The sequence below is a fragment of the Ambystoma mexicanum genome, chromosome 12 (assembly GCF_040938575.1).
Source record: "Ambystoma mexicanum isolate Mex_15411 chromosome 12, UKY_AmexF1_1, whole genome shotgun sequence".
Lineage (NCBI taxonomy): Eukaryota > Metazoa > Chordata > Amphibia > Caudata > Ambystomatidae > Ambystoma > Ambystoma mexicanum.
Window position 1 is genome coordinate 866330774 of NC_090936.1, and position 72089 is coordinate 866402862.

Here is a 72089-nt window from a genome sequence, read left to right on the forward strand (position 1 = left end):
CATATTACACCATGAAGACAGGCCTATTACCTCCAAATGATGACACAATAATACAAGTAGTCATAGAATTTATAAAGAAAGGGTGGCCTAGAGAAAAGTTACTGCCATAACAATTGCAAAATCCTTGCACAGAAATAAATGTCCATGAAGGAAGGGCAATGAGAGGTTGAAGTGATGATTCCAATCAACACCCTTAGAACACTAATTATATCTCTGGGAAATGAAGGGCACACAGGAAGAGCATTGACGAAGGAAACAATAAGAGAACAATACTGGTGGACTCAGAAATTGAGAAGCAAGTGGGCAATTGAACAGTGTGTAAGGAAGGGGGCATAATGTTGCTAGATCACATCCACTCATGAACGTTACATGACAGAGTGAAACTTGGACTCAAGTAGGAGTCACCTATATATGACCTATGGGCTACAAGCATGAAGATCATAAGTACCAGACAGTTTTATTAGATCATACTTCTAGGTGGATAGAACAGAAATTGATGAAAGAAATCAGAACCAAAACAACTATTCAATTATTTGAAGAAGTGTTTCGAAGGGAAGGAAATCCCAAACTCCTAGTGACGGGCAACAGACTTCAGTTTACCTCCACAGAGATTAAGAGAAAGAACTGGTGTAAAGCATAAACGATCCATGCTCTAGCACCACCAAGGAAATACGGAATGCATATATAAAAGGGATATTAGAAGCAGCATACTGCAGTGGATTAAACTATGCGGGCTGGCAGGGAACAGCTCTCAAAAAGACTGGCAAAGCCACAGAACCACTCCAAACAATGTGTTAGCAGAGTCTCTCTTCTTCATGATGCATAGAAGACATGCATGATCTAAACTATTACCTGCATTGATAGATACCAAAGATAACAAATCGGAAACCAGTGAAAGACCCAATCCTGCAATGGTCACCCATGTAAATGTACAAAGTAAAAGAACACTATGCAGACACTATGGATGGAAGAACATTGAATATGGAGAGAATAGCCCGTAACAAAGAAAGCAACAAGAAGGCAATGATCAACAGACAATAGCAAACAAGGACATTAATCACATTCATGTTAGATGAAGCAGCAACACTGTGGATGGGAAATCCATAAATAGTCGAGAGTGAATCCTCACAAGAGAATACACTGTCAGTAGCCCGCAAGATACAGAAAGGACAGTAAATAGAATGAGCCTTGTAGACCAGCCAGGGAGAGAAGAGGTCCGGAATGGTACAAAGATGGTGTATTGGTATACGTTATTATATTTACAAAATGCAATAATGTAGTGATGCTAGACGTTGCTCGCACTGAGCGTGATGAATCAGACATCACTCAGGAGTGGGACCTGGCAGGGAGAGGAGTCTGCCCCATTCATTCAGGTATGGGAGCAAAGAGATCTGGGCAGAGCATATGAGTCACCTTCTCAGGATCAAGATGATTGCTTGAAATAAATACTCCATTTATAAACCCAATGCAGAGTATATTTGTATTTCTCCACTTGAGGGAGCCTTAGAACCATACCTTCCAACGTTTGTTGAGTATGTTCATTGGCTAAAAGTGTTAGTCTGTATTCCATGTTGCTGGCAACATCTTCCAGAGTATTGTTTACCTGTGCCCCTGTCATTATGTTGCTGAAATGTTTTGTTACACTGCTTGGCAGGCTTGTAGGAATCACCCTATTGCCTGTGCAGTGTGGAATCCTCTCACCTGACTGGCAATGTAGCTTTCTCTCTACAGCTTGGCAATGCAGAAAGCAGAGCCCTCTTCAAAGTTGCCAAGCAGTGCATCAACTTGCTACCCTCCCCTGCTATACCACACTCCATTGAAAAATCCACCGCCATCAACACCTTTTTCATCAACAAAATCAGCAAGATTCACCAGCACATAGATGTCAACTCTTAATCCACAGACCAACCTCATGTCCCTCCTCACAAAATCTCCACACCTTGGACAACATTCAAGACACTCTCAACAGAGGACTTGGTAGAAACCCTGACTGCCCTCAAAGCCACATTGTATACAGATGACATCCTCCCAGCTTACATCCAGGTGATCCTCCCCTCAGAAGCTCTCCTTCCCTACCTGGAGATCATCAAAAGCTCCCTAACTCAAGGCACCTTCCCATCAACCCTAAAACCAGGACAAATCCTCCCTCTTCTAAAGACACACACTCTGGATCCCAACAACCTAGGTAACTATCGCCCAATCATTCATCTTCCCTTCCAAAGTAAGATCATCGAGAAAGCGGTAGCTGCACAACTGCAGCAACACATCGACACCAACAATCTCCTCCCAACCTACCAATCTGGATTCAGACCCAGATGCATCACGGCGAGAGCAGCCTTCATGGACGTCATTTCACCAAAATGCCAGGGGTAGCGGAAGTGACATCACACAACCTTTGACATCTGATGACATCACAGGAAGTGATGCAATTTGACCCCATCCCGAAGTGACATCACGGGAAGCGATAGAACATGACTTTTCACCCTTGACAAAACAGGAAGTGGCATCACATAGCATGGTTCCTAAGTACACTATGAAGCAAATGGTTAAGATATCATTATAATTTGATATACATTTGATACAAGAATGTATCACCATATGTATCTTTAATATCATTGTGCATAGGCTCATAATACCAAATTACTGTGAATGCAAGCAGACGTCCAAGGACAAATGATAACGATGTGTTATTGTATATAGCACTTACTTTTAAGCGCTTTATACAGAACAAATATACCTAAAATATCATCCAACCTGTGTTGGTACTCATTTTTCGACCTCAGAAGGATGAAAGGCTGAGTTGAGGAGTTTAAGAACAGACTAAATCAGTAACTCACCTCCTAAAGTGTGCCTGAAATAAACCTTTAATGAGTCTAGCAATTATTGTATAGAATTCCAGAAAGACAAATTATTGGTTGTTCCTATTCTTTTTATTTAGAGTCACTGATGAAAGTGTTACACTTGTGGAACCCCCTGAGCAAGAAAGGCAGCCACTCCAGAAACAAAGAGCCACATGACAATGGCCACAGCCCAGGAGTTTATATATTTTTTTTAAAAAATTAAAAAATGATGTTTTCCTCTTTTTTTTTCTAGGGGTAGCCAGGGAAACCACAGGGGTCGCAACTGCGACCCCTGGTGACCCCCAGATGACGTCCCTGGCAACCTTACAGGTGGTCGACAGTGCCCTCAACATCCTTGATGATGGCCACCCCTGCCTCCAGGTTCTACTCGACCTCTCGGCCACTTTAGACACAGTAGACCATCCAGCACTTACGGACACCCTACAGCAGTGCATGGGGATCAGCAACCTTGTCCTATGTTGGTCCAAGTCCTACTTCACCAAGTGATCTTCAATATATACATGAGTCACTGGAAGCCCTCCTACCCACACACTACATCCACATCCACCAATACACCAATGAAACACAGCTATACCTCAAGATCGACTTCATCAAGGATATCCATAGGCTCAAAACCTGCCTCTCACTGATCCAGTCTTGGATGTCCAGTGCATACCTGAAGCTCAACCCCTCCATGACAGAATTCTTACTCCTTACCAACAACACCAAACACCCAGACATACAGACCTGGCTATAAATCATGAATTCTGAAGGCTTCATACACAAGCTCATCTTCAATGCGAATTCCCTCAGGTTTCATATCGACAAACACCTCTCCTTCAAGACAAACTTAGCTAAGAAAACAGCTTGGTATAAGCTCTCCTTCCTGTGAAATGTCAAGCCTTTCCTTCCTCTAGACAGCGTTAGATTCACTGTTAAAGCACTGGTCCTATCCCACTTGGATGGCGGTAATGCACTCTGCGAAGGCCTCCTGTCATTATCCCTTGTGCCCCTGTGAAGAGTCCTACAAGCGGTTGCACGTCTCATCAAGGGTCTACGCAGATACAACCACATCACCCCAGCCCTCACTGGCTCCCACTGCACACATGAATTACCTTCAAGTCTTGCTGCACCAACTATAAGGCATTTGCCCTCAAGTCACCAGGCTACCTTGCTTTGAAACTCAGCATCTCTGGCAGACAACGCACCACCATAAGCCAGGACTCAAGCAGACTTAAAATCGGCCGCCGTAAAAAGCAAAGGACTATAAAAGAAGCCTTCTCTGCCTAGACCCCAAGACTATTGAACCACCTCCCCGTCGGCATCAGACTCACCCCCATGCTCCAACAATTCAGAAAATAACTCAAGACCCACCTCTTTAGGGAATTCCTTGTCCTCAACATTTAGGCCATTGCATCACCCCTTGAGCCACCTGACTCGCTAGATGCCGCCCGCCCGTCTCCTCCCCGCCACCTGGTACAGCTGTACCCCTCCTCTGTGCCCCTCTGCATCCTACCCGCTGTTTATCTTTTCTGTTGTTACCACTGAAAAGCACTCCATTATGCATTTGTAATGTTGTACACCTCTGTAAAGTGCTCCGTTATGTATCTGTATTGGTGTATACCTCTGTAAAGCACACCAGTGCTTCTCAAAGTTAGGTCCATGCTCAACAAATACAATAATAATAAAAATAAAAAAATATTAATAGTATTAATGCACCCTACTCCTGCTGTCATGTTAACTGCTGTCTCTCAACGCAGCCTTCTTTAGGGCATAAAAGATGACCATCTGTGCAATCCATGTGCCATACCACGCCATAGGGAATACTCATCTCAGGAATGGCAAAGTCACTCAACATACTCATCTAAAGGTGCTAATTTACCCGTAGCTTGGCCTGCATCCACATCACAAGTCTCAGCGAGCGCACTGGATTAACTCTTTTATGTTTTGCAACTCATGTACCTGCTGACTGCCGCTATGCTCACTCTTTTGTCCATGGCTCCCCGAACACAGCCAGGTTAGCTCTGACACGATTCTACTGCTATAGCACCTACCCCTTCACTTACTTTCTGTTTGTTTGTTTTCTGTTTTACCATTATTTTACTGGAGGACTACAACTTATTGTTATTATTGTAATGCAACATTGGACTTTTGTTTGCATTGACCCATCCTATTGGTCTTGACAAAGGGCTTAGTGAAAAACATGTGTTACCATTCCTATCTGGTCAGGCAGTTATAGAATGTTCAATAACATATTGTGATATGCAATTGGTTTGTTAAAAAAATGAATAGAGTGCAGTGTATTGTGAATGTGGTGATTGGCAAATGCACACATTATAGCACTTTGGTATTTTTACTTGGGGTAAAAGTATAGCATATTGTAACCAAAGACATGCATATAAAAACTCAATTTTTGCAGTCAATAACTACTGGTATTGAATGCACTCTGAACATCTGCCTGCAAAAGTAGACAGGGAAACAACAATACAATTTTCATGCATGATTTCATTCAAGAAGACAGAGGAACTTGTTTTGGTTGCAACACCATATTCAGCAGACAAAAGAGAAAGCTAAAACAATGGAAACTGCTTTTCCTTTCTTTTGGAGAAATCATTTACTTTTACATGACACCAAATTATTGCTTATGGTTACCACTTCAAAGACAACATTTTTTGCAATTAAAATGCCTACATTATGAGGACAACCAGGTTATTTCAATACTATTGACTAAAACCCCATTTAATTTACCAACTAATTAACTTATTTACTTTGGCCCGTATTAAAGTGAAATTTTGTAATTCAACATCAAAATTCCAAAATATGCATTGCTACTATCATTATGTGCTAATAGCCTTACAGACCTCAGGGGGGGCATTATCACTTGGGATAATGCCCCTTCCCCAATGTATGGCTTTCGGCAGTCATTATCCTGTGATAATGACACCTCCCTCAGTCTCTAAAACTATATCATTTTCATTTCTGTCATTGGTAAAGGCCAGCCTAACTTTAAGGTGGGGGATAACTTGTGAACTTGCAAGTCACTTTTTAGAGCTAGACATGTCTCAAGAGTGAGGAACTAAGATTCCCAAGTAATCCTACATTTATATAAAATTCTCTGAGCATGTCTGTGCATCAGGGGCAGGACATTTGTGCACAGCTATTTTTAAGTTGAGACTCAGCTCTTAGTATTCTAAAGTTTTGTGAGAAACAGCTGTCACCAATATTAGAATGAATATATGTGCTTAATGGCTGCAGAATCCCTAATGTTAGGGCAAGTTTTGAGAAAAGTGAAATGAGCACCAACCCAATGTGCATTACAAACTTAGTAATTCAAGCATACAACATGCTTACCAGAGACATAATTTTAAAATAGAATGATATGTGGTCCATCCTGTGTTCACAATATGCTCTTTGATTTCATGCTAAAATTGCATGAACACTCATTGGTCCTATTTGCCCCAAACCACTTTCTCATAATCAGTATTTCAAATGGGTTCAAAATGAATGTACCACATTATCCATCTTGTAATGCTAGCCTATAAGTAAATAATTTATATAGTTTTCTAGTTTTTGATAATGTGATTTGCTAATTAAGAAAAATGTAACATTTTTGGAATGACTACAATATGTACTGGAAGCAATCATTATAATTGAAGACTGTAAAACTTTAAAAAGTGCCCATTTAGAATGTTATTACAATTAAATCATTTTGTATAGCTATGTTTGCTAAGAATTCACACCATTGTGTCATTCAAAATGTTCTTCCTTCTTGAAAGATTTTCACTGCAGATTAAACTAAAAGATTTATTTTGTGAACACCAACATAAATGTATTGCATTTGTTGACACTGCAGCCTGGTCCTTCACAAGGTCTGCCAGAAACCTAATTGCACCCACAGAACCTATCTGCGTGCCCCTCACTTCCATTGATATGAACAACGCACCATCATTGTGACAATTTTCCATCAGGAATTACATGATGCAAATGTATATCCCCAAACACCTGTAGAAGAAAATGCATCACATATCGTTTTTTAGTAGAACTGACAACAGAAACGTTTTTTTCTCAAAGAGCGAGAGGCACTATTCACAAAATGATGTCTCCTATTGCATTGCTCACTGCCATGATGCAAAGGGAGCCCCTGTAAAATGTGAGGTGCAAATAACTGAACACACAACCGAGATTTTTTCAAACTGTCTACATATAAAGGTGCATTAAGTCCTGATTTCATGTTTTAAAGACACAAATGCAGATCGTGTATTGATTCAACTATTTCCTGATCAGTATGTGAAGACATGTGGACAAGTGGAATCCTTGTCTAATGCAGATATAGAATCATGCAGACCATAATATTGTCGTGATATACTATTGCTTAATGTGTTATACTATTGCCTCATGCAAATTTGCAGGGATGGGAATCTTGTCATAAAGTTATTCTATTAATACAAAATTGTGCAAAGTGATAAACTCCTGCAGTCCCTTATCTTGAAATGCACAGGAAGAATATAACATCTCCAGCCCAAATACTTTCAAAGCTGAAGACAAATAAATATGAATAGATTGAAAACTACACACATGCACAGTGAGAAATGTGCACACTTTTGTACATTGAAAGGTGCACACATGTTCACTGAAAGTTGGCAAACATGTTCAGAGAATGCTGCACAAGCATATCCTGAGGAGACATATGTGTTGTGTTTTATGGTAGGCCCTGGTATGCATTCCCTCACAATTTTAAGGTAACATAATGATTTGAAGTCACAGTGAATTTGCCCATAGTTGCAGGTCCTGTGATGGGATGGGTTTGGGTGTGTAGGTTTAGAAGTGTTTGTACCATAGAGATGACACATCCATGTAGGGCAATGACTATTCCAGGAATCTCCCAGTCTATTCCAAAATAGCTGTATCCACTCCATATGATTTAGCCATCCACACCATTGTTTCAATACAGTGAATCTAAATGGGAGTTATTGTCATAGTCATTGGTTATCATGCTGCAAAACTGAGGACTGGACTTGAAGTCCCCCAGTGTAACCATGAACTGTTATGGGGACTACTGAATTTAGTATTAGCATGATGTTACACTCAACTGGGTTCCACAGGGGCGCCGAGCAAAGCTGGACTGCAACGGTCTCCACCAATGCGACTCATAGTGTAGTGATGAGTGATTGCACTTGCCCACTTAGTTTTGTCTGTCTGGTACGTAGGAGGATTTTCCTAGAGTGGTAAAAATGGCAAATTAGTTGACTGCTGGAAGGAGGTTTTGACTTCTGTTTCTGTAACCATCTGGTGTTCCCCCTTATATGTCTCACCTTATTGTTAAGAAGGATGGGCTCTCCATCCTGCATCGGAATGCAGGGGTGCGTTGAACTTGGAGATCCAGTTAACTTCACTGATTCCGTAATCTTATGGCAGAGTTCCAGACAACAATGACTCAAAGGTAAGCCTTATGCTAGTCCAAGGTAGCATGTAATGTAATGCTTTAGAGTTCAAGTTGCCAAATTGTTCACTCATATGCCTTTTCTTTATGTTTCTTCCTCTTGTAGATCGCCCAAGACAGGTGTCTCTTCTTCGAAAGAAACAAGGTAGCGCCAAGGTAAGATTCGGTATGTGCAATAAACAAACAGACTTAGTATGCAATGTTGTTCGTTAATGTGATTAGTCAATTGTCCTCTCTTTATTCTTCAGGTGTGGCGTTCCCTCGGAGCGAAGAACGTATGGTGGAAACTCGCCAGACCTCGAGTGAGTATTACCTCGGTAAATATCTGGTGACGCGAGGTCTAAATGTCTTTTAGCGAGGCGCAGCTCACCTGTTAACTTTTCTTATCTTTTTGCAGATGTGGATGTTCCGGACGGCGATCCCGTCAGAGTGCCTCGCTGGTTCGCATGGATGAAATGAGCATTGGTGAGTATCCCGCGACGCTGATGCTGGCTGTATAGTGCGGTAACTGGTATTCCTTTTCTTGCAGGTGCGGCGACTCCCGGATGCTTGCGATGACAGTGGAAGGCTCCTGTTCTAATCTGCTTTCTTTTTCCCCTTTGCAGGTTCGGATCATGAAGAACAAGACAGGCGTGGCTAAGAACTGGATACTGGAGCTGCAGGCACGGTGAACGTTACGCTGCAGGAGTGCAGAGTAACGCGAAGCATGTTCTGTTCTCCGGGCATGGTTTAAATAGCCACTCAAAAGTAGTCCCCAGGTAAAGTAGTCCCAGTACCACACCGAAAGAAATAGTCCCTTGAATAAAGAAATCCCTTCTAAAGGGCCTCAAGGTGACCTGTACATGTTTTCTCCACAAGATGACCTGATTTGCCTGAATGAGGGCGTATGAGCCTGGCGCCAACGGCGCTAGGACTGTGTCCAAGAAGCCCTTAAACAATCCCTTGGGTCCTTACAGGTCCCCATGGGTGCTAATACTCTGGGCAGACTGATCCGCTCTTGATGTCTGGGGCAGACATCGTGACACATGATGGCTCTGTCATATGATTGTTGTGGGTACTGGAATCCAGATACAAATGCAACATTTTTGTAGTATATGTTGATTTCTTATCAAAGATTTGCAATGGCAAAAATAATTGTGTGTGAATGATGTTAAATCCTATTGCAATTAAATAATGTTAAGTTCAAGTTCAATTGTCCTTATGTCGGTGACAACTCAATGAAAACTCAATATGCAAACTTATATAGCATACATAACATTGTTAATTGCAGCATAATTATTGGCAATCAACCTCACAATCTAAATAATGCTTCACCCTGGAATATAATTAGTATTGCTCAGGTCAAAGGTAAAATAAAAACGATTGTGTCTTTTGGATACTCTTCAGTCTTTACTGCCATAGTTTATTTGTGTAATTAGCTACTGCAAATATGATATAGTTATGGTAAGTAGATCTACAAACTGTAAGTGCAGGTTTTAGCTGTCTAACGCATGAATACCTACACATAGGTTTCAACCATTGGTTTATAATATCACTAGCAGGTGTACCCATTCTTTGTACGGTAATTACTACCTCATTCATAGTTTGGAGTTTATTCAATGAAAGAATACAGATGATGATGATGATGCATGGTAGTTTGCATTACCCGAAGAAAAATGCAATTGATTCCAGCTACTTTGAGTTGGAGCATTGACATTGCATAGCAACATTATTGGTGTAGCTAAAGCAGCAGCAACCTCAAATAAGTGCTGTACGTTTAGGGCCAAAGCATGTACGCTTGAAGTGCCGTACCCGTACATGTACGGCTGAAGCATGTAGCTTTGTACTCTTCAGATGGCATACATTCATCAACTTCCGTGGGAAACGAAGTTCCTGTAATTATCATGACAGATCTGTCACGATGTGATGGACAGAGTAATTGTGGACACTATTGAAGAGGCATGCACCGTTTCCTGTCACCCGCATTACTACAAAAGCACAGTTTTGTGTCACCCACATGACTTCAAAAGTGAGTGCCGTTAATGTCAGCTAGCATGCTGATTGTGTGGAAAGTTTAGGAACCATAAACTGCTGACGTTTACGTAGAACTATGCAGAACTATGGCGCAAAAATCATATATGCATATATGGCCATATAGTGTCATATCTGGCAGAAACATGTATATTATGTACTTTTTACCTTGTCAACACCATGGAACCTACCCACATGCCAAGTTTTAGGTTTTTAGCATGTTGGGAAGTATGCTGAACATTTCGAACAGACACACACATGCCTATGCACACATCTCCCTTTTATATATAGAGAGATGGTACAGTGGACAAAAAACAAAAAAGAGATGCATAATCTTTTACCTTAGGACAAAACAGAGAATAATTGTCAAACCGTTGCCTAATTTCTCAGAATCTGTCTTCTGAGAAACACAAATCAAAGTTTATGTATGGTCTGAAAACCTCAATGATTGTTCTGACTGCATTGATAAATCCTTCATGAAGTTGAGAAATGACGCTGCTTCGACAGGAACACTCAATTATGCTGGGCTGCAGGATAAGACAAGTCCACTAAAATTATCTAAAAGACAAAAAACAAAATAATAACTGCCACCAAAGTAGTAATTTGATGCTTAAATAAATAAATCAGTAGTCATCAGAGCCTTGTGCCTTCCCCACCTTTACTCCAAGGAAACAAAAAGGATTTTGCAAACAGAAACTGTGTTCTTCTGTAATATTGGCAACAGGCACGTGTGACGCTTTTCCCTTCAATAACGATATGCCAAAAGTATCAAAATTGTCTGAGGACTACCCATCGTCTAGCCTTTTCGTCGTTCTGCTTTCCACCAATCAACAGATTGCACTCCTGTCTCAGGGCTCGTATGTTAGCTACTTGCCTTGTGCCAACAGTTTGAAATGATCCCAATAGTTTAGCCTTGGTATGCTTCCAGTGTGCACTGAACCAGGATGCCAGTTTGGTGCTTTTGTAATTAAATAATGTTGCTATCCTGATAGTCTGTTAAGGGCAGCAGGTAATCCGTGAGGTAATGGCAAGTATCTTTTTCAGCAAAGATGTTCAATCAAATCCGACATTCTGGGATGTCAAGAAGAAGTAGGGCACCATCATTCCCACAGAGATGGCAGCTACCGTTGAGGGATCATACATTAAAGTAGGTGATACCATGCAACATTTCCCTTTTACCTCATCAGGATTGGTACCAACAGCATTGGAGATATGTCCCGGGTTGCATTTATCAGAATGGATAATTAAGCAACCCCTATGCATTATGCCTTAGGAATCTTGCAGCATCTCCATGTGCATTTGACATTTTGATGGGGGAGCAGATGCTTTTGATCCCTATGGCACCAGGATGTATATTTGCTCATGCAGAAAGCATGCAGATTGCTTAGGAGTCCACCTAAATGCCATTTGCTTTGCATGGACATTACAGAGCCTTTGCTTTGACAATTGTGTAAAATATTACAGAAACATGGGTGCCACATGGAAATAGCTCCACCTGACAAAATGAATCAAAATAGCACAGTGAAACTGCTTGGATGTAAGTGCATTTGTAAGTGCTGCAAAGTGACCCAGGAAGTGCTCATTTTGGAAAGTCGCATAAATTGCACATATGGGACTGCTCGCATGGCAGGGAACATGTACAATGGATCCCTGTGAGGCCTCTTGCTTTATGCTGGTACATAAAGCATGCAGCCCCATAGGGATTTCCAGCATTTGCGCCTGCTATAAAATTCATACCAGCATAAGTACTGGAGCATTTGTATGATGCAGACAGAGGAAGGGAGAGGCGGAAATGGAAGTGGCGTTCGGCCCCTCGTCTGCGCTGTAAACATTCTTGAAAATGAGCAGATGCGTGAATGGAAGGCGTTAAAGCCTTACTGAAAGCTTTAACTTCTTCCAACCACATAACGTCTCACTTGAAAATTGCCCATTGTGTTTCAATATTCAATTTTAGTTCAGAGGTAGCTCCAGATAAAACTTTTGACTTCGTGTGGATTTTGAAACCAACCCCTAGATTACAAAAACTTTGCACCGGTGCAAGTGCAAAGTTTGCACGGTATAGCACAAGGGGAAAGTGTTCCCTATTTTTAAAAACCCTGGGACACATTAAAAAACCATTGCACTTCAAGAAGTGCAGTTTGGCATACACAAAGCACCAGGGCTAGAATTGCCCTAGTGCTAACAAGATACATTTTTGATGCATTTTTGCATCAGGGCAAAGTTTGCCCTAGTGCTAATACCATTCCGTATTAGCACTAGGGCTAACTTTGTTGTGGTGCAAAAATGTAGTGAAAATGCATCTTTTTTGCACTAGGGACATTTTTGCCTTCTGCTTTAAACATGCCCAACTACACTTGTTGAGGTGCAATGGTTTTTTAATGTGCCCCAGTGTTTTTAAAAATAGGGCGAACTTTGCCCTAGCGCTAATACTGTGCAAACATTTCACTTGCACCAGTGCAAAGTTTCTGTAATCGGGCCCCACGCCACCAAATGACACTAATCTTTTTATATTTTAAGCCTGAAACCCCAACTGGATTTTCCTATTGCACGTGTGTATTCTTCTAGCTCTACTTATATATATGGACCTAGCGATTGCTGAGCAGCGCTGACATGATGGATGCTTGCATTACATGAATCAGTTAATATAGAGGTTTTTAAGGTGCTTCTCTGCATCACAACATTCAAATAAAACAAGAGCAGGGGCCTTAGAATGTCTATACCTCCGCACTTCAGAAAGACAACTTAAATAAGTGTAGTGTTAGATATCTTGCAACAAAGTTATGTCCACAAAAATATGCATGGCTTCTGTTCCTAGTGACGCACGTCTACACATAGGTAGGCATACATGCATATTGCACTGCTGGACATTGAAAGCAACGTGCATCTACCGTACATGTCTCTGTACGCAAGCACTCCACTACCACACACTTCACAGGTAAGGGATGCGCCACGTGCCGCATGTGATGCGCAGCGATAGGTGAACATTGCATTCATAAAGGCATGCGCAATCCCACAAAATACAATTATGCCTGTACAAACCCTTTGCCAGTGAGTGTGGTGTTTTTTGTGGAAACACTGGGCTCATGTCATCAACTTTGTGCCCACTAGCAGTCTAATGCTCGGCATCCTTGTATATAGGAACGTATAAAGATATAATTATTTCATTTGAAAATGTATATCCTAATATGCTTTGTAAGCAGGATTGCCTCTGCAACCTCAAGAGAGGCTGCCTGCCACTCCACCCAACAACATCCCTCAAAAAAGTTTTTCACGAGTCTGGTCGTAACCCTTAAATGCGGCGGTAGCGCTATTACCGCCGCATTTAAGTGTCCGCCAGATCATGGGCTTGTTGGATTTGCCCTCAGCTCTAAACTGGGGGCCAATCTGCCACAAATTTGCCAATTTTGGGGAATTTTCGCGCTATTACCTCCGGCGGATTTCCCGCTGGTTGTAGGCGGTAATAGCGTGAAAATTCCCCATTGGGCCCAATGGGAAATGGGAACCAACAGTTCCGCCATACCCGTGATCGGGCGCTAATAGCGCCGGGGGGATTGGCGGTTGCACTAATAGCCCTGGCGGTAATAGCGCCGGGGCTACCACCCAACTCGTGATCAGGCTAGAGCCAAACATACAACAAATGTGGTCCTACCACTGGATGAAGCGATCTCGGGCCTGTTCACCTTGACAAAAGAATTCAGTGCCATACATGCAGAAAAGGTTTTCCAATTGTTTAATTATTTTGAAAGGCATATGAATCCAATTTCTGGCGAATATATATGTGGCACAGCCACAAATTGTCCAATGTTGTCAGGAATAGAAGAATAGCTCACAAGATGAACTGGACTAAGTACTGCAAAGCAAACACACAATGCTGTGTGCATGTATCGATGTGAAAAGTAGTGCCTTTAAAGAGCATACATGAAGCAGGGCATGCCAGGGCCTGGGACGCATGCCCCAAGCAGAAGAAAAGCAGGCTGTGCAGTTAAAGCGGAAGGAGTAGGCGTGGCCATCAGATGTGAATGCATGTTTTTTCACTTGCCACCCTTGCTACGCAAAACCTAGCCAACGCTGTGAGTACCTGTACCATGGCGACGTTACACTAATGACCAATGTGGTGCCAGTAGAAAAGCCACAGCTATTGGCTATATCAATGATAGCAATGCCTTTGTTCCATTTGCTATCTTCCGTGCTTCCGGTAAATGCTTCCTGTAGCGCAATGCACCGAAATAGAACTGCAAATGACGCGCTAAATATTGTCACATGTATTAAGAATGGATGACTAACACAATCTAAAAAAAAATACAATGTTGATCACATGAATGAATGAGCAGGAAATGGGTGCCCACCTGTTGTAACACGTACATTGCTAAGGAGAAAATAGCAAGCGATGTGAACCTCTTATGTTCAAAGTTGCGAAAAACATTCTGTTGGATTCTTTTGTCGCTCTGGCAAAACCCACTCTTTGAGCAATTAGTTGCACATTGGGAAGGCTATCTGTTCCCGCCACCAGCCATCTGCCTCTTGACAGAATGAATCAGACGCAGTTGGAAGCTCCATCTTATGTTTGATAATCAAAGCGAGTGCTGCCGCGGGAAACTCTGATTCAGAGTGGATGCTGGCATCCTGTGCGGCTCGTAGGAGTAGTCGCATAGGGAGGATTGAAATAACAAAAGCCTGCACTGTTGCAAACACAAACTCGAAGATGCAGACATTGACAGGATAGAGAGGAGAAGAGACAAGCCAAGAGCGGGATTCACATTCGGTATAACATGAAAAAAGGACCATCATGGGTGCGTGGTACCCAAAGTAAGTAGAACATTGAAGATGACATGTGAAGATGAGTAATACCTTAAAACGGATGGACAGGAGAGTCATCGGGTTACAGAGGGTTGGAATAAAGCAGAAACATGTTGTAAGTCATTTGCCCAATGCTCATGATGTTTTGAAAGAGGTGGCATAAGGGGCATGCGTTGTTAAAAAAGATATAATAGAGTTGCATGAATGTAAATGGGTCACATGGGTTCCAGAGGAAGAGCCTACTGTTGAGTGGACAGTTGCAAGCCACTTCATGAGACAAAACTACTGAGCCCCCCACCCATTTATGAAATATAGGCCCAGCTTTCTGGACCTGAAGCGTAACCCCCTACAGTTTTTCATTTCCCTAAAGCAGAACGTAAGCAGACATTGTGAGTGACGCCACAGCTTTGCATTAGCTGCTGATGTCAGGAGTCCAGGCAGAGCTCATGCTGCTAAACTGCCAATAATGAGGTTATGCTGGCCTACAGTGCAACTTCTTTTATCCAAGTCCCTTAGTGTGTCACTCACGTATGCATCCTCAGCTAAGGGTGTTGAGAAAATAGGGGCTACTGTTTGGCCCCGTGAAGGCTCGGAATGGCCATAACTTCATTAGCATATTGTGATCACAAACCGCTGCAAACATTAGACAACAATTCACTGGGATCATTGATTATAGAACCTGCACCAGGGGTGTGTGGTACAATTAGTGGTTCCTGTAATGTAGCAAATACAATGTTTGCATTTTCATGTGGAACATCTAGAAACAAAACATAAAGGATACAAAGAAAGGATCAATTTTGTTTTCAAAACCAATCATGTCCTAATAACTAGATGGGAAAAGAGAGAATCAATGGGGACACATGATGATATCATATCGGGCCCAAAGATGAGTGTACTTACAGGGTGCAAATCAGGCTGCTTTGAAATACAATTTGCTCTAACAGTCGCAGAGGATGCTGTTGTAAAGTCATTAGACCAGATGACAGATCAGCTGGCTCCAGTATGTCTCGAAAGCATGTTACTGATTTTCCCTTTTTTATTCATTCCACAAAAAAGCCCTCTTGATGAAAAGGAGTTAAAAGGGGAATGACTACATCACATGTTCCTTGTCTTTACTAAATTAAGTTTCTCAATTGCAGGGCTGCTGCCATCACATCACATCTCATCACTTGTGCTAGAAAAGATTACCTTATCCACAAAGGTGACCGCTGCATTTCAGTGGAGCTGTCCAGCAGTGCAAATGATGCGCTGCCCAGCCCTCTTGCATACATTAGTGTTGAAACTATAGTATGACATGTTCCCGCAAACACATAGTTGCTGAGGGACAAGCAAAGCATTTCTATCCCTCTTTGAGCGATAGAAATGTAAGTGGGACAGTAGCAGTTAATGCCACTGCTGTTACATTTAAAAGAAAATGAATGACAGAATTGATGAATAACCTTTTATTTATTCTACATTCCCCTGGACCTATTCCAAATAGATACAGGAGACCTGAAGATATTCTGCTCATTTCAAAATCATTTCATTTATGGATTCAGGATGCACATTGAAATGTGCAGAATCACCCCCTTTTTGGTGCAAATGTTCAAAAGGGGTGTAAATCTGTGATGCACATTTTCAGAGGCCCTTTGCGATTAGGTTGCACCTTTTACTGATAAGTGATTAAAAGCGCGAACACATCTTAGCACTTGCCCCCAAAAAATGTTTACAGAATCTTCCTCATCCTTTCTTAAAACACTTGGATTCTAAACGTGTTTAAACACATTTGATCCAAAGTAATCTATGGCTGAAATTACGTTAAATCAGTTTTAGCCGAATTAGACATTTTCTGACTTGGCTCAATACGACTCATGAGCCATCTCTAGAAAGGTTGGGACTGCTTGAGACAGTTACATTTTTTTTCAAAGGTTCATACAAGCATTCAAGTTGAGCGCATTATTGCTTGCCCATCAGTACTATACACCGTTATGGTTCTTCCTAGCATTTGGGAAATCTTTCAACAGACTTCCAGGATCTTCCAGAGTCCAAGAAACATAGACTGTCACTAAATCACCAGCCCTGCATGCTCCAACCCATACTTATGTCATAAACAGGATTGTAGGTAAGGGGCTGAGAGGCCATATACGTATCACGTCGTAGTGTATGATGGGCTAGCGCACAAACCTGCATCACTGCTCAGTGAGCATGCTGGAGGGTGCTGAGCAAGTTGATACTGTAGGGTGACCTGCCGGGACAGTAGTGATTGCTGTGGTACAATAATTGTGAGGGTTGATACAAAGGCCTGGTGCAGCTATGGATGAGGAAGAGCTTGGTTGCCAATGCACAAATCAACAATGCATTTGGCCATTTCTTCCTATATTTTCTTTGAGCAACTGTGGATAAAGGGATGATAATGCCAGAAGTGGCTTAAGGTTGGATATGATTCTTTTTGTTTGTTTTACAATTTTGGGATTTCAGTTTTGAATTTCTCATTTGAATCTTTTAGACCTCTAAATTGAGTTGCTTACAGATTTCCCCATACCAATCAAGATACATATCTCATTGTTCCACACATATATCCCATTTCTTAATTCAGGTGCTGTTATTAAATGCACAATTCTATTCTAATCAACGGTCATTTCCAAAGGAAACTTTTTATAACTATACATCTGCACAAATTAATTCCATTTCTGTAAATACATGCAAGCATCAGGCATATAACGTGTGTATATATTTAATGAGCCTGTGTCCTAGAGAAAACATTCCTCCTACCGTATTGTTCCCATTCTCACATTTATAACAAGGTAAACTCTGCTTATTTACACAGCCCATAGGAATAAAGAGATATTAGTCAGACAGGAGGGTGACTATTCCATGTTGCAGCCAGTGATAGGGAAAGCGCCAAGCATGCTGCTGAGACAAAAGGTTCAGCTTCTGCCCTTGCTTTCATAATTCCTTCACCTGTGTGGGCAGGGGGGCATTTGCGTGGCTGGAGTTAGTCTAATCCCAGTTCTGGCCATTGACTACATTCATTTGTGCATCCATTTATCATCATATATTGTGGGATGTATTTACCCATGCATCCGAGCCCTACCTCAAAACTGTGCAGTACTGACATGGAAAACATCATGATGGCCAGAGCTTCCCAGAAAATGCACAGGGAAATGCATGAAGAATAAGGCTGCCACTCATTTTTGTCGATGTTATGGGCACAGAAGGACACTGCCTAAAACCACCATTGGACTACCCATACAGTAGTCTGAAACCATTGGGAATGGCAATGCTGATTGCCAAAAGCAAACCCATAACTGTTGGGAATTCATTTTCTTAAATCCCAAAAAGGGGTGCAGTACCAGTACTCACCACTATCCAAAAGCCGGCGTTTTAAAACAACACCAGATTTTACTTTTTGTAGAAAACTGAATAAATGAACCCAAAACATGCCAAAGAAAGACATTTTAAGAGGTGGATCCAATGTAAAGTTATATTCTGAAGTGACTTGAAGGTTTATAACAAGACTGGCTGAGCTGTGGATTTCAGCAGTTTAAGTAAATTTGGACTGAAAGACACTAAAAAAATCTAAATGTTTAAATTGACTGAGTGACCTACTTTTGTGTGTCACATAGGTTTCAATTGTTTAAATGTCATAGTTTTAAACTTAGAATCAGCATCCTAGCTGCATATGTAAAAAAAATGTCTTGACTTAAACTGGGGAACAGAAATGACATGTAGCTAAAAACTGGCTTAAAGAGATTCCAATTTTGCCTGGCAACTACCCTTCATCAGGAGTGAAACTTGAGTCACAGCTGTGTTCCCAGGCCTATCTGCCTTTTGCTGGCCACACTAAGGATATGCCATCTCTCTGATAATTGAATTAAGGGGAGCCCCCACAGAATACAGGAGCTCTGAACAAAGCCCTGTCCTGACCCAGGCAGATGGTTTATTGCAGATGTCGTAAATGTAGCTTCCTCCTGGAAGGACAAAGGAGGGGCACTGCCTGTGAGAGCAAGCTGGCTTGGCAGAACTGGAAAAACCAGAAATTCAACCTTGTGCTGGGGGGAAACCACACCCCTTTGGAGCCAGAACATAACTCTAAAAAGATGAATAACTCATAGTACGGACTTGTGAAAATTATTTAAATGATACCATAATTCTTGTGATTTTTCTGCCCACATTTTAAGAGGTTTTTAGAACCGGTGGTATGTTCAGGGGGGTTTTAGCGGAAAAGAGGATATTACTCAAAATGTGTGCATGTGAAAAATCTGACACTTCATCAACTAATGTCCATACTCCTTGCGCACATGTGTGTAAATTTGGGTTAATGTCAGAAATTGCAAAATCAGTTAAAAAGTGCAAATATTGCCATTTCTGAATGCAAGCTCCCAGGAACAGCAGAGTTTTAACAGGGGATACCTTCTGTGATATGTGAGGGGTGCATGTAATTTCAAAACAAATGTGTACCTGTGCAAATATGCTTTTGAGCAAATATAGATTGTGTGTAAAGTTGACAGGGGTGGGTTCTCTGTACCATAAACAGACCCCATCATGATGACTCACAGTTCCTTCCCCAATCAAGTGAGAAATGGAAGTTTGACCAATTAGAAGCTGAGAGAGAGGTAGGGTCAGTGATGCTAGAACACACCCACATTTTAAACAGAAAAAAGCAGATAGTGCAAGCCAAATAGACCTTCAAATCCATTTGCAGCTGGAAGCTCTGCCGGAAAATCCATACTTTACCTCCCTCAACCTTCAGAGAGCAGACATAGAGACTTCAAATCTATCAAATATCCAGAACCAGAAATCTAGACCAGACCAGCAGAGCAGAGCTGACCCAGATCACTGTGAAGTGCAGAGACCAGAGTCCAGTCTAAAACCTGACCAGATCCGTGGCGAGGCCCATTTAACTCAAGAATATAGTGTGAGTACCTAGAAAACTGTGCAGAACCAATCTCTTAGTTAAAATAATATAATCCAAGCTATTTTAATCTAAGTAGAACTGCCTCCTAACTGTCACCTGTCATTTGTAAAGCTGTCACCTGTCATTTTCTAGTTGCAAGCTGCACTTGTCTTTTTGAACTTTAAAATTTCAAATCTGAAAAACGACCTTTATTTTGCATTCCTACCCCCTATAGTTTTGCCTCAATCGTGAAAAACGCACCCGCAAATTTACTGCGATTTGCCAATTTCTCCACGTTTAAAAATCTGCTGCTGCTTGCCTTCCGTTGCAAAAATTCGTTTGCAACCTGACAACCATTATAGAGCATTGCTAAAGTGATCCTGAACTTATTCAAAGCATATACCACTCACCCTGAACCTCTAGAGGGAATTAAAAGCATTTTAGCATATTTTTCACTCCATCGCCAGCACATATAAAAGCATTTTGGGCCTGTGTTTCCAACTTCTGTAGTCTAAGCTTGCTGGGGTTAACTGAATCACATTTAATTGCATTTCTGAGAACTGTGTGCCTTCCTTCCATTTCCTTGCATTGCATAAAAGGGGGGGGGTGAATTGTCCAAGAAAGTGATTACATTGTTTTGCTGAAATCCTATCAAGTTATTTTCTGTACTGCATTTCATTCCACATTGCATCCATTGGAAACCATAAAAGTATTGTTGCTATCTTATCCATTTCATGTCAACTCCTTAGTGATTATAAAGAAGTGTGCTAGTGCCAGATTCTCCGTTGTTAATCTTTATCATATCAGATTAAGTGTGATATTCAATTATTAATTTATTATAAAGCGTGATATATATATATACATATATATATATATATATATATATATATATATATATATATATATATATTGTTTAAATTATCAATTAAACCTTTTAACTTGCAAAACAGAACTACTTCTTGGCTCAGTGGGGTCAGGAGGATTCCAAGAGAGGGGTGTTATATAGGGGTAGTCATCCAGAACGCATGAACTGGACATAAAGTTATATCAATAAGGGTTTTCATTCAGTATTATAGACTAGGCGTTGACTTACCTGTAGTGTTGAATTGAATCCTCTTACAAATTGGGGGCTCGTGCCAGACGTTTGGGTTAGATCTACCATTTGTGCAGATTAATACAGCGTGCCAGCTGACCAGATACACATATCCGGTCGGATCACCACGCTGTGTTACGCTGTAAAGCACTCCTCAAAGGAACGCTCTTAGGAAAAGGTCTGTTTTGCAAAAATAAAATACAAACTTCTGTAAGTCAGGACAGAGACCAATCTCTAGAATGACGACCTTAGTAGACATGAAAATAGCCAGAGAGCACCTCTTACATAAACTATTTGTGAGAGGTGAATGGACTGAACAGGGCCAGGATGCCTGGTTGCAGGCCATCACGTGACAGGTCACTGAAACAGGGTCAGACCTATGGAGAGATCAGGGTCCATTACATGTGGCCCTGAGTGAACTATATATGGCTCCTAAAGCCAAAGATGAACACAATAAGATTGCCAGGATAGCAGCATACCTGTACCTATATATGGGAGACATGCAGGATAAATGTACTGAAAGCCAAGATCTGGCAAATAGGCAACAGATGGCAGTAGAGAAGGCCCGATCTGATCTGGCCTCTTCTGAGCAGAGGCTGCAGAGGAGCCAGGAGTCAGAAAATGATAGTAGGCAATATATCATTAAAATAAAAGAGGATATGGGCATCCTACAACAGGAAAAGACAGACCAGGATACCAGATTTCTGGCCCTGCAGAAGGAGCACCAAGACAGTTTGGACTCCTTACTGCATAACCAGAAAAAGTTGGAGCAACAGATCAATTTCAACAGGGCATGCGCGGAGCAGGTAGTCACCCTGCAAAGCCAGCTAGATAGAGAGAAAGAGGAGAGCAATAAACTGATTCTGAAAGACCTGGATACCCAGGCAGAGTTTGATGAGGAGCGCCAAAAAGCTAGTGCCTTTCAAAGACAGAGGGACGACCTGGCAGCACAGATGCAGGCTCTCAGTCAGGAAAGAGACACTTTAGGCCAGGAAGTCTGCCACTTAAAAAAGGAAATTGAAGAAAATCACCTGGCCCTCCAGGGGCTGGGTGACCTCCAAAAAGAAAACCAGAACTTGGTAGAGCACACCAGAAGGGTGGAAGATGCTCTGGCAAGAAAGGAGCAGGCCAGTAGGGATGGGACTCAGGAGGTAAACCTCCTGCAGCAAAGACTGGCCCAGTTCTCCAGGACCAACCAGGAAGCACAGAGGGAAAATGAGGCCCTCTGTCAACACAATGATAGGCTCCAACAACAGGTAGCGATGCAGGAGAGACTGATAGAGTCTAGTAAGGCCTTGACTGAGGAACTGAAAGCACAAATGCAGGCTCTTGCATTGCAACAGGGAGCAGGGGCGGATAGAGATGAGGTCCGCTGGGAAAGAGAGACTCCTGACCATAACCTCAGGAGCCCTAACACCAGGGGCCTTCATCTCTCCCCGTCCCTGGACTCTACCACCCCCATGTCCCCTGGCGCACATGAGCACAGGGCCACAGGGATGGCAGATTACTATCCAGCTAAAAGTATGGGGCTCATAGGCCAGTACCACTCAGGAATGGAGGGGTGGGCATCCGGGTATGGGCACCCAAGTACAGTACAGTTCAGTGGGGAACCCCAGGAGAGTAGGCCCCTTAAGGGCATCCTGAAAACCTCTGCCCAGTTAGGTCAGTGGGGGGGGGGTACCCAGCAAATCCTGGCAGCAAGGAGGGATCTGAGGACTCCTCTGAGCACCACAGGAAACAGGAGACCAGGTCCCCACATTCTGCCAGCCATTCCCAGGCTCGCAGAATCCGGGAAAACCTGGAAGAACAGACAGGAACCTCTGGGAGCAGTGCCTCTGAGTCAGAGGATGAATGGACAAGGGTTACCCGAACCAAAAAGGCCAATAAGGCAAAAAGGGCCTTGCTTAAGGACCCCTTAAAGCAGATTAAGGCGATCAGGAGCATCATCACGCCTTACCATAAGAACGCTAAGTATTGTGTTTGGGAGCACTTAGAGTTGTTTGAGCAAATGATGGAGACTTTTCATTTGAAGGACAGCCAAAGCTGTATTCAATATGTAAAGTGGACCTTCTCCCCGGAATACTCCAGTTTCTTTGCGGGGCTGGAGGACCAAAATCATTTAAGATGGTCCACCTATAAGGCGGCCATCTTGAAACATTTTTCCATTCATAGAAATCCTCAAGAGGCTCGCAAGGCAGCCTACAATTTGCAATGTGGGGAGGATCAGGCCCCACAAGAATTTGTGCAAGAACTGAAACGTGCTTTTGCGCAGACCACCAGAAGGGTGCGCACAGACAGTAGAGAATTCATTAATACATTTTTTCATGCCTTGCCCAAATACATAATGACCCAGCTCGTGAGGGATTTTCACGAGAAAAGATCTTTAGACTGGGTCATTGAACAGGCTACCCGGATCTATGAGGTGCAGAAACCGGTAGATAGCAAAAGTAATGCCCAGAAAAACCCCAAAGCCAACAGCACCCCTGCTGCTGCTAAGGTGGCAGAGGTAAAGGTCACCCCCGTTTTGGATTTGGAGATGGGGGGGCCTAAAAACCTACCTGCACCTAATAATGCTAGGCCCAGGAAGTCCTCGGGTCAGTCACAGACAGGGAGCCAAGGAGGCAGCCCCACAAATGGGGTCCCTCGCTCTCCTGATTATGTAAGTCCCCGCTACAAGGGAAATCGACCCATCCTGGGTTATGTGTGGACTCCTCCAGCCCAAGGGGGGGGATCCAGCCAAGCACCTAACCCAGGGAACTTCCCTCCCAACTTCCCACAGGAGGGCAGAAATTCTCCAAATCCTGGGCAGAACTTTTTCCCCAGGTATCCACCCAATTTCCAACCCCAAAATCATCCATCCTTCTTTCCCCAATTCCCTGAGCCCAGACAACCTAATCCGGGAGAGGGGAGGCCAAGGGTGGAGGGGTACCCAAATCTTCCCAACCCGGGGTATTACCAGAGGAGGGACAGCTACCCTTCCCGGGATCAGCCCAGGGGAGAAAACAGGGCCCCGTATCAGCCTGAGCGGGTTTCCCAGTTAGAGCGCCAGGTTCAAAAAATGGCGCGGGATCTGGGTCACATACTGAGGGCTCAGCAGAACCCTCAGATGGGCGTGCCGGCGCAGAACGCACCCAACTCTGGACCTGGTGCTCCAGAACAATGACGGGGGCAGCACCCCGATAACTCACCGGTTCCCAGGGAGGAGGCACAAAGGGAAGGGGGGTGTAAAGCCTTGGAGGAAGCTTCCTTCCTCACTTGTAAACAGCCCCTGGAAACCCAGGAACCGGAAACAAAATCTCTTGCCCCTGAAAGTCTGCCTCCTAAGGAGCAGAGGGGGGGTAGGAGAAACAAAAGACCCAAACAGACTCAGTTTGAGGAGGAGGTACAGATCTTCCAATTTGAGGGAGAGGGATCCTCAGAGGATCCTGGGAAAAGGATCTTCTCCTTCAGAGAGGGGGGAACTCCTCCCAAAGAAAAATGGGTCCCTAGGGATGCAAATCCAGACTGGGGAGATGTGGAGACTGAGCTACCGCCGCCCACCATCTCATCCCAGAACCAACAGCAAGAAAATCCCCTGGTTCAAACCCATCCTGGTGACTGCCTCCAAAAAGGGGGGGCGGCCCAGAACTGGAGCCAGGGGAACCCACAATGGCTCTGATCTCCAGTTGCCAACTTTTTCTTTCAGATTCCCAAGGCTCTCCACAGAATTCTGCCCAAATCTCTTCGCTAGCGATGTCCAAAACCAGAAAATTAGCCCACCAGTTGTCCAAAAATGTACATTATCTGTGCCCCCTTGAGGAGAAGGAGGGAAGATACTATGCCCCGGTACAAGTACAGGGGCAGGGTACAATCTCGGCACTGGTGGACACTGGATCTCAAGCTACCCTTCTGTCCAGAAGGGCCTTTGACGAACTGAATGCAGGAAGGGGAGAGAATTACCAAATTCCTCTCACCTCTCTTCCTGGACAACTGCAGAACTTTGACGGGAAGGAAATTCCCGTTGAGGGGACTGCAGACTTGGACATTAAGATTGGGCGACACAAGTTGAAACACCCGGTCATAGTTGTGACCCCAGAGGGCACCCCTTGTTTACTAGGGAATGACCTCCTGAGAAGGTTGTCACCCCTAATAGATTGCGTAAACAAGGTCCTCTGGACCCAGACTAGCCGACCAATAAAATTAAAACAGAGTGTCAACCATGTTAGTTTAAACGGCACCTGCCACATGGTTGAACAAAAATCTGACCAAGTAGAATTTCATTTCCAGAATAGCCAAATTCCAGACGTGACAGTAATAGCAGTAGGACAAGAGACTGGTGGTGGAGGGTCCTCTCTATTTCTGAAAATCAACCTTCCTTCCAGTCTAAAGTGGTATTCCACGCTGGAAGGAAACACTCTGAGATTCTATACTAATCCACAATCAGAAACTCCCCCTCCTATAGTCCAGAAAGATGTGAAATCAGCTCAGAGCCTGGCTGATATTCAGCAAATTGGAGAGCAGTTGTTCATCCCTGTTCAGTTAAATGATGGGAAGGACTCTGTTCATGCTCGAGTGTGCGTGAACAATGGTAAGAGCTTCATCAGCGAAGCCATGTTCCGCCAACTCCCAAAAGACCCAGCCGTTCCCACATTCAAACTGATAGACAAATGGGAAATGGACCTGGAAGCACCTAATTCCAAACATCTCCTGCCAAGCAGGTGTATGCTCAAAATCTCCATTGGCAACAAGAGCATAGTCCACAATTGTTGGGTCGTGCGAGACGTCCCTGCCGCCTTTTACTTAGGCAGTGACATTCTCAATCGCTTTGCCATTAGTTTGGACCTAATAAACTTCAAAGCTTGGTCCCGATTAGCGGATAATCCCATGGGCTTTGATGATCCAGAAAAAGCATTTAGGTCAGCTCAATTGCTACCTTATGCAGTTGAAATTCAGATTAAAGAGGAAGTCACCATCCCAGAAAGGACCTGACAATTCTCCCTGGAAGTGAAAGTTAAAAGGGGACAAGAGTTGAAAAACCCTGATGCTTACATACATCTAAACGCTTCTCTCCAACAGCAAGGCTTGGGGGTAAACCCAACTCCATTAGTCAACATAGAACATGACACCATTCCAATAGAGGTGGATAACAGCGACTTAAAGAGTATTACTCTAGCCGCAGGCACCATTATTGGAATGGCGGTTGATGACCGACATTTCTCCATTGATCTTGGAAATGAACTGTTAGGACCAATCCCCAAGGACTGCATTGACAGTGACAGTGAGGACCATACAACACCAGGCAGGATTTTTACCCGGCATGGGGGGAACTTCCTGGTGTACACTTCTTGCCCTTATGGTAAGGAAGATGTGACTTGTGACTTCAGGAGGGATGAGGTGATTTTCCAAGTCCATGAGGGCTGCCTTTCCCACCTGAAGACTCCAGTCCAGATCAGCACTCTGACCAGGGACTTCTCCACCCAGCTGGAGGAGGCCGCGGAGATAGCCAAACCAGAAGTCTTTCCAGGCTTCAGGCAGATGGTCGAAGAGAGAGTCAACCTAGCTGACGCCTGTGTGACTCTGGAACAAAAGCAAAAGTTGAAACAAGTTTTCTTGGATTTCCAAGATCTCTTTGCGGTAGACTCATATGACTGTGGCTGCACTGACATCCACACAACAACAATCCCCACGGACCCTGGCATGACTCCAGTGTTTGTGAAGCAATATCGCTTGCCTCTCGCATCAATGGAGTCCCTTACTGAAATAATTAAGATCCTTGAGTCCCGGGGAATAATCCGTCCAGTCCACAACACCTTCAATAATCCGGTGCTGGGAATATTAAAGCCAAACGGCCAGTGGAGACTCTGCGCCGACCTCAGGGAGCTCAACAAACAGGTCCATACTTCCCGATGGCCTCTGCCCTACATTGACCAAGGGCTGGCCCAGACCCAGGGGTCACAGGTATTCACAGCAATAGACCTGACCAATGGATACTGGACCGTGCCTGTCAGTAGGGAGGACCAATACAAGCTGGCATTTACCTTTGGGGGCCAGCAGTACACCTGGACCCGGACTCCCTTCGGATACCTCAACTCCGGCAATGAATTCAACATTTTTCTACATAAGGCCATGCCCGACCTGGGTGCGAGGGGTAACCTGGCTTATGTAGATGATGTCCTCATCAAAAATTCATCTGTGGAGGAACACATAGCGGAGATCTGTTATGTTCTGACGCAGTTGAGGGCCGCCGGAGCAAAACTTTCCTTTCAGAAAGCACAGTGGTGTAGAACCCGTGTTAATTTCTTGGGGCATGAGATTACTCCTCAGGGTCTCTGTCCCCAGGAAAAGAAAGTGGAAGCACTTAAAAAATTGAAAGACCCCACAACTCTGCGGGAACTAAGGAGCCTCCTTGGACTGACTAATTACAGCAGAAAGTTCATTGAGGGCTACGCAGAGATCACCAGACCCCTGATTCATCTCCTGAAGGGGGGGATCAAGTGGGAATGGGGTCCAGAACAAGCCGAGGCAGTAAGACAACTCAAGAGAAGCCTCTCACAAGCGCCTTGCCTAGCTTACCCTGTCAGAAACAAGGAGTTCTTCCTGGAGACGGGGTTCTCTAATACGTGCTTGACGGCAGTTTTATACCAAAAGCATGACAAGGTCAATAAAGTAATCTCCTATGCGAGCAAAACTTTATTCTCTGTGGAGGAAAAATTCAACGATTGTGAGAAGGCACTCCTGGCAACGGTGTGGGCATTGAAGAATTACCGCCCGTTTATCCAGGGGGAACACATCATAGTGGAGACTCCTCACCAGCCTCTGCAATATCTCCAAAGTGACAGAATCCGGGCCGGAAATGTGAGTAATTCCCGAATTACTTCCTGGATTCTGTCAATGCAAGGCTTTCCTGTGGAGGTCAGATATGGCCAAAACAAGAAGAGTCCCCTCGCGCAAGGTCTGGCTGACTTGCATGATTGTGCCAGAGAAAACTGTCTCGAGGACGAAAGTCTAAAAATCAAGGACAACATGGAGGCATACCTTAATTCCCCACACAAAGTCTTTGAAGAGGACAAGTGTGAGGGAATGCCCACTGTCTATGTGGATGGATGCTCTTACCATGTTGACAACGACGGGGAGAAAGAACTGGTGGCTGGCGTAGGGAATGCATGGGTGAATGAGTCCCCAGAACCCTCCGCTGGATACAAAATTGGTCCCCGAAGTAGTCAGGTGGCAGAATTGATGGCTGTGCATCAGGCCATCCTCACTGCTGTCCAGCATCAACTCCACGAACTGGTCATAATCACAGATTCGGATTATGTACGGAACGGGTTCGTGGAGCACCTGGTTAATTGGAAAGCCAGAGGCATGTTATGTGCTAACAACAAACCCTTGAAACATGGGAAGTTGATCCAAAACATTGATGATCTGGTCACCTCGAATGAGATGACCATCTATTGGAAAAAGATCAAGGGTCATTCCAAAGTAGAGGGACCAGACAAAACTGGAAATGACTTAGCTGATCAGCTGGCCAAAACCGGGGCCATCCAAGGGGATCTAATTGAGATTGAGTCCCTGTTGGGGGAAATCCAGGTCACTGCTATCACTAGGTCCCAGACAAATGCTCACAACGACCTTTCAATTGCACAATGGAGTAAGGAGACCCCTGATGCTGATTTGATTACCGCTCAGAAGGGGGATCCAACAATTGGTAAGTTTTACCAACACCTTGAGGACCCTGAGAACTTTCCCTTGACGGATACCGATTATATTGGGAAAGAGGACCTAAGAGTGTTGATGAAATGTCCAAAAATGTTCCGAATCCAAGACGGTTTGTTGGTAAGGAAATCCAAAGCTGGCCATGACCAGTGGGTGGTTCCTACCTCATTCCGAAGCCTGATGTTAAGTCACGCCCATGATGTGGCCACCGCCGGTCATAGGGGGTTTCACACAACACTGGAAATCTTAAGAGAGGTTGCATACTGGCCACACATGGGGCAGGACCTCGACCAATACTTGAAGGGGTGTCTTGTGTGTGCACAATTTCAGCCATCATCCCTCACGCACCGTGCGCCTCTCCAAAAGAGGGGGATGACACTGCCATGGTCAGATTTACAAATCGACTTTGTAGGCCCCGTGATTCGCTCTGCTAGGGGGAATAAGTTGACTGTGACATGCTTGTTTACCAAGTGGGTGGAATGTCTCCCAGCCCCAAATTGCAAGGCAGAAACCGCAGCTGCCCTGATGATTAACCACATCTTTTCCCATTTTGGTCTACCTCAAAGGATTGAGTCAGACAGGGGTAGCCACTTCACCAGTGAAGTAATGACAAAGATGTGGGAGATACTGGGGGTCAAAAGGAAGTTGCATATTGCTTATAGACCAGCTTCTTTTGGGGCAGTAGAGAGATATAACCGAACCATTATGAGCATATTAAAGAAGTTTGTGGCAGATTCTGGGCCAAGTTGGGACATCCGATTACCTCTGGTCCTAATGGCCATCAGATCTACCCCTTCATCTGCAACCAAAATGTCACCATTTGAGTTGATGACTGGGCGCAAGATGATGCTTCCTCAGCATTTGCTCTACAGGACCCAAGAGCAGACACTGATAAATGCCTCCACTACTCATGAGTATGTGGAAAATTTAAGGAAACACCTCCAACATGCTTTTGCTTACGCTCAGCGGAATCTAGAAAGATCGGCTGATAGCATGAAGACCCACTATGACCTGAAGACTTCCAGGAAGGAATATCAGGTGGGGGACCGGGTCTATCTGTACAACTTCCAAAGAAACCAGGCAAAACAGCGGAAATTTTTGCCTACGTGGAAGGGACCCTTTGAGATCATCGACAAGATCTCCCCTGTGGCCTACAAAATCCACATCCCCAAAGGTCCTTTGGCAGCGGGGGAAGACAAGTGGGTCCACATAAACCAGTTGAAATGTTGCCATCCCAGGCACACTCTGCAATAACTGGAGGAATCCTCTGAAATCCTAGCGGGTACTGTCTCAGACTAATTCAGTTCCAACCATAAAACATACCACATCTAGTCTCTAAAATATTGTGATTTGCATGAAACTGTCTCTTAGTTATACTGTTTTTTTTTCAAAATAAGAATGTAATGTTTCGTTATGATGAAATGCATATGCTGCCCCACTATCTCAACAGTGGTGGAAACACGTCTATGAGTAGGTATTGCCGCTCTTCCTTTGTCGTCCTAGGAGAAAGAAAATCTGGAGACTGGCCAAGGAGGACGATCCGGAGACCGGGAGCAGAGACGCAACGGGCCCGGTGTACCGCCCAATATTCCCATCAGGACCGGCGAGGAGAATCGATCGATCAGTACCGGATGGAGGAAAAGATGCTGAACTGTGCCATCTATTGGAAGAAGATGAGGAAACATCCCAGGTCTTGCGAGTCCCATCAGTGAAACCGAATGGCCATCGCAAGAGGGGGGCTTGTGGGATGTATTTACCCATGCATCCGAGCCCTACCTCAAAACTGTGCAGTACTGACATGGAAAACATCATGATGGCCAGAGCTTCCCAGAAAATGCACATGGAAATGCATGAAGAATAGGCAGCCACTCATTTTTGCCGATGTTATGGGCACAGAAGGACACTGCCTAAAACCACCATTGGACTACCCATACAGTAGTCTGAAACCATTGGGAATGGCAATGCTGATTGCCAAAAGCAAACCCATAACTGTTGGGAATTCATTTTCTTAAATCCCAAAAAGGGGTGCAGTACCAGTACTCACCACTATCCAAAAGCCGGCATTTTAAAACAACACCAGATTTTACTTTTTGTAGAAAACTGAATAAATGAACCCAAAACATGCCAAAGAAAGACATTTTAAGAGGTGGATCCAATGTAAAGTTATATTCTGAAGTGACTTGAAGGTTTATAACAAGACTGGCTGAGCTGTGGATTTCAGCAGTTTAAGTAAATTTGGACTGAAAGACACTAAAAAAATCTAAATGTTTAAATTGACTGAGTGACCTACTTTTGTGTGTCACATAGGTTTCAATTGTTTAAATGTCATAGTTTTAAACTTAGAATCAGCATCCTAGCTGCATATGTAAAAAAAATGTCTTGACTTAAACTGGGGAACAGAAATGACATGTAGCTAAAAACTGGCTTAAAGAGATTCCAATTTTGCCTGGCAACTACCCTTCATCAGGAGTGAAACTTGAGTCATAGCTGTGTTCCCAGGCCTATCTGCCTTTTGCTGGCCACACTAAGGATATGCCATCTCTCTGATAATTGAATTAAGGGGAGCCCCCACAGAATACTGGAGCTCTGAACAAAGCCCTGTCCTGACCCAGGCAGATGGTTTATTGCAGATGTCGTAAATGTAGCTTCCTCCTGGAAGGACAAAGGAGGGGCACTGCCTGTGAGAGCAAGCTGGCTTGGCAGAACTGGAAAAACCAGAAATTCAACCTTGTACTGGGGGGAAACCACACCCCTTTGGGGCCAGAACATAACTCTAAAAAGATGAATAACTCATAGTACGGACTTGTGAAAATTATTTAAATGATACCATAATTCTTGTGATTTTTCTGCCCACATTTTAAGAGGTTTTTAGAACCGGTGGTATGTTCAGGGGGGTTTTAGCGTAAAAGAGGATATTACTCAAAATGTGTGCATGTGAAAAATCTGACACTTCATCAACTAATGTCCATACTCCTTGCGCACATGTGTGTAAATTTGGGTTAATGTCAGAAATTGCAAAATCAGTTAAAAAGTGCAAATATTGCCATTTCTGAATGCAAGCTCCCAGGAAGAGCAGAGTTTGAACAGGGGATACCTCCTGTGATATGTGAGGGGTGCATGTAATTTCAAAACAAATGTGTACCTGTGCAAATATGTTTTTGAGCAAATATAGATTGTGTGTAAAGTTGACAGGGGTGGGTTCTCTGTACCATAAACAGACCCCATCATGATGACTCACAGTTCCTTCCCCAATCAAGTGAGAAATGGAAGTTTGACCAATTAGAAGCTGAGAGAGAGGTAGGGTCAGTGATGCTAGAACACACCCACATTCTAAACAGATAAAAGCAGATAATGCAAGCCAAATAGACCTTCAAATCCATTTGCAGCTGGAAGCTCTGCCGGAAAATCCATACTTTACCTCCCTCAACCTTCAGAGAGCAGACATAGAGACTTCAAATCTATCAAATATCCAGAACCAGAAACCTAGACCAGACCAGCAGAGCAGAGCTGACCCAGATCACTGTGAAGTGCAGAGACCAGAGTCCAGTCTAAAACCTGACCAGATCCGTGGCGAGGCCCATTTAACTCAAGAATATAGTGTGAGTACCTAGAAAACTGTGCAGAACCAATCTCTTAGTTAAAATAATATAATCCAAGCTATTTTAATCTAAGTAGAACTGCCTCCTAACTGTCACCTGTCATTTGTAAAGCTGTCACCTGTCATTTTCTAGTTGCAAGCTGCACTTGTCTTTTTGAACTTTAAAATTTCAAATCTGAAAAACGACCTTTATTTAATCGCTCATATCTCCGTGACCGTTTGTGCTAGAGACTTGCAGTAACTTTCCTCAGAAAGCTTAGAATCGTGAAAAACGCACTCGCGAATTTACCGCGTTTGCCAATTTCTCCACGTGTAAAAATCTGCTGCTGCTTGCCTTCCGTTGCAAAAATTCGTTTGCAACCTGACAACCATTATAGAGCATTGCTAAAGTGATCCTGAACTTATTCAAAGCATATACCACTCACCCTGAACCTCTAACCTCTAGAGGGAATTAAAAGCATTTTAGCATATTTTTCACTCCATCGCCAGCACATATAAAAGCATTTTGGGCCTGTGTTTCCAACTTCTGTAGTCTAAGCTTGCTGGGGTTAACTGAATCACATTTAATTGCATTTCTGAGAACTGTGTGCCTTCCTTCCATTTCCTTGCATTGCATAAAAGGGGGGGGTGAATTGTCCAAGAAAGTGATTACATTGTTTTGCTGAAATCCTATCAAGTTATTTTCTGTACTGCATTTCATTCCACATTGCATCCATTGGAAACCATAAAAGTATTGTTGCTATCTTATCCATTTCATGTCAACTCCTTAGTGATTATAAAGAAGTGTGCTAGTGCCAGATTCTCCGTTGTTAATCTTTATCATATCAGATTAAGTGTGATATTCAATTATTAATTTATTATAAAGCGTGATATATATATATATATATATATATATATATATATATATATATATATATATATTGTTTAAATTATCAATTAAACCTTTTAACTTGCAAAACAGAACTACTTCTTGGCTCAGTGGGGTCAGGAGGATTCCAAGAGAGGGGTGTTATATAGGGGTAGTCATCCAGAACGCATGAACTGGACATAAAGTTATATCAATAAGGGTTTTCATTCAGTATTATAGACTAGGCGTTGACTTAGCTGTAGTGTTGAATTGAATCCTCTTACAATATTCTCTGAAATAACCAATTTGATTGAGAAAAAAAATGATCGATTGAATGGTACATTTGACCGATTTTAGCCAGTACCATTTGATAGCTGCTGAAAATACTGAACATGCAGAGCAGGAGTTGCAGGGGTGTTCCCCGCTGCCATGTTCAGTATTTTTGGCATCAGGGGTTGTGGGAGTGTCCCCCGCTTCGTCAATATCAGAAGTGGGGGACCCAAAGAAAAAGGGGAGAAAAAAGAAAAAGGGATCTGCGACATTGGATATGAACTGCATTAGAGGGACAGAACTGATGCCGCAGGACACATGAGAGGCATCAGGGGACCAAGAAAAGGTAAAAACATATTTGCAGTGAAATTGACTATGAGCAATTCCACCGCAATCATTTTTACCTCGGTAAAACAACCCAAATCATATTCTCTTGCCAGATCCATACCCTGCCAGTTCAACCTTTACTCTAACTAAAGAGTCTACGCTGTCACAATCAGATTCAGATTTTCAGTTTCTCTCAGTTACCTCAAAATGTATGATTATGTTGTTTCTGTAATTCTTTTTGCACACTTATAAAGTTTTCAGGCCTGACTTAATATTTTCTTACTTTCTGACCTGTCCCTGCCCCCAGACTGCGTCCATTCCTGTTCCTCAGGAAAAACAAATTGTTATCACGTAAGACGAAGAAAAGACTCTATCCTTATGTGCTGCATTCCATCGAACCTCCACAGAGATTTCTAAAGATCTCTTACCATTCGAAGACAGTGCCAGGGCATCAGAGGTGAGTGCTCTGCTACAGATATTACTGCCTCAGCTGAGCAGTTCGATCGAACATTGTGGTACCATGATTGTTGAAGAAAACACTTCAGCAGTCGAATTTAATAGCACCATGTAACTGTATTTCATTGCAATTCAAGGAATCAGAATCAGACACAGTAACCGGTCTGGCAAAGTAGCACTTCCAACCAAGATTCAACACTTTTTTATGGGTTGTTTCACCCTACAAGAAAACTCCTAAACATTTGTAAAAGTTGCACATTACATCACATTCTCACAATATTTTAACATTCAAGCTGTTGCTATTGTTGGACGGTTCCATCTCCCACTTGCACCTGTCTATCTAACCTTGTATCATTACATTCTCTATATTGCCTGCTATCACTGCATTTCTGCATCATTATGTCACATGGTTCATACTGAAACATAGGCCTGCCTGCATACCACTATATCTAGACTTTTTGGACTTCAGTAAAATCTGATTTAGTGTGATTTCTACCCCCTGGAAATAATTTTCCCTTTTAGGGGTTTATCCAAAAATGTTCACTAGATGGCAGCGCTAGCTTGGCTACACCTGGATTCCTGTATTAAATTGAAATTAAAAATCTGTGTCAGTGCTGCCATCTGGTGGGAATGTTCAGGCATTTTCGTACCTCAATATGATCCATATTGAAGTCAACCATATGATATGTTTCCCTTAGTTATCATTTATTGCTTGAATCATGCATTTGAACAACTATCAATTTGGAGTTATTTCTTGTATTACTGAAGCAACAGGGCTGATAAACAATTGTTAGCCACCTGAAAGAGAAGATCCAAATGGAGTTCTTGATCAAATATCGTCTAGTATTTCAATGATATTTTATCAAATACTAGTCCATTAAAGTTTTATTTGGGAATCAGACTAAAGCAGAAAACATTTTCAGCAAACTTTGATTGTACAGTTCAGTTAAGAAATAACAGGAAGTTACATCTGTGATTGGAATCCCTAATAGCCATAACAAAATATCCAGCACTTATGTTTAATTCCAGACCCTATTTAACCATCCTATTAGTAAATATGCAATCTTTATATTTTACCAAGGATTTTATTGTTATCTATGTGATGAGAAGCCTATATCCACACAAGAGTTTCTTTAAGAATGTTTTCTCAGTTCTTTGTCCTGCATGCAGATTTTAAAAGGAACATACACATAAACCTGTCTCTTTTCCCATGAGCCTTCCCCTTCATCTGAGTTGTTTCAGCTTCGGGCAGTTAATGTCTTAGGGTCCACTGCAAATTAATTGGAGCTATGATTTTACCCCCTATCAGGCAACTGAAGCCTAGCAAGTCCTTATTTTATTATTTCCATTTTTGTATGTATAGATTTCCATTCCATTACACATTCAGGACAACAAACAAAGGCTGCATCAGCATAAACTATGTGTTTTTGTTTCAAATGAATTATGCATAATATGCATGCAGCAAGATACTTTTTATTAACAATGGAAAACCACAGTTGCCAGTGATTTTTCTTTTAAGGAAGCAATAGGTAAGCACTGATAAACACATATTTTGAAAACAAATTGAAACCTCAGAAAAACACCACCAGAATCAGGAAAACATAAACACTGAAAACAGGAAACCCTAACTATATCACATGCTATACCTTTCTCATGTTTTATGAAGTAGAGGCAAGCTCTGGAGGCCTGACAGGCTTTGCTGTTTCTGAGTCCCAACTAATCATAAGGATTTGCTGCCTTGCCATATAACATTGTATTGAAACATGGCTACCGATGTTCATTCTTAATAACAGACATGATATTTCATATTGTCAGAATAGGAGTTCATTAACATCTTCACCCCCAAATACCTTCAAAGAGCTTCATCTTCTCATCTTTAAAACTTGAACCCTCACCTTCAACCTTTGCATCACTTTAGTTATCAATAGTGAGCAGATCCTCTGCAGTTTTTTCTCCCTCTCCTACCTGCTATCAGACTTGTTATTTCTGGTGGACTACTATTTCCAGCATCCTTGTGGCTGAGGTGACGACTGGATGGCAGAAGAGTCAGTTGAAATTCTATTAAAAAAGGGACAGCGCTGAGGCGCTGCTTGCAATTAGTTTCTCTCACTCTTACCTGCTATCGGAATTGTTATTTCTAGTGGACTACTATTTCCAGGCTCCTTGTGTCTGAGGCAGAGAGTATAAGGTGGAAGAGCCCTTTGATCTGCTATTAAAACAAGGGATAGCGCTGAATCCACTCTTCAGCGGCGTGACAGTAAAGTGCACAAAGGGCATCACCGGCATGCCGTCATCCAGCAATTTGGGTGAAGAGGAATGGATTTTCCAACCTATTTCTGTGGACAAGATTTTCCACTTTTAAGGTGTCCCTGACATGGCTACTCATGGTAATACACTGAAAGTCACAGATGACTCGGTAATACTTAAAGAATATGTTACTGCTAACCATCATATTCACTCCTATGACCTTAGGCAACTTAGAACTCGCCTGTTAAAAATCATTAAAGCTTCTGCCACCACAGGCATTGCTGAAAAGATTGAGATCGCCAGATTTGTTTCCACTGCATACCCTCAGCGGAACTGATCTTCTGCTGTTCGATAGTCAATTATCAACTTTGTTGAGTTGTCTGAGGTCTTAAATTGTAGAATGTGTTAATAACACAATTTATATGCTCTTGTCTGAAATTATTGATTGCCCTCAATCCATTCAGGTCACATCTGCAACTCTGACCATCAATCAGCCTACCTTGAGTAAAGGCACTGAACAGTCTTTGGCATCTACTAACATACCCAAAGAACTAATCAGTGACGACTATGCTGTACATCATAATACTGAAGAGATACTAAACGGAAGTTTATTATGCACTGCAGAATTACTTCTACCCTGGAAAATGAGGCAAACAATTATCATATTGTTAACATGGCTACAACATCCATTGCACAATCAGCTAATTTGCCTAGGGACTCTTTTAACTCTGACTCACCCTGCATGCAATTTCAAGCATTGGAATGCTTACTAAAATCTCTGATCTAAAAATGTCACATGATAAATGCAACAACTACTGCACATTCTCAGATGCTTACCCAAATCCTGAGATGATCGTGATGCAAAGACCGAAGGCCAACATAGCATGTGACAAGGACTTTTTAATTGAAGTACTCTCTGTGCCTTTTCCTGCTTCTGGTTAAAACTGTTGGTGAGTTGACTTCATGTATCACCACAAATGGCCTGCCAGATTGCCAAATTGTCAACCATGTGATCCACATGAACCTGTGGTCTTTGGTGCAGCTATCTCAGCCCCTTTAATTTCTGACTCTAGTATCATCCCTAGGTGTAGCCAAAAGAAGAAAAGAAAACACACCATGAGGCGTACAAAATGTTCTGGGGTTAAGAAAACACTCAAGTGTCTAGCCAAGAATTGTACTAAACAATGCCCTGACTCCACCCCCACCCCCTTTACAGACTTTGGGACAATTCCACTCAGGGCACTAAAAGGAGAAGCACAAAATCAAAAAAGACAAGGGGTCCATTAATGTAAGTAGTCTTCTTTATAAAGCAGCCAGTGACAAACACCACAAAGTTCAAAAAGATATTCGATCTCTTTTTGGGGCTGTATACACTAATGGTACTAAAACGCTCTATAAACCATATAAATTAAATGGAACTAAAAGACAGGCTAAGAATGATTCATTCATATTGTAAGAAATTCATCAATTGTTCGATTCTGATGTATTTGCTCTTCCATTGACTACAATTCTGTCTAATCATTCACTAAAGGGGTTGAAGGGGATTGTAGGTGACACAAAATACAACGCTCAACCCTATTAGCTTGTCACTTGCCAGCGTGGCAGCTGATGATGATGTATGTGCCATAATACATCCGAAATTACTGTTAAGGAGGGGAGTCATTTTCATACAATATGCAAAAGTATGATTATAATTCAGGGATTGTTCCATTGACACAGTACCTATGTGTTAAACTGATCTTCCCTTTTGGAATTATGTCATCCTATGCCCCAGTTTCTGGTTCCCACCTTGAAAGATATTAAGGTGATGGAGATTCCTGATAACGGTGGACCTGCTTATGATATTAGTTCATTTTTACCAGGACTCAACTATTGACTTTGTACAGCAATGTGTGCTGGACCTTTATAGGTTGGGGTATGAATGTTCAATTAGAAATATCTCTGAACCTCAATAGGATTGCAATGGATGCCAATGCCACTAGATCAGTATGATGTAACAGAAATAATTTCTTTCTGAAGTGACTTCAACAAGAAACTATTTCTTTTTTTTTGTTTTATTTTTAAAATAATTTATTTTCACCCGAGGGGGCCTCCTCCCAAGACATGTGATGGCGGGCTCCCCCACATAGCTTGGGCTGCAGGGACCCCCACTATACCAGTGGACCAGATTGTCTAGGGATCAGCGTTGTGGAGGATTCTAGCAATAATCTGTAAAACTTTTGATGAATGATTGTGAGGCTATTTATGACATTAGAAGGTCTGACTTTTTAGCATATTTCTATCTAATTCAACAACTGTATGGTCCTTATTTTATGAAGGTAATTATGTTGGTCTTATATATAGTTTGACTAAGATGTGGGGAAAGTTAGAATTAATCATCAACATTTTACTGTAGAGTTTGTGTGACTTGTCAACATTTTCAAGTTTTAAAAGCCTTTATCAGGTTATATTGTACTATTTTCTTAAAATATATAGAAATAAGTTTTCATTTTGCTAAGGTACACCATTTGATATATCACCTCTTATACAATCTCACCCCACATTTCTGTTACAAGAAACAGGCTGTATTCAAGGTCTCATTTATTTAACTCAATCAGAACCAAGGTGGTCTGTAAACCTTGTACTGGGGAAGTAGCACAGTAACTTATAGACATGGGGGCTGGCATACAGAAGAAAATTAACCAGCCTGTAAAATGCTCACTATTTCACAGAACAATCATTCACATGAATCACATATTTACATTTCTAAACCTCTAACTGTAAAAAATGCAATACAACTTCTAAGCAGCACAATGTAATTCTTTGGTAACATTGCCGTTTTGTCAGATAGTCACAAGGTTGGCGGAATGGGTTTACTATTCGCGGAATGCCCTACCACGAGGTCTCTTTGCGTGACCCGCAATGGGCGCCTGGAAAAACCAGGTGTCCATTCCGGGTCCCGCGAGGACACCAGGGAGCTAACAACGGGCCCGTCATTAAGGGCCCGTTGTTAGCTCCATCCCCATTCCCATTGAGCCCTATGGGGGCTCGAATGGGAATGCGGTTGGGAATGCAGATGATTCCTCGGATGGGGAATTACCGGGTCCGCCAAGGTTGCGATGGGCCGGTAAGTCCTCATTTGAGGATCCCGGGCCCGGAATGCGGTAAGGAGGCAACCATGCCGCTAAAAGCGGCATGGTTACCTCCAACCTCCTGATGAGGGCCAGTGTTTAAAGCTTTTATTACAATTGGGGAATAATTCACTATCTATTAAATGACAAATGGCTTAAAGAACATTGTTTTCTCCAATGTCAATGACTAATATTGGTATCAGAGACAGGTTACATCAACATCACCAATGATATTATCACATTTGTTTTAAATTCCCTCCCATATGTAGATGCTGTGCTGGGGGTTCCTAGCATGTACATATAAATTAAATACAAGATGTCGTGGGTTGCATCAAACTCTACAGGGTTGGACTTAGGGAATCTGTGCTCTCATTATAGAAAGCACAGAATATTGATTTATCTACACTACGTATCAACCCAAAATTATGATTCGCAGAAAGGACAACAACTATCCCCACGATTCCCTTGGATGATTTGGGTGTTGTGACAAATCTGGGCAATTTGTCCCTTCATCCCAAGGTGGAGCCACCACCTTTGAGGCTATGGAGGTGAGCCTGCTAAGCAAGGCCATCCCTAACGGTATGAGAAAGTGGGACCTCACTGGGAGTGGCACCCCTATATGGGACAAGGACTCATGAAGTAAACAGCTGATAGAGACCAACACACCCCATGCATATAAGACAGTACAAATAAAGAGACAAGGAAACTGGAATTGAGGGAGAAGAATCCTACACAGAGGTGAGCCTCTGATTTGAGAATGCCCTGGATGGGCAAAGACACACAACACTGCAGAGCTGGCATTCATGTGAAGATAGAGCAGAATGAAAGAGAGATGCCAGAAGGCTGGCATTGAGAAGGGGATGAGAGAGAGACCGTCTCACCTGGTGGCACGACCACACAGAAGCCGGGGCGGGCCTGGTGCCCATTAAATGACACCAAGACCAGGCTGCAATGGGGAAACCAAATCACCTCTCTCTTTATGAAATGTTTAGCAACTGCCAAGCCGGACAGGAAAAGGGAAGCAAGCACTCCTGAGAAGGTAAAGCAGGGGAGAAGGACGGACTGTTATGTTCCTTAGTTAAGCAAATGTGAAACCAAAAGGGACTTAACTAAAGAGAAAAAGACAAGAAGCTGGATAAACCAAAAGGGTTAAGGGAGCATGAGAAACTCAATTGATGAACACGGGCAAATGCCCAAGAGAGACCATGCTGTATTGAGCAAATCAGAAGGCCAGAAGGCTTTGGGGACCCCTAGAGAAATAAGCATATTTGGGAAACGGGGAAGCGGGAGGGTTCAATTTCTCTATCTGAAATTAAACTGGAGAAGTCAAAAGGGTTAAAGGAATCTGAGAAACCCAATTGCTGGACACAGGGATATGCCCAAGAGAGGCGCTGCCGAATTGAGCAATTCAGAAGTCCAAAAGGCTTTGGAGAGCCACAGAACAATAAGTACAATATTTCAACATTTGGCAAACAGGGAACCTAGATGGTTCAATTATTCAATCCTAAATCAAGAGCAATTCGAAAGATATTGTCGAAGTTAGTGGAACCACAATAAGAAAATAATTTCTCATTTTAAGGAACAGGAACCGCTGGATTTGTCTAAAGACTTAAATCTTGTTATAAGGAACCTGAAAAGAAGCCTGAAAACCTTACATTGAAAAACTAATGAACATTCACAGTAGACTGATTAACGTTTTTTAATGATAATGATGTGTTATTTATATAGCGCCTTAATCCAAATCATTTTACAGAGCACATATTTACATACAATATCACCCAACCGAAATTGGTACTCATTTATCGACCTCGGAAGGATGAAAGGCTGAGTTGGCCTTGCCGGGATTCAAACCTGCGACCTGCAGATCCTGCTCAGATTGCAGCAGCGAGTGCTCAACCCGCTGATCTATCGTACCGGCTTTGAAGCACAAGTGGAAAGGTTACTGCCCTGGATAATTTTTATTTTAAGTTTTTCTAAAAGTTGTAGGGCCAGAGAGGGGTTAGGTTTTGGACATATGACTATTTTTGATTGTATTCTTGTTCAGAAGAGATTTGCCCAGTATTTTGGTGCTGGACTGCCATTGTGGGTGGGACAAAGACTGATACGCAAATGGATATTTCTCTTCTTTGAAGGGTGCAGTGAGCAAAAACGTGGCTGTAGATCCTCCTGAGTGGAAGAAATTTCATAGAACATGGCATTTGACCCATGTTTGTTCTCAGTAGATGGGCTCCCACACTTCTTTGCTATTTTTGATTTGGACAATTGACAAGAACTCTTAGTTTAGCTTTTAGGGAGGGAACATTCCTCATAGCTTTAGGGACAGGTTGGCATGTTCTCTTTATTTAGAATAAAAACATTGAAATGTTAATCTCCAGTTTGACTCCTTCTTGTTTTCCACAATGTATTAAATGTGAGGTGCTCGCAATTCAACACACTGTCATTGGCGAGATATAACTATTCATTTAAAATGGCATCATTCTCTATGGGAATGGAAGTGTTTCAGCTAAGCTCCCTTTCATATCAATGTGTCTCATTAAATAACTAGGCCTTTACAGGTCTTCATTTATACATGCTGTGTTAGGCTATGGAGAATTGGCCACCAGTTCACATCATCGGTTGTTGACTAACCCTTTGAAAACACAGGGTTATAATTCGTAATAAAACAAGAGTGTGGGAGCCCCTCTATTGAGGACAAACACCGTTCAAATATCCTGTTCTATGGGATTTCTTCCACTCAGTGGGGTCTACAACCATGTTTTAGCTCCCTGCACCCTTCACAGAGGATAAATATCAATTTGCATATGAGTCTGGTACCACCCACAAGGCAAGTCCAGCACTGAAATGCTAGGCAATTCTCCTCTGAAGCAGAGTACCACCAGCAACTCCAGGCACATATTTCAGCCTTGTTAGACATCCTCAGTGGGGTGAAGCTGAGCTTCTCCAAGGCACAGTGAGCAAGGGGCCCATATGATTTAACATCAGCCACTTCTGTGAATTTTCAACAGTTCGGTATTCTTAACGCTTATTAGCTAGATTTTCACTCGGTCGCAAGTTATTCTGCCTGCACTGCACACGCAGCCTGCACCTGAACACACAGGAGTCACTCGTTTGCCATAGACTCACTTACTAAGTCGCTTCCAGGTGCTGCGCACTGCTGCACCCATGACTTTTCCCGATCAGGCGCACCATCTATCTTTGGTTGCTGCTGCTTCTGCCACACTGGTTTTGAGCCGCTCTAAATCCCAAGAGTCTCTGGTGCATCCCAGCCACCTGAGACCTCTCGACTGCTTGCACCAAGTCTGCTTTTCGCATCACGTCTGCTTCCCACACTGCATAACCTAGTCTTACTGGGTAAGCATTTTTTCTCTGCATAACATAGTCTTTCTGAGTCAGCATTTCATCTCTAAGCTTCCCCCTGAACGGCCTCTGCAGTTTGGAATTTTAGAGTCACAGACCCTCACAGGACACTTCCTGGTTCCGGCTTCTTCTTGCTCCTCTACTTCTTCCTCCCACTGCATGCACAGCCCGCACTGCCTTCTCCAGTCCTGCTTCATCTATTCTTCTACACTCTTCACCTGAGAGGGCCATTTAAACCTCTTAGTCTCCCTCAGATGTGGGTCATTTAGGTTAATGAGCTGTTCACTACAGCTTTGTTCCTCTGCACCACTCCTGAATAACACAATTCGTTTTCTTAACTGGATTTCTTTTCCTTAACCTTTACTAAGGGAATATCATGTGAATCAGTCAATAGATGTCATGCTGTTAACATTTACAAACCTCCTTCCGTTACACTTTTGGAAGTTAGGGGAATTTTCAGTTGTTTGAGTTACCTGAGTTTGAGAGAGATGTCTCTCTGTATTATTAAAACAGGGTTTCTGACTAATTCCACCCGCACCAAGAGAGTTAACTTGTGCAATTGAAGGGTGTTGGTGGCAACAAGCTATTATATATTATGGGAGTGGAAAAAGTCTCTTTCAAAAGAAGACAAATACTGTGTCTCAACTCTCAGATTCCTCTCACCTCCCAGAGCCCTTTCTCCTTCTGGTTTATCCTACCGCATAGCGCCACCCCGAAGGTCAGGCTCAGGAAGCATCTGCCTTTCCCTCGCCACCCGGGAGGAACCTTTAGTCAGGGATTCAGTGAATCATCCATAGGATACATCACACCCTATTCTAAGGACTTCGTAGAGAGTTGATTATAGCAGACAAATATCTAATTGCTTTGTGGTTTTGTATACTCACTTTTAAATAATTCCTTTAAGGCACAGAGCCAGGATATAACCTCACAGCCTCCGGGTAATTTCCCCTATCAACTAGGCCCCTTCACTGTCTGCTTTATCCATCTCTAGGAATCAGGTGTGCTTCAGGTAAAGTTTTCTCTAGGTTTATCCTAACCCAGCACGCATATAGTTAGACAGAGGTTCCTCTTTTTGAAGCCTTCAGAATCCCCTAGCTCCCTCTATTTCTGTGTATTGGAACTTAAATAGGCGCTCATGTTCCCCTTTTATGTCATATTTCAATTACCATTCCTGACTGGCCAAATCTTTCTGTTGGCTCATTTAACAGGTTAATACTCCCAAAGAATACATTCCTTAATTTCATAGGTTGATCATATTTTTACAGAAGTGAGAAAGGTGGTTATGGCAAACCTGCACTCATAATCATATTTTCTTCATTTCTTCTGGTAGGAATGTTTCCCATTAATTTAATATATATTCTTAGATTCCCATGATCAAGCCAAATTCATACATATACAAGATGTTGATATCTGATACAGATGTTAATATTTCTATTATTTGTCAATTAAAAATACATATTCATATTTTGTGTCTAGTCTCATTTTGTAGGGGAGTCTCTCACTGTTTGAAAATACATTTTTTTTTAATTTTTTTATTCTTTTATTACATAGAATAGTTACAAAACAGTGGCAACAATAACCATACACTTCAAATTCAAAGTGCAAACGATCCCTCATTGGTTCCCTCCCCTCCTTAACTGCCTTGGTGTAGTTCTATATTGCATATCAAATATTCGATCCCTTCTTCTCAGCCCTGGATTATGTAGTCTGTGCCATATTCTCACTATCGCTTTGGTTAAACAATGTTACAGTTAGTGCAATCCACTGTTGTATATCCGCTCCTAATTCTTGTTTCCGCTCTCCGAGCGCCTTTTCTCATACTCCTGTTTCAGCTGCTGCCCATTTCATCAGGTCTCCCCGCCATCTATCAACACTCAGTCCTCTGTTGGCTTTCCACTGCATGGCTATGCTACGTTTAGCTAATACGTATATTAAATCTTCGATCTTAACCACGTTTTTTTTATTAGTGTTCTCTTAAAGAGTCCCAACATGCATGCCTCTAGGGATTGGATGTCTAGGGTAATGCCACCTGAGCTAAAATCACTTTTTTTACACCAATTATAGCATTTAAATGGTGATTTCTATTTAACATTGCACATGAAAAACTGTGTAACATAATGATGTCTGTGAGCGGTTGTCAGGTGCCTCTCTATTTAAGTTCTATTAGCTGAATACACCTATATATAACTTATGCACACACATTTTCCTGATGAAATATGGTCTCACTTTTAGTGTGAATTCAGGAACGTTAGGAATGGTTTGAGGTGCAGGGGAGAAATATGCAGCTCTGGCACAGTAAACTGTTACTGTTTGCTAAGAGAAATATAGTGTTCTAAATTGGAGGACACTCTGGTCCCCTGCACAGTCAGTCAAGGAGGACTCAGTCAATATTTGTAGTTTGATATAAACAATTTTTATATAATTAGGTACAGTTCAACCTGTTTATATAGTGCTGACCAATGTCAGTCTGATTTTAATACACAAATTAATAAGCAACATCTTAACAAGAAACATTAATGGTGGTGAGCTCTAAACGTTTCGGGAATAAGTTCCCTTCATCAGGAGCGGAAAATCTTTTTACAAAGGTATTCTCAAATACATCTTCAAAACCTCATGTGTCTACACAGTAAGTAGAAACAAATTCCCATTGGTGGTGCCTGGCCTGCTCTTCTGGAGTCTGGTGGATAATCTGTTCAGTGTTGCTGCTGTGCCCCCTGCCTCACTCTCACCATGCTCGCCGCGGCTTGAAAGTCCCAGCTTCTAGCAAAGCCATGGAGAAGTCAGGCTACGTGGGGCTTTTCTGTCTGCAGCCCACGGATTGCATGAGTTCCTTTGTGCCTGGACTGTGCTTCTATCATCTGCACCCAGGATTGTGAGGGCCTGTGCAGTCAGGCTGTGCTGGAGCACAGCTAATTGCATCGGTGGTGCCTGGCCTGCTCTTCCAGAGTCCCAGGAATCATCTGTTCAGTGTTGCTGTTGTTGCTTGGCAACCACCGGCAACGTAGGAAGCCACGACCCCTGCCTCACACTCAACCCGCTTGCCGTAGCTTGAAAGCCCCACCTTCTGGTGAAGCCACAGCGAAGTCAGGCTAAGTGGGGCTTTGTTGTCTATAGCTGTCCCCGGTGGGAATGCGGCCCATGGCCTTGTAGTCATGCCACGCTCCAGTACTCCGTCCTCCCCAGTACTGCTACACTATCAAGGTACTGGTTTATTTTTACATGACTATTTTAATATCACATTTCTTATCTTCTGACAGCCACCAATTGGACAACCGGTCTAGATACTCATGTACGAATCACAACCTTAATTATCCACTGCTTACTGACACTTCTGCTGCCATAGTCCTGGGCCTTTGGAATGCAAGGTCCTTATGCAATAAGACATCTGCAGTATTGGACATTTTCTTAAGACTACGTTTTTATTTTCTTTGTATTACTGAAACCTGGATTTTACCCCATAACTCAACTGTTGCTGCCTCCCTTACTTACTTCCTGTCTTCCTTTGCTCATGCCCCCCGAACCAGCGGCCGCGGAGTCGGCATTGGTATACTCTGTCTCTCCTCCTATTCTTTCATTGCTTCACATGTTTCCACGCCTGTCTACACCTCCTTTGAGTTTATTTACACGATTTCATTGATCTCCGTGCTGTTTCTTGCCTTGTCATTTACCGCCCACCTGGCCCACTAGAGTCATTCTGTGAGGATATTGATCATCTTCTTTGTCATATTCTTCCCAGCCTGACTCTGCTTGTTCTACTAGGTGACTTTGATCTTCACCTTTCCTCTATTCACTCTAGTTCTCTTTTTCTTTCTATTCTTGACTCTCACTTACTATCCCCACTGTCTACTCCTTCTACCCATATTTCTGGCTCTTCACTAGATTTATTTTTTCTTTCAACCTTCACTGCCTTCTCTGTACTAGCTCTCCAACCGCCTATCTATCTGACCACTTGTTACTCTCTGTATCACTTCTCCCTCCTAGCTCTCTCATCTCCTCTACTGCTTCTACACCTAAAGCTTTCTATCAACGCAATTTACACAACTTCAACTCCTCGCTTTATCTCAACACTTGTACTACAATTCTTCTTTCTCTCGTGCATTTTAGCTCTCTTCCTACTGAGGAGGACACCTCTACTCTTTCTTCAACTCTTTCTTTAGGCCTTGACTAACTTTATCCTCTCTCTGCTTTTCAGCCCACGCGCAAACCTGCCCAATCCTGGCTCTCTTCTCATCTCTGTTCTATGCAGCGGCTACTCCGTCAATTGGAAACACGTTGGCTTAAAACTCAATCTCTGTCTAATAACTCTGCTTACCTTTCCTACCACAAGCTTTAAGACAACTGATTAAACTCTGCTAAACGCATCTATTTCTCAGATCTTCTCCATACTCAATCTGCCCACCCTAGGCATCTTTTTCAAACTTTATCTCGACTTCTTTCCCCTCCTTCCCTGACCCCTCTATTAATTCTACACTTTCTGCCTCTGATTTTGCTCTCTTTTTTTCTTCTAAAGTCCACTCTTTACATCAAGGCATTTTAAACATGTCCTCTTCTAATACTGTATTTTCTCCCCCGCCTACTCCCTCAACTCTCTTATCTGACTTTGCTCCTGTCTCTGACTCTGATGTAATACTCCTGTTGGCCAAAGTACATCCTACAGCAGCTCCTGTGGATCCTATTCCATCTGTTCATATTCCTAAAATCTATCCTTCTCTTGTACCATTTCTTGTCACCTTCTTTAACATTTTCCTTTCTACATATTTCTTTCCCATAGCCTTTAAACACGCAACCATTTTTCCTATTCTAAAAAAACTTCAGCCAACCCTCTCATTGCTTCTAATGCCTGTCATATCTCTCTTTTACCCTATTTGTCTGAGCTTCTGGAGCGCCTTGTCTATTCTCAGATTTCTTCTTTTGTCAATGATCCATCTCTTCTTCCATGCTTCCAGTTTGGGTTTCATCCCCTTCAGTCCACGGAGTAGCTCTGATCTGTATGCTTAAATGTCTTCTGTCAGCTCGCCACTCTAAAAACTCTTCCTTTCTTATCCTTCTTGATCTATCTGCAGCTTTCGACACTGTTGATCATTATTTGCTTTTGGACTCTTTCTTCATTTGGTTTTAGGGGTTCTGTTCTCTCCTGGTTCTCTTCTTAACTATCTAATAGAACTGTTTCTGTTTCTTGGGGTGGTAAGACCTCCTCACCTTTCCCTCTTGAGCACGGTGTTCCCCAAGGCTCAGTCTCGCATCCTTTTTTATTTTCACTATATACTTCACTATTTGCTCCTATTATTTCTTCCTTTGAACTTTCTCATCACTTCTAAGCCAAAGACACACAACTCTTTCTATCCTTTTCATCTTTCACTCCAGAAATTCACCACACTCTTATGACCTGTCTCTCTGCCATTACATCTTGGATGGCGTCTCACTTCCTCACTTTAAATGCTGGGAAGACAGTGGTCTTATTCTTCCCTACGAGCACTCTTCCCCCTCTCCACCCACCATTGTCTATTTCATTTCCTCCATCTACTCTCTCTATTTCTACTACTGCACGCAATCTTGGTCTTTACCTGGACTCTAACCTCTCTTTTATGCCTCACATTTCTCTCACGTCTCACTCCTGTCATTTTCATCTTTATAATATTTGTTCCTCTCTCACTTGTTATGTGACTAAACTTCTTATCTCTTCTCTTATCTTCTCTCGACTTGTCTATTGCTTTGTCATGCTTTTTGGCCTTCTATGCTCTCGCCTTGCACCTTTTAAAATCAATCTACCATTCCTCTGTTTGAGTACTCTGTCTCCTCTCCTACCATAATTCTATTTCAATTTCTCTTGACTTGGATGGCTACCTTTCCATTCCCAACTTAAATTTCATTGTCTCTGCTTAGTCTTTAAATAGTCTTTAAATCTCTTTATGAGCTAGCCCCTGATTACCTGCTCCACTTGTGTCTTTCTACACTCCTTCTCCTTCTCTCCGCTCTTTCTGTCTTTTTAGGTTGACCGTTCCCCGTACCCCTTGTGCCCAGTCCCATTTTCGTTCCTTTCAGCTTCTCACTCCTCTTCATTGGAACACCCTTCTCCTCTCTTTTCAGTCTATCAATGTCTACTCTCTCTTTCGTGTCTCACTGAAAAATCACCTTCTTCACTGGCTCTGATTGTTCGCTACCCGAGTTGACCTAACCGACATTGAGAATTATGAAAGGACACCTTAATTTTATTTTGAATAGTACAAGCACTCCTTATTGTACTGTTTACAGCCAAAAGGATAGTCTCCTGCTCCACAGTTAGAAATCTTTTACACGCCTAACAAAGAGCCTTCACATTATCTACAGACTCTGTTTTGGTCAGAATGTGCTGTCTGATTACACGTAAAGACCACGTTGTGCAATCTGTTATGTGCTAAGAGTTTACTTTGAGTAACAGCTCATACTGTCTTGATTTCTCTGACTTCCAGCCTTTCATTTCCTAACTTACTGACTCTTGATAATTCATAAAAAAGATTTTCTTTTTTATGAATTTTTGCAACAATTTTTAAATATAGAATTTGTTATAATTTATTATGCAATACAAAGAATACATTTGAAATCTACATTAATGACAAGGATTCAGCGCAGTTTGCCATAGATTGGGGGTCTTTCCGAGAGCGCATACGAGGACATTATACCATATGTTTATTATTAAAGGAAGGTTCTAGCTCTTCCTTTTGAGCATTAAAATTAAAATAAGGACACCACAATAGGTGTAAGTTTTAACACAGTGTGCAGATTGTCCCCCCTTGCAGTCATCCATTGAGACAGCCGACAGTGGTTTATTCCACTGTCACATTCCATATGTTTGCCTGTCAGGACTAACCCCTTGTTTTTTTAATGACCTATACCATTGATCATTATTTTTGTACTGTTTGCTTTCAACTGTGTGCAGCGCTTTGGATTAAAGAGCTATATAAGATATTATAAAAAAATAAATATTATGATTGATTGTCACGGTATAAACATGCAAAGCATTTTGGCACATGAAGCAATTCCCATATTTGAAAATATTAAATACATATTAAAAAAAGTATTGAAAAAATTATGCTCAAACACGGGTCTGACTTGCAGGATAATGTTAACAAACCGCAGACACTAATGACGTCACTATATTCCTTTCACTTGTGTCTTTCAGTTCCTCCTCATGTCTGTGCCTGTTGTTACGCTCCCTCTTGCTTTCTCATTTTACCACTTCCCGCCCACCTGCTGCATCTCACCATTGTCTTCTTGTTTTTGTGGCTGCCTGGCACCCATTACATTCGGGCCGGCAGTGCAGTGAAATTTGAATAGAGGCCGGTGGTGGCAATATGGTTATTGTATGCAGTGGATTTGTTTCCAGTTTATTTCAGCCCTCTGAGTCCTGTCGTGTACAACACATTTTCTGGCTGTCTGGAACGCCTCACGTTTAGGATAAAAAATACTGTGAGATTTGATTATAGGCCTCACGTGGCAATATATTTGTAATGTGTGTGGTATTTTACTTTATTTAATTAAAAAAACAAATCCCATAATATTGAACGGGGCAGTGGGGGTTGCGGGAGTGTCCCGAGTTCCGCTTGTTCGACATTATGGGCTTCAGGGTTGATGGGGTTCCCCGCTTTCATGACCTTGAAAGCGGGTACAATAAAGTAAAAATAAAGGAAACAAAAAGAAGATAGGACCTGCAGCGCCAGCTCCCACCCACGTTTGTAGGAGGGAACTGACCTCGCAGGGATATAGGGGAGTCGGCAGCACACACAGAAGATGATCTATGTGATCACTACGCAGCGTGATTTTCGAACTAGACATTTTCGAATTTTGTGCAGCAAAATAATCCCACAATAATCCCACAGATCCATGTTTTAGTAGGTAGGTTCTGCCAGAAAAAGGAGATCCTTCCGATGGCCCTGGTAGTGCATAGTTTCTAAGACCCAGAGGCCAACAGCCAACATGGAATTGGCTCAGTAGCGTGTCACCTACAAATCAATACATGTATTCCAATTGGCGTGAATTATGGTGGGTTTGAAAATAACATGAAAAAACCTTCTACCAGCAATGTGATTGCATAATAGAAATTTGCAAGTAAAAATCTGAACAGGAACAGTGCCACCAAGTAGTCATCACTGGAATTTCACCTCCAGTTCAGTGACAAACAGCAATCCACTATGTGTGCACAAATTAAGTGAAACGATTGCTTTTTACCCCCTATCAGGAAATACACATGTTATTATAGAACAGTGATGTATTATGCGATTTATCAACCCGAAACTGCCCGCGTTTAAGGATTTAACTACCAACCACATGCATGTGTCACCCTCGTTTGGGATTGTCAGTGTGGTGTCGTTTGACACCCTTAAAATCAGTGCATTAGGACATGTTTGCCATTCACCATGACTAATATGGTGGATAAGAACAAAGCAAGAAACCTTTCTACACACAATGTGATAGTAGAATAGGCAATGTCATTCCATTTACAAATGTTTCGCGCAAAGCCTGGATTTGGAGATGTTATCTCAAATCCATAAAGTTAAAAGTAATGTATGGGGATGCTTAGGTGGCTCATGAATACTTCTGCATGATATGTTTATCTTGCCCACTTGTGTTCCCAAAACATGTGCGGTTGTTTCAGTCACAACGTTGTTTATGTTTTTCTCCCTAGTGGCCCTACCTGCAAGCACGTTTGCTCTCCTACATGTAATGAATCTTCGAAATTCATCCCTTCTCCCCAAGGGAGATCCATCCCCATTGATGCTAGGGAGGTGTGTCGGCTCTGCAAGACCCATCATAGGGGTTTTGGCAAGCGGGTCCTCACTGGGAGAGACTACCGTTTTGGGCACGAGGACTCCTAGGGTAGAGTATGAAACCCTACACCATCTGTGCTCTCTGCCTATATGGGGACCACATTGGTTGTAAGGGTGATAAAGCCTTTTTATTTGTCTAACACCCATGCTGAAGCCTCTTCTGACTCACTAAGAACTAATCAGAAGTATGTTACTTCCTGGGACGAAGACTCCTACAAGAACATGAATGTCCTTAGTTGGAGGAGGAGATTTCCTGACGTGAAGCTGGACAGTAGGGAAGAAGCCACACAGAGCGTACACTGCTGTGCAGTGCAGAACATAGAGAACCTGGAGACGAGACCACGCAGAGAAGATGGTGAGGACATAGCCCGCCAAACTTTGCCTTGTCCAGAAACACAGGGAGCGTAATTTTAGAAAACCCGGTGTTGAGAAACCAGGAGAGAGCGACATGAGCCCCCGACAAGCCCCTAGGAAAGCCATCACCACGTGAGGCCATGGAGCAGCAGGCAGAGATGACCCTACTGATGGAAGCATCACTGATCCGTCCTGGCAGAAGCACTGTGTGGGCCATGCAGGAAGAAGGGAAAAGGGTGGTTGACTGCTACCAAAGGGGAATCCAAACCCTGAATCGTTCACCAGCAAAGTTGCCCGAGAGCAATCAAAAAACAGGAGTGAGGAGTCCTGAGTGATACTGATGAAACCAAAATAGAGAAAGTCATATTATCAAGACCTGAGAGGAGGAAGGGATTCACACCCTGGCTTGAAGTTTGAAGGGGAGTCGAGAGGCTATAGAGCCCATCAGTAGCTTGCAGCAGAGCCAAGGGATCTTGAAAAATCATACGATTTGAGAAAAGTGAAGGTTAAGAGAACATAGAAATGTCAAGTGTGACGCCCATGCTATCCAGGAGGGGGGGCAACTCAAGGGAAAAAGGTGGGCCCGAGAATATGACTGTCTTTGAGAGAGATAAGTTGAACGAGCTACTTGAAGAAAGTTATACAAACTTTGATAAGTGTAAGGAACAAGGATTAAGTGACATTTTACGTACTTCTGAGAAGAACATATATTTCAAATTGATTTTCTTTATGAGAACTGTGGTGGAAATCCTAGCCAGGAAACATGTCCTGAGAGGAACATTTACATTTATGTTGCTCTTTAGAAAAAGGGGTCAGCATGGAAGTACTGACCAAAACCATGTGTGGAAAACAGTTTCTTATTTGGTTCTTTTTCTATTGATAGGGCCAGGTAGTGGGACAGGTTAAGAGGAAGGTCTGTTTTGATTATTTGGTCACTATGATATTCTAACAAGCGCCTTAGTTTTAGTTTTGTTAGGGAGGGAATCCTCTGTAATCCGCAGGGAAAATGAGGAATGTTCTTTTAATTTGAATAAACACAAGTTGAATCATGTCCTTTTGGTTCACCACATACTGTATCTGTCAAACGTCTTCGGCTTTGCATATAACTGTTTATGGTTGTTTGTTTCCCGTTAACTGTTATGTAGAGTTAGGGAATCAGTAAGAACTATTCATAAATTACATTTGTGTGCATTCAGAGTCTAGGTTTGAGTGAAGGCTGTTTTAGACGATTCTTCCATCACAATCTAGAAGGGGATCCCGCTTTGGGAGGTTGAGCATAGACTCTTGCTCTTATCCAAATTGGGTGGACCTAGTTGGGCTTCTGTCCTTTGGGGCTACTTCTTCAGTTTTGGTTTTACGGAGACACAGTACTTATATGGCTTTTTCTTATGTGTTTTTTAGACACATGCAGGCATTTTATGTGTCATATTACCATTCCCAAGTATTTGCTTTGTTTGCATAATTTTTGACTGTATCTTTACACTTTTGACATCAGGGAGAATGCTTTTTAAACCCCTTTGTACGTAATGTGTACAGTTCAATTTCTAATAGGGTTATTAATTATCTTGCAAGAGAAGGCTTTCCTAAGTGTTCAGTATTTCAAGTGTGGTTAGCTCTAGACATGAAGATATTTCTGGCCCAAAATTAAGGTAGTATACCTGAATGATACTAGCCTGAATGCTCATTGAGGAGGATAAATTAGAGAGTGACCACTTCCAGCAGCTAATAAGCAATAAATCATTATTGTTCTCCACAAGGTTGGTCATGTTCCTCAATTGTGCAAAAAATACCACACAGTCATTCAGGCTAAGTAGTAACTGTGTTAATATTCTAATAAATTGGTTGATTGATTTGAAGGTTAGAAGTTTCTGTAAACAGCCTCATGCACAAGGATTGGTTTCATGTTTTTAAAGTATGTGTGGTGCAAATGTGCAACTCATGCCTTTTATTAAACATCCTGCAATGCCCGACAGAGCCTAAGGCCCAAAGCCCAAAATATTGTTGAGCCTACATTCTGAAGAAAACCTTTGACTGTGTACGTTGGGATTATTTCTTTGAGGATTTACGGAGGATACAGTTTGGAAACATCTTTTGCACAGCCATAGAATTCTTGTAAATTGGTTCCTTACAAAAAGTACATACTCACTGAGACTCATGTGCTTTCATACTACTAACATAATGGATGAACAGTGATACACATTTTCTTCCCAATTTTGCATTGCATTGAAAGTCTATGAATGGCTCCAAGCTCTGACTGTAGAATTTGAAGTACTATGGTGGGTGTAATTTACTGGACATTGATGCAGTATACTGATAGTATGCTTTCAACCCTTCCTTGTCTAAATCTTTCTGGTGCTAAAATTGAGTTTGTGCTCTGATCTGGTTATTTGTTACATGATTCAAGTCAAAATTCAAGCAGAGACCAAGCAAAAAATCCTTAAAACTTGGTATTTCTTTGGGTGTCAAAACCATCCCCGGTACCTAGAAATGTTCTATGCCACAAACCCATCCAAGATTGCAACTCTTAATTTATCATGCATAAATACATAACAAACTACCTATAACATGTTCTGGAAAGGTTGTGTCAATGTTTGATTCATTTGACTAAAGACTTCAGTGGGGTTTGAATCAGAAATCAGTGATTAATGGCCTATTGGTCTGGCCGGCGGGACGTGTGGGTGTGAGCCAGTTGAGACGGACACCAGAGCATATGGGCAGGCTGCCATGTCTTCCAATGCCGGTGGCCCCTGTGCATTCCAACTCTATGATGATGGAGATGCCAGAAGTGGACCTTAATCTCCTTGGAGGCTAATTTTTAAAAGGAGCAGCAGGAACAGACGTTTGTGTCTCACGCTTCCACTGTGGTTACTTTTCCTACTGCCCATTCCTTTTACTTCTTCTGGCTTCCACCCTTTTGCCTCCAGTTCTTCTCATTTCCTCATCTGATGACTCTCTATCTCCCTCTGGGCCAGATGCCTCAGGGCGGTAATTCTTCCTCAGCCTCTTTCGCCCAAACAGCTGCCTCTTTCTTGTCCTGTTCTGGCATCCTGCTCCCCTCCTGCTGTTGTCCCCTTCTTCTCTGGTCTCTTCCATGCCCACAGACAGCAGCCAGAAGCCTGCCTAGCATTCATCCAGCGACAACCCTCTTCAGTGGTTTACTCTGTTCCTGCACCACATAAATAGAGGGGTGATGACGTCTGTGGTGTGGGAGCCTAATTCCATTCCAGACTGGAGTGCTTTCCCTGGCCTGGGTGAGAGGTTGGTGTCCCACACTGCACTACCAATGGCCAGAACATCTAGTGCCACTGTGGATGCCCGAGAGACTTTAGGTAATCATTACAAATGGGATGACCTGATTGATAGGTTGAGACAACCCCCACAAACCTGGACATAGTGCCATGCAGGAATTACAGGATGAGCTCCATGCTCTTCAGATGGTAGTAGCCACCTTGCAGCAGGAAAACGCAACCTAAAACTAGTGCAATGCCTGATCACCACCGTCACAGAGACTCCTGTGGTGTCTAAGATCCCTGTATGCTTTGATGCTTTGATGGAGATCCTCCTAAACATACCAACTTCTGTAATCTCTGCAGGATCCGTTTTTTGATACAACCCACCTATTTCACAATGGATACAATCAAGATTGGATACATCCTGGGAAATCTCACCGGGAATGCCCTTACCTTGACCATACATTATGTATCTGCCGAAACACCTTGCCACATTTGAAGACATGCTTTTGGTGGTATTCCAATCTCCTAAAAAGACAGCAACAGCACGTGACCAATTGCGGGATTTACGACAAGGGAGCATGGATCTCATTACTTATGAGTTGGTGAGGAGAGTTGAGTCTGCTGGAGTCGCGCTCGCAGTCTCTCTCCCCTGTCTACTACAGAGTCCAGTGTGTGGGCGGGCTTAAAAACCCCTACCCTGAGCGGAGCGGTGAGCGGAGTAGGTGGGGAGAGTTGAGTCTGCTGGAGTCCACGGGAGCAGAGGGTGCATGGACTCGACTCAGAATTCCGAGAGACCTCCGGTCCACCAAGAGCGAATAGGCACCAGAAATGAAAGACTGGAAGAGGCGGTTGCAGATTCAGAGGCTGACCAAAGTCAGCGTTGTCTAAGAAGCGACAAAACACCTGTAAAGAGGGTGGAAATCAAAAACTTCTATTTTCGAAGAAGGTGCCCAGGAAAAGAATAAAGAGCTGCAAGCTCTTAGAACTCGTCGGAAGATCATGAATATGGAGCTCGGGGAGGAGGCAGGGAAGACTGCCCCCCCCAGGGCAAACACAAGCAGCAGCCATCCAAGACACACTAGAAACACAAGATCTGCAAGTAGAACTAAGTGGTGAAAAAAAGGACTTACCCGGACACGATGCGAGCAGCGCCTCGCGTACCGCCGATGTGGTGAGTGGGTCTCCGGCAACGGTAGCCGAAGGGCAGCCACTGACGGACCATCAGCGGGCGCGCTGCTGTACTGAGGACCGGGAGAAGTCGAGTGTGTCGGAGCCGTTGGAGAGTCGCCGCGAAGGGCCGCCAGGCTCGCCTGACCCGGGGCGGCCTGGGAGGAGCTCTACACGGACAGAGAGCGAGGAGGGCCGTGGCCGCGAGGGACGCCGAGGGCTGTCAGGCGGTCCCGAAGACCGAGACGGAGGGGAGCTGACAGCTGAGCACATGAATAGCCCGATATTGGAGCACGAAAGGGCAGCTACGGAGAGGGACAAAATAACCCAAGAAGGGGACGGAGGGAACGATTCCGAACGTCCACAGGGGAAGAAATCTGCAATGTCCGTACGAGCATTGGTTCACATAGAGCCATTGTTAGTAGAAGCTGTTGAGGAGCCAGGCACAAAGGAAAGTGCCACGAAAGAAGCCAAAGGTTCTAAAGAAAAAAACCTGAATCAACAGACAATCAACAATCAGCAGATAAACAACAACCCAGTCAGACATGACTATAAAGAGAGTGGATTAGACGAAAGCATGAGAGAAAGTGAAATTGTAACATCAGACACTGACTCGGAGTCAGAGAGAAAGGCGTCAGCACTAAAACAGAAAAAAAAAGTCAACAAAATAACAATCCAAAGAAAAAACCAAGAAAAGATCAGTATAATGAAAACAATAAAGAACATTCAAGAAAAAGGTTGCATGAAACTTGGAAAAGCGAAAACGATAGGAGAAAACAGAAATATGAAAGTACAAAAAAGAAATGAAGGAACGCAAAAAGGGCCACCACCAGCATCGTTGTCGGGTACATTAAAAGCCTTCTTTTTCAATCAACAGAAGTGCAAACTAGATTCGGAAAACGAGCTGTCGTACACAGGCATTTTAGAAGCGGTCCAGGAGAATTCCACAGTAAACAGACAACGGATATCAGGCATAGAAGCGGTGCGAGCAGGCCCACGTGAAATAGGTCTGTCTCTGATCCTATTGGAAAAAAGAAACACGGCTAAAGTGATCCGGCGCCAAATAGAGGAAAGAGAACAAAGTCGGAGGCTAAGCACGTTGAAAGAACAACAGGAGGCGGCCACAGAAGGGCATGAGGACACATCAAAAATCGAAGACGACCATCTAAAACAGCAGCAACCACAAGAGAAGAGCCTCCAGAATCAGACGAAGGCGACAACTAGTCTGCAACCAACACCTTCTGAAGACGGCTCTGATCAGCAAAAACAGATGTTGCAACGAAAAGATCCCCGTCAAAATGTCTCTCGCCTGGACTGGACTAAAGTCCGACTGAACTCAGGCCAGCTACTACGCACCCCAGAGAAAGTAAGGGACTTACACGGATCGAACCAACAAAGAGAAGGCCTGAAAGAACAACACAAACGTGCATTGATAGAGGGGGAGCCACACAGGACTAGGTTGAGTGACAGCTTGTTCATGGAAGCAATGGCAACCCCGGGAAAAGTAGCAAATACACCGAAATCCCCTAAAAACAGATGGTTAAGCGAAATAGCCACACCAACGCAGAAGGACTCACCAAGTAAAAAAACAGACTTCATGTCGGCCATAACGATTGCATTAGCCCCATATTGCAAACTGTACGAAGCAATAAAAGAGGGAATACAAGACAATACATCAATCTTGGCCTCTATGTCCACAAAAATCACTCATATAGAAGGCTACATTAGAGCACTAGAAGAAAGGAATAATGTACATCAGAAAGGCTGGGAAAAAGAAGTTGAGGACTTAAAAAAGCTAATTAAGCTCTTACAAAGGGAGAGGGGCCAAGAGGACTTGGGAAACATAAGGAATCAGTCCGAAAGCCAGAATGGCGAAATTGTGGATATCTGTGAGAAAGAGCAAGAAATAAAGGAAGTGAATGAAGAAAGTGCTAAACGTCCACAGCTATACACAATTAAATCGGGACTGCTTAACCAACCTCAGAGAAAAGCCCCAGTGGTATTAAAATTAGCTAACAACGTCAAGCTTCAGAAATTCACACTGGGCGAGAAGGTGAAGCAGCAGGAACAAGCCAAGTTAAAAGAAAAAAAAGGAAAGAAAAACAAGGAAACTCAAGAAGACACGCTGAGATCGACAAAAAGAGAAAAGATGAGGAGCTCTCCACGATCGGTAGAACATTTTATGAGCGACACAAACCTGATGAATCTATCCCAACATTGGGAGACCGCCTCTAATAATTCAGTGATCGAGGTGATTACGGACCAACAGACAAAAGTTCAGAATCAACTAAAGAAAGGAACAGAGAACACAGATTCCCCAAATGCCCAAACAAGTAAAGGAATCCAAAATGCAATTGAAAACCAAAGGATACCAGTACCAGACGAACAAAAAAAGAAGAGGGAAGATGTACACAAGTCTCCAAGAGAGCAAAGAGTAAGTCGGCAGAGTCCGCCACAGCGAAACGAGGCCCATAAAAGCTCAGGCGATCATCGAAGAACAGAAACCCCCAAAGCAGAAAAGCAGGGACGAATATTCAAAGTCGAACAACTAGTCCCAAAGAGAGGTTATATGATTCTGAACACGAAGATGATCGTGAAATTAATGAGCACAATGAACTCGCTGAAAAAAATAAAAACAGAAGACATCATGTTAGTAGAACCCTATCATAGAGGAAAGATTGCAAAGGCGTACATCCATGTCAAAGAAGCAAGCCTGCAACACACGGATGATAATGCAGTTAGAGAAATGGAGCAAAATGGGTTTGGGCTGACAGAAATAAATCGAGAAATGCTAAGAGATAAGAAAGACCGCCTTTATAACCATCAAGGAGAAAGAAAAAAACGCTTTACATCGTGAACAGAAGAGCGCTATCGAGCAAACAGAATCGGCAAAGGCCTAGAGGAAAAGGTTTATGGCTCGGAGAGGGTATATGCACGATGGGATGACAAAAAATTCAATCAAAGATGGTCTAGTGACGAGAAAAATAAAGATAATATGCAACGAAGGAACGAACACCAGGAAATGGTCTTAGACAAATACAAGTCACCAACAAGAGGAGAAGCCCGATACACTCATTGACAACATAGCCCCGAGCGTACCTCTTACCACAATCGAAAAGAGAGGTCATTTAAACGAGCCCCGGTGCAAACAATGAACATGCCAGCAGGTACAGGTCCATTGGCATGGTTAAAAGCAGCACTGAATCTTAAAACAGAGAACTAGCAATCAAAGTGGTCAGCATCATCTACGTTAAGCGAACAAAGTAACGTAGAGCAAGAAGAAAGTAAGAAGTGTTTTGTCTTGGGTTCGTGGAACACAAGGGGACATGCTCATTTAACCAGACCTGGTGACGTGGATTTAGGTTCACTAGACATTATATGTCTACAAGAGACTTGGCTACAAGAGAAACCGTGCCTAGATGACTTTGTAGTAGAAATATCTGCGGCATGCAAGGGTGTGTTAGGCCGCCCGTCGTCAGGTCTGCTGACAGCAACAAAAATGGGAGTGGGCCTGGCAACACCGATAAAGTTACATGAATCGTATGAGATGTTAGTCACGCTGACCTCATGGATCGACCAATCTGAAGTAGGGAAGAAGATGTACAGCAACCTAATCATCATAATAAATACATATTGGAATCCGCAAATAATGACAACCAAAACTTATTGCGCCAAAATGGCAGAACTAATAGACTCGTTCGACGCAGAATATGAGAATGCTGTCATCATAGTGTGTGGAGACTTAAATGCGGACTGTAGCGAGGGGAATAAAGTAATGAAATCGGAGAGACCACAAGGAGCAACCCGAGATAGAGGCATCACATGGGGAGCACTGACCAAACCCAGAAACCTTCATAATATTGCAGCGCTATTCCCGAAGCAAAAGAATATTCCAACGTGGGAGAACTTGAACTGAAAAGCAACCCTGGATTATATTTATGTGTCAACCAAGTTCATACCTATGATCCAAGAGTATAAAGTCCACAGAACCACACACAGTGACCACATTCTTCTGAAATGCAAATGGCGAGGAACACAAACACAGAATTACGCATACAAGTATAACCTCGAGTCAAATAACCAACAAACGAGAGTCTGTTTGCCGGAAGAAGATATTAAAAGGATAACAGAAAAATATATACTTCCAGATGTAACAAAGTCACAAGTGCCTGTAAACCGACCAAACTATCTACCGTTACTTATTCCTTACAGAAAACCGGTGGGGAGTCAGCCGAGGAAAAAGTCAAGTCCAACACATGCCCATGATAAACTGGTGGTGGAAAAAAGAAAAGTGGTTAGGAGATTGAGAAAAATCGCAAAAAAAAGTGATTTCCAGGAAGCCTGGGAAAAATGGCGTATAGAGACTAAGAGATACAAACAGTGGATAAAGCAACACAGACTACTGTTGTACCAACAAGACGCTGAAATTATGCTGAAATGTCTCAGCACAAAGAAATCAAGCGACTTTTGGACAATAATTAAATCCGTCGAAACCAACAGAAATGGTAAACGCGGTTTCCGAGACAAGATGGAAAACATACCTGACGGCCCAATTCGAGCTTCCCAAAACACAAGTAACCAAAGACAAAGTTGAGTCTACAACCCCTTGGGTGGACGTGGCTAAGGTTGCCGAAATTGAAAGGACTATCAACAACTTGAAATCATCGAGGGCCCCGGGCCCAGATGGCTTGACCAATGTGGAGCTGAAGCAGTCATCGAAAGCTTGGGCAGCAATAATAAGCAAAATCTTCGCACACTGCACACAAACAAAAATGGTCCCAGAAACTTGGATAAAGGCCAAAATTGTACCTGTTTATAAAAAAGGTGGAAGAGAAGATCCGGAAAGTTACAGGCCCATAGCTCTGTTAGATATTGTGGGCAAAATCTACGCAACGCAGCTGCTGGACCACTTTAGAATTTGGGCAAAACATGCATCCTGCTTTGACACCTTCCAGATAGGGTTCCAGAAAAATGGAAGTACGACAATAAACATACTGATGCTACATATTCTGAAAGCAAAAGCAAGAGAAGGAGCCCCTCGAGTCTACCTGGCTTTCGTAGACTTATCGAAAGCATTCGATAAAATTGACCGAGAAAAACTATGTTCTAAATTAAGCAAGTGGAAATGCCCAATATCAATCATGGGCCCGATAAAAGCTTTACATGAAAATACGAAGATCAGGGTGAAACTGAGCAAACAAGGCATCTTGTCGGAAGAGATCACAGTCCAACAAGGCGTCAAACAAGGCTGTCCATTAGCCCCAGCCTTGTTCATAGCTTTTTTGGGGGACTATCAGAACAAGGAGAAAAACATTTTAGCTTTCCACCCAAAAATTGGCAGTAGTTCCATCCTGCGACTGCTCTATGCAGACAACGCCATTATTATCGACCAAACTACTATTGGTCTTCAACGAAAATTGACAAACTTGGCAAGTTATATGAGAACAAACAATTTGGAAATCAACACAACAAAAACAAAAGTGTTGGTTTTTGTGAAAACGGCAAAGAAGAGGTCGAAGCAGCTGACATGGCACTTGGAGGACTCAAAGTTGGAAGTAGTCGTCAAGTTTAAATATCTAGGGGTGACCATGGACGGGTCATCTGTAGACAAAGCTATGCAAGATCAACTATGGGACAAAGTTAAAAGACTCACAGCCCAAACAAGACTGGTTGACAAAAAATTTGGGAAATTCTCCATCATTCCAGCGATAAAGTTTTACAAGGCTAAGGTGGTGCCATCTATTATATATGGAATGGAAGCTTCTTTCAACATGCCGAAATCTATATGGCAAAAACTGGAGGGCCATGTGTGGAAGTCAGTACTAGGTCTACCTAAATCGACCTCCATGCCAGCAATAAGAAGGGAACTAGGCCTGGTCTCCCTCGCATCTTCGGTTGAACAGAGCAAGATGAGACTCTACAGAAAAATCATAATGGCTGACTCGTTACCAATATATGCTGTGATCGCAGAAGAAATCAAAAACGGTACCTTTAAGGCACTCAACAATTGGGCGACAACAATCCAAGAAACTCTGAGGGAAATATCATGCTCTGAAGAAGATCTAAAAACAAATCCGGACCGAGTAAAAACTAAAATCAAACTTATGGATTGGATTCAGACAATTGATACTGCGAGGGCCAACAAGCTACTTACACATCTCCCTCCGACGTTCAATAAAGTGAAAACGCCATTAAATTACTGCACGAAATTCCCAAATAAAAAGACACATGGAACATTTTTGAAAGCCAGACTAAACCTCCTGATGACCCACCAAATCTTAGCAATTCGTACACCAAAGATGGACAATAGATGTCGATTATGTAAAGATAAAGAGGAAGTGGAAACACTGAAACATCTAGTCCTAAGATGCCCGAAGACACGGATAAACAGAGATAAATATCTTCAATCTGCTTGCAAGGGGTTATTACGCTAGACAAAGAGGCGGTGTGGAACAGGTTAGTCTCAGGAGAGACAACGAGATGGACCATTGCAACGGTGAAATTAATTGAGCTAGCTTTTGAAATGATTGCCAACTCACCGACCAACATATCTTCTTTAGAGGGGGCTGTGATATCGACATCTCCAACCCACCTTTCTCAATCGGTAAACAGATAATAGGGTACACAATCTAGAGATATAAGGATCAGATGACTCTAACACAAGACTTTTCTCCCCACAAACACAGCATAAGAGCGTGTAGGCGCATCTGAAGAAGAAAGAAAGTTCTTGTAAAAATCGTTAAAATCTTTTCGATTAAATTCAAGTAAAATAAATAAATAAATAATAATAATTACTTATATCAGTAGATTCTGGCAGGTGGCAGCCAAATCCCTGTGGCTTGAGATACCAGAGTGAACCCTGTTCCACAGAGGACTGAAGGAGGAGAACAAAGAAGGGTTGGTACATGTCCCTGAGCCTGACTCTGTACAGAGCATGACAGATCAAGTCCTCCAAATAGATCACAGACTGAACGAACATCGAAGGGAATTACACTGCCATGAAACAAGCAAGTATATTCCACGACCTTCACTGTTACCTTCATTGCCTGCACAAGGTGAAGACCTTCTGGGACCAATTCAGTTAGGAGCCATATGAAGCCCTCTAACAGAGGCCAAAAAGAAGCGAGGCTGACAACAGTGCTGTACTGCCTGTGCTGTGGTATGGCAGGGCACTGTTTGGCATCCTGTCTACAATGCCCTTATAAACCATTGGGAAACCTATGAGCTTGTTGCAGATGCAGTTAGCCTCAAGCTTAGCATCCCAAAAGCCCTGTAGAACCCAGAGAGAAAAAGAGGAATTACCTTTGTCCCCGGTTTTGTTGTTTGTGGTACAAGTTACCGTACAATGGGGCCCAGGTCCTAGTTTATTAACCATCGTAGCTCTGATCGACATTGGTGCCTCGGGAAATTATATGGATATGGTTTTTGCAACTAAACATTAAGAACCGTTGCAGTTAAGAGGGAAGTTCATGCAAGTAGGGGTGATCAAAGGTGACTATGCCACCTGGACCTATTTCCCAAAGTCTGGAAACTCTAACTTTAAGTATTAACCAGCACCAAGAATGCATAGCCTTCAACATCATTCAAACACCCTCATTTACTGTAGTACTTGGTTTGTCATGGGTAATACATCACAATCCCCATATTAATTGGGTTACACATACCTTGATCTTCACCTCCAATATATGTACCTCCAGAAGCTGTTCTGAAATGCCATAAATCACTCAGAACGGGTTCCTAGAGACATTCAGGATTACCTGCGACCATCTACACTGGTGCAAGGAGATCTATCACTTTTGATGCAGATCCCCATTTTACCAAAACCAGAAGACGTCTATGGGCTGTTTGCCTTTGAAACATTCACTGAAGAAGATTATCCATACGTTGATGCATTTCCAGACAGAGCACAGAAGGGATTTGTCCTATTTTATGAATACTTGCATCCGACAATTGTAGTAAGGAGATTACGTTGCTCACCCCATCGTCCTGCAAAGCATCATATAACTGACAGTTGTCCTCTGTCCTGATGAAGGTTGGCAGTATTGAAGGGCAATAGCTGTGATGCCCTACTCAATATCAACCGAAAAACGTGTTGACTGTTAAATCGCCTTTAATAGATACAGAGGGACGCACCTGTACAATAGGAAAGGATTTAAGCACAACTTCTGTATTGTCTTGTATGGTATGGTGACATTGTTTATGACACCAGTTTTTTTAACAGAGTGGAGATTTGTGTATACGTGAAGAGTGAGAAAGTATATGAATGATGGGTTACAGGTCATGAGCTTCTTTTTAGATATGAATTTTGTTAAGTAATGACTGTAATGAATTAAAATCATTTTCCGTGAATTTATGAAACAGGATTTTGAGTATATTTTCATCTTTTATCAATTGGTCTATTTTTTGTTATATTGGTAAATTCAGTAGGGGGTCAGCTTTATTATTTTTTGGTCTGGAAGGTACATGCACATTGTGACCGCTCTTGGGAACCATCCTCTCAGGTTCATGCTCCAGCCCTGCTTCACCGATTCTATCTCTGATTTCCCTGGAAGCATGGAAATCCAGCTTCTCTGTGAGTGGGTGGGCAGAGTGTCATGCTGTTGCCTGCACGCCATGCTTCACAGCTTCATCCCGCTCCCTGTACCTGGCACCTGTACTTTTGCTGGAGGTGGTTGTCAGTTTGCAGGTTCTTGAGCCAGCCAGCATGACATGGTGGTGTGGCAGGAGACAGGCATGCCATACGGGTGCCGCCATGTCATCCCACAGCGGTAACCCCCATGAGGATTTCTGCACATGTGCATTAAATAAGGCGCTTCATCTCTATGATGAAAGAAACACCAGTAGCGGGCCTTGTCCTACTTGGAGGCTAATTATTTAACAGAGCAGCAGAAAGGGACTGATGCATCTCAACTCTCCCTCTGCGGTTTCCATGTCTACTGCCTGTTTTTCCTTCTGCTCATCTGCTGGTTCTCTCTCCCCCTCCTGGTCAGCTGTGTCTAGGCCCTTGTCCTTCCCAAGCCTCGTTTGCCCTACCAGCTGCCTCTTTCCTGGCCTGTTCTAGTTTTCTGCTTCCCACCTGATGTTGTTCCATCCTCCCCTGGTCTCCTTCGTACCCAGACAGCAGCCAGAAGGCCACCTAGCATTCTGCATCAGCAATCTGTGTCCTGTTCTTGAGTGTCATCCAAGAACAGCGACGCTCCTGTTCAATATTTTACACTGTTCTTGCACCACATGTAGTGGTTTTGAACTCTATGGTGTGGGGAGCCTGCTTCCATTCCAAACATGAGCACCTGCCCTGTCCTGTGCAAGAGGTTGGTTACTCACAGTGTACAAAAGTGGCCAGAAGACCTACTGCTACTGTGGACATCTGAGTGGCTAAGGTAATCATCACAAACAGGACGATCTGCTTGATACTGTCAGGTAATCTGAGCCTGCTTTGGGAAAAGGCCTCAGCATTAAGTTCAATGTGAGAGAAGTCCTTTTTAGGGATATTTCCACATCAGTCCATCCAGTTGGAATTCAATTATGCTCCTCTACTGACAAACGTCTCTTTTGCTTTTCTGTGCTGTCAAAATAACTCTTCCTTTCTCCTACATGCTTGGGTTTAAATACCCAGCAAACACCTCTGATGCAGCATTAAGTGAAGTAGTATTTTTTGGTTTGGACAGAACCTGTGAAAGGTTCAGTGACTTTCTCACACACAGAAGGTCCTCCATCCTAGCTTCAATTTGCCAAATATATTTTTGATGTTATAAGGGAACCATCATTCCCCTCAGGAAGGAGGAATCAAAATAGCATAAACTATACAAAGTACATTAACTTTTGAGGAATACAAACATTATAAGACAATTAAAAGTATATTAACTTTTCTTGTCATTTTCTGTATGAAAATGTGATATTGATTAACATTATTTATTTATTGATTACATTTGTTAAGCACGCAATCCCTAGGGCATCAAGGCGCTATTACAACCAAGTACATTTAGTATGAGGGAAAGGGGAGGGGGATTATATATTTAGATTCAAAAGCATAGTCTGAATCCGTAAACAACATTTAGATTATTATTGTCACTATACACAATATGGGGATATTAACATATGAAATTATGCTTAATTCATGCATTGTATTGTATCCTTCTTTCATACATGTGATTCGTTTTGTTCTGACCTGTGCATATTGTATCCAGTTTTTGGTTGTGACTGTCATGATCACTGGCAAGGTACCATGTATAGCTCCCCAAAAGGATTGGACATTAGCCTACCGCTCTTCGTTTGTACATAAGTTGAGTCCTTTAATGGGAGGTTTCAATGGGTAGTAATGAATTTCCTGATTACCTAACATGGCTGCTCAGTTGGTAGCCTGTAGGTTGCAGTGTTGCTCTCTGCATTTCACTCAGCTCACCTTATGAGCCCCACCCACCGTGTGGTCTGCGCTTCGCGTTGATTCTGCTTCCTTGCAGTGCAACGCTTACCGCGGTTGCCTGTCAAAGTCCTGTAATTCCCCTCAAAGAACCTTATTCTTAGTTGTTCCCCTTTTTCCAAATGTATTCAGTTACTCCCCTTTCCTCCTTAGGTCCGCTCTATTTAATTTTTTATTATAATTCCCTGTCACCTGACCAAAGCTTTTGGTTTCCAGTCAGACGCAATGCTCCGTTGAATATTCTCTCAGCCTTCCTCAACGTTCCAATTGAACTCAGCGCTGAATCTCCGTTCTACACAACTGCAAGTATCAACAGATTTCAGTTCCGTGGAAGGACTTCTGTATATTTCCTTTTCCTAACATCTTGTTTTTTTTTGTTGAGAAAGAGTTACCTCAAGTAAAGTGGTGTCAAGGTTTACAGTAGAAGATAATTTCGTTCTTCTTTTCGAAATAAAGTTTATGCGGCCACCGCCTTGGGAAATTGTATAAAATTTGACTGCTGAAACGTTATTCCTGTGCATGTTGAGGATAATAAATATGCACGGTTTTTGTGAAAAGATGCTATTCTAATTCAATGTGGGCCACGCCTCCTCTACGTCCTCTATTCTAATTACAACACAAAAGCAAAGCATATTTCTTACACGCTCTGCGTGTCACAATATTTTCTACAGTTGCCTCTCTTCATTCCGTTTCTGCCCACAAGTTCCAACCTCGGATCCTCGATGAAATACGCATTACGTATCTCTGGCATTCATCTGCTGCCACTACACGCATGATTATCTCCACAAGCTCCATAGCACAGAACTTCCTTAACCAACCCTGGGTCAGGAAGATTATTTGCCGACCTGTGGGTCACAAATAAATAAAATTTGTTTATTTTTTTCTTCAAATCTAGCTATCTGAGTCCTTCCCTCCATTTTTGGATAGCATCATTTTTGGTTCCATATTCCTCTGTGCCCAACTACAGTATTGTGCTCCATTGGTAGACATTTTCTCTTCAGAACTAGCGCCCCTGCACCATTGCAGGATGGAGAGCTCATCATAAAAATAATACAGGTGAGCAGAACAATCTCTCCTACTGTTTGAGAATTCCCAGTTGATAAACTTGCCTCCTGACACAGTGGACATATTTGAAGAGGCGTAAGCATTCTCCCCACAGAGAATATTCACTGTTATATTGTTTACAGGACTACCTGCTTTGCTCATCGAAGAAAAAACCCTCTGACGAATTACACAGACCTGGCTGCCCCCACAGAGTTCAGGTAAGCGTTACAGTGACACATGGTTCTGAAATTGCAACTACAACAGTATTTCATATGGTCACTTTAAATGCATCTCTTTTACAGATGACCTTGTGCCTTGCATTCCAATCTTTCTGGAGATAAATGATCCGCAAGACATTCGGACAATGACCATTCATAAGCATCTGCTTCCAACACTGATCATTTTTGGCTTTCAGATAAGCTTAAAATTTCAAGTGCATGGATTTGGTCTGAATACACAATATACATAATTATTTGTAATTTGATAACAGAGCCTTGTCATAGGTACACCCAGATAGACCCATTAAATCTTCCAAGTGTGGATCATAGGGATGGATAATAGATCAGAGCATTACTGGTTCACAAAAAGCTGGCTTCTGTATAACCACACTTCTTAACGTGGAAGGGAACATATAGCTGCCGCCAAGAAACAGGCACACTGGCTACCCATCAAAGAGCGCATCCTCTTTAAAACCCTTGCTCTAACCCACAAATGTGTCAACCAAACGGCCCCCTCTACCTTTCTCAAAGAATACACAGAGCTGCATCCTCCAGACCAACTAGAGCACCATACTCTAATATGCTCTCAGTGCCCAAAATCAAGTGAGTCAGAGCAGGAGGTGCCAGCTTCTCCTACTTAGCGGCCCTGCAAAGGAATGCCCTTCCACCATCCCTAAGAGCCGAAACCTCCCACATAGTCTTCCACAAAGCTTTCAAGACTCTACTCTTCACCTAATCCTGACTACGTGCTATCTGTATACAACGCTATCAATATGCCTGCCTGTAATATATGTATTTTACCTATTAAATTTGCAATGATTCCAAATGCCATTCACATGCCTCATGTAACTAAGCTGATCACATGTAACAGTGCCTTGATGCCTAAAGGCTGGTTGCGCGTTCTATAAACTTAAATAAATAAATAAAGTTCAAACTAAGCTGACACGTTCTAGGTTACATGTAAAAAGAACTACATGTAAAAAGAACATGCTCTCTTTTTGTCAAGTGTACATGTAGTAGCAATCTGAAAGAAGTGTAGGGCTATCAACAGATTTAACTTGATCTGCCAGGTGATTTGCAATACACATTCTGCCTTTCATTGCTTTCTTTAATTCTAAAATTCAAGGTGAACAATTCACCATGTTCCCCTTTTACATGACAGCAAGCATAGTGAACCCCCTTTACATTACAAGATTGTGTTTGTCATTAAAGTGTCTACAACATATTTTCTTTATAAAAAAAATGATGGTTAACATTACTCCCTTGATATTCAGTGCAGTACTTTTCACATTCAATCAAATAATGTTTTCCAGGGGACTACAAAATGGATGGAGATTGAACATTCTTTGTTGGTAGGTACACCCTTGGAACTGGTGCTTGGGGCAATGCACATCCCATATAAAGAACCAATTCTTCAAACAGTCAAAGTGGTAATATCTTCTGTGTGGGCCGACTTGCAAGATAAACCATTGGTCCTGGTTCCATAAAGTGGTGCAAATGTAAAGGTCCACTCAAGCAATGAGATACATGGAATAATCCTAATTCTTTCACTTTACCATCCCTTATCTCCTCTGACTTTGCCAAATTCTTTACTTATAAAGTAGCTAATCTATGTTCTGCCTTTAGTCTCGTTGGCACTCCTCCCCCCTTCCTCCTATCATGGTTTATTTCCACATTCTCCTTCCTTGTTTTCTGCTCTTACTGACTCTGATTCCTCTGCTCCCGCTCACCCTACTACTCCCCCCCTGATCCCCTTATCTCTCTTCTCTTATTTTCTATGTCTATTCTCATCTTCTTCCTTATCTTACTTCTCATATTATTATTATTTCTAAAATTCCTGCTTTCCTACTGCTTTTAAGCATGCACTTATTCTCCCAATTCTGAAGAAACCTACTCTATTTCTGTCAATATTTGCCCCATCTCGCTTCTTACTTTCCTCTCTATAATGCTTGAGCGGACAGCCTATGCTCAGGTTGCTTGTTATCTAAATCTTGATTCTCTTCTCCCACCTCTTCAATCTGGTTTTTGACCTTCTCATTCCACAGAGACTGCCCTCTTGCATGTCTCTAACTCTCTTCTGTCTGCTTGTCATTCTAAGCCTTCATCTATCCTTATTCTTCTTGATCTTTCTGCAGCGTTCGATACAGTTGGTCACTCTCATCTTATCTTTTCTCTTTCCACTTTTCAGGTTCTGTTCTTGAATGGTTTTGTGCCTATCTTTCTCAACTGTCCTATTCTGTTACCTGGGCTGGACACCTCTTCTTCATGTCCTCTCTTCTACGGTGTCCCTCAAATCTCTGTACTCGGTCATCTCCTTTTTTCTCTTTATACTGCCCCTGCTCGGCTCTCATTCCTTCAATTAATTTCTTCCTTTATCTGTATGCAATGACACTGAAATCTTTTTCTCTTTTTCTTCCTTTGAGTCTATGGATCCAGAACTGGATGTCTTTCCATTTTCTGCACCTCAACCCTACTAAGATTGAGGTTCTATTCTTCTCTGCTTCAACCTATTCTTCCTATTCTTCCTCTGGCTTCTCTCTCCTTTCCACCATCTTCTTTGCCTTTTTCCTCATCTGCATGTAACTTGGGCATTATCTTTGATCCTTCGGTCTCTTTCTCACTCCATATATCTACTATGACCCGTTCCTGTCGCTATGCCCTTTTCAACATTCGTCGTGCTCGTCCTTACCTCTCTTTCCATGCTACTAAACCTCTTCTCTTTTCCCAGTTTTTTTCTCTCATTGACTACTCTTCATCAGTTCTGCCTCACATCTTCTTCCTTTTCACTCTGTTTATAATTTCTTGGTTTGTATCCTTTTTTCTTTACCCACTCGTCCCTCCTTACTCTCCATTTCATTGCTTCCTTTTGAATCACGTCTTCTTCAGCACTTCCTCTCAATTGGTGAAAAGTGCTTTATAGATTTAATAAAATGACATTAATGAAAGGAAATCACATAGTTGTATTAATCTGAGGATTCTGCATATAAAACAGGTGTGGGCGGATGGTGTTATATCTATGTTTATTGTTATTTATTTATATGTGTTTGTTGCCAAAGGGCAGTAGGTGTGTTTATTGTTCATTAAGTAATATGTTTAATTTGTATATGTGCATCTTTGTTTGGAAAACCTTCATAGACATTTGATTAGAAACAACCATCTGTTTTCCTCAATCTGCAAACACTCTCACAGTGTTTACATTTATACAAATTCCTGTCATGGAACATGGATGGCTTTATTTAAGCCCTTTGTTTGGAACATTCCAATGCTTGTGTACTCATGATGACAGCTTCACAGAACTTGATGATGAGCAGACAAAGCCAGGAGGAAAATAGATAGTTAAAGATGGACAAGTAGGGCACCGGGGCTGAAAAGGATTTGGACTTCACTTTTTAAGAAATAAATAATTATCGTTGACACGAGAAGCAGTGTACTTCTTTATAATACTGATGAAAAGCAGAGTCCTGCAGCCCGGGTGCTTGTGAGTAAAAGAAATTAGCAGAGCTGTCTTTAAAACATCATGAAGATTTAAAGGAGGCTTGGATGCCCGACACAAATAAATTGTTGGTGAATTGTTTGGGCCGGCAAATGTCAGAAGAGTTACAGCTATGCTTCAGTGTACACCTTTTAAATACTGGCAATGAGGATGGGATTTGTCTTCCTCTATAATGCTTTCTATATCTAATGATTGGAGCACTTGATATTAAGCTGATCTCTTAAATGTTCCTCTTATCAGTGATTTAACTCATACTTGATAGATAAGCCCCTGAAAGCAGTCAAGCATTCCTCTATGAACTCATCATTCCGTTCTCTGGTGGCAAGGAATTGTATTTTCCTTTGCAGTAAAATGCTTGTCCAATTGTATAAACCATCCTACTTCTGGGGTGCAAGT